The sequence below is a fragment of the Phyllobates terribilis genome, unplaced genomic scaffold (genome assembly GCF_046119375.1).
Source record: "Phyllobates terribilis strain yellow unplaced genomic scaffold, ASM4611937v1 Scaffold_3__8_contigs__length_932513732, whole genome shotgun sequence".
NCBI lineage: Eukaryota > Metazoa > Chordata > Amphibia > Anura > Dendrobatidae > Phyllobates > Phyllobates terribilis.
In genome coordinates, this window is record NW_027362763.1 from 121,577,508 (window position 1) to 121,649,596 (window position 72,089).

The following is a 72,089-nucleotide window of genomic DNA, read 5'->3' on the forward strand; positions in this document are numbered from 1 at the left end:
CACAGGTGGTATATCTTGCAACACAGATAGGCTACTCCACTGACTAACACACTCTGCAATAGGTCAAAAAGGATTAGCTTTGCTAGATTCAGCCAAATGCTGTGAAAAAAGCTTGCACAGCACTGGCACAGACCTGCCTGGCAAAAACTGATAGGAACTGATGTAACCTAGTCCTGAAAAGGACTGCAATTACAATTAGTCTTTACTCCCACAATCTATCTATTTAAGAGCACAGACCTGCCTGATAAAAGTCGTAGGAAATGCTGTAACCTAGTCCTTAAAAGGACTGCAATCACAACTATTCCCTACTCCCAAGCTATCTGTAGATTTGTGCGAAAATTGGCTTGAAATTAACAAGGTATAGCGCACACAGCAACAGCGGTGCCGTCTAACACGCAGCTGCAGCAGTGAGAAAATGGTGGCGACGGGGAAAATGGCTTGGTCTTATAGGGCAAGGACATGTGACATACACTGCCAATGACACATGCCCTTGCTTGTGTGAAAAACAGCAGTTCGCTCCGTGTGTGTGCTGCTGATAGGCTGACAGATTGCACCTCCCCACTGTAAATGCGGGAAAGAGAAAAAAAATGGAGATCTTCATTGTTCCTGCAGAGATCCATCCCCTGCCCCTCCCCCCACCCCGCTGTACACTCAAACTGCGTATTAACATTAATTTTCATCATTACTGAGAAAAAATCCAGTTATGATTTTGGTGCACGAACAGTTATCGAACATAACCTCGAACAGCCCAATTTTTCTCAAATCGTTCGTGTTCGCCGAACGGCTCGAACACGGCCCAAAACAGCTCGAATTTGAGATTGGCGAACAGTTCGAGTAGAACAACGCTCATCTCTAGTTGTATCGAAGAGTGGACTGATGAGAATGATGGCAAACACTGTACAGCTTTACAGAATATGTTTGCACTTTATAAGCAACTCAAAATAAATTAAGTTATTTGGCCAATGTATGACGCTTAGTTGAACACTGTATGTGTAGTGCAATAAGTGGGTGCCAACAGATGGTGCCACTCAGGACTAGTGATGGGCGAACCCGTGGATGTTCGGGTCCGGCGGGTTCGGCCGAACATCTAAAAAAAAGTTCCACAAACATTTTTAATGAATGGGGTATTTATATTGTTGTAGGGGTAATCCTTTATTGTCTCATTGGTATGTTCTTGCTTTGTACCCAATGGGATTTGTGAGGATCCATTATCTGCCAGCATGACCAGAACCTTAGACCATAAATCTACTCATCATACACATACATCCCAGTGCAATGTATCACTCTAAAAATCAAGATTAACAAATTACCTTAAAGGCATGGCACATGGGATTATATTCAGAAGTACACTGTATTTCCTACATGCACCTTACTATGTGAGTGAGCCGTGGAACAGTTGCTGACACTTTTATAAGCGCCCGGAGAATTCTCCATTTATATGCAAAATGGAAAACTGCTCCTTATGCGTTATAATATAATGAGCCTTTTGCAATTCAATCTGACCGTTCTATTTCTGCTTTAAGCCTTGCGAATAATTAAAAACAGAGAGCCCTATTTTATATCATAAGGAAATAAATTATTGTATGGAAAGGGGAGCTCTCAAGAGCATCGCAAACTAGATTCCTCCAAAGGATTTGAGTCAACTGCGTTTGATTTCTTTTACAAATGTTTGGAAGGAGAACTTTCCAACAGTATTTTATAGCAAAGGCAACAAAAGTGGTATTAGAGTGTGGAGTATTAAGTTATTTAATGCAGAGGAAGCTTCACACGTTAACCCCAGTGGAAACGATGGGATTAACCAGTTTATATTTCTGGAAACTTTTTACGGATTCAGGTTTCTGAACAAATGACGCCATTTGTAATAGATCTCTATCTCTGATATGGGTCAAGTATCTTTATGTCATTCTTTTCTCTAATTAGTAGTAATCAAATTGCCCTCCACCAATAGGAGGCCAAGAGCTTTCTGTTTTTTGCCAAGTTTTGTTTAGCGGTTATTTATGAGAATCATATTTTATGATATTTACATCACTCCTTAAATATGTCCTCGTCAAAGGGAGAATAAATACAAAGTGTTTTATGGAGTAGTTCACTCAAAGTCAGGTTTCCAAAATCATTTTGCCAACGTGTCTGACAGGTGAAGACCAGATCAGGGAATGAGGCATCAACAAAATGAAGTCAACCGACATTTTAGATCAATGATTTCTCCCTCAATAGTTTGCCCAACGGTGTGGCAGCTCTAGGTATATACGTGGGGAAATACTCCTGACTTGTATCTCAACCGGCTAGATCAAGCACAAGCTCAAGAGATCCCAACATGGCTTAGACACCGTATTGTAACTGCTCCATTTCACACATGTGCCGATGTCACTGACCCTACTCAATGTCCTTTATGGTTATATTTCTCCTCTATATTTACCATCTACTTCACTTTCTAAAATTCACAAATTCCTTATTTTTCCACCATCTTACTCAACACCCCCACAGATCTATCCATCACTGTTAATGTCTCCAACCATTCTCCAGTCTCACAAGTCTGCAACCTCATCGTAACCTATGACGCCACCTTTTCATAAAACCACACTTCCCAAATCTTTCCAAATCAATAGTTTTCAAATCCCATCCCATTTCCTTAGCAAAAATGCTAGTGCATGCCATCATCATCTTTCACCTAGACTACTGCAATCTCCTTCTTTGAGGCTCCCACCAAACACTGTTCAACCCATACAATCCACTCCCAATTCCACTGCCCAGATAATCCAACTTTACCTTGGTTACTTGTCTGTCTCTCCTATAACAAGTACCCTGAGAATTCAATTCAAAATATTAGTAGTGGTTTATAGAGGTGAGAGAATCTTTTGAAACGTGAATTCGCCAACTTTGCCAAATTTTCCCAAAAAATTCCACTGCCTGAACTCAGCATGTGTTTGTGTTCATGTAAGAGTGGTGGACTGTACTATCGCGTTCCTACCCCTGAAGTCATCAATCGCGTCATGGATATAGTGTTATGCACCTTTTGTATTCCTTGTGTAATGTAGTGTGATATGATATTGTATAGTGCATAAGTAACATAGAGATAACCCATAAGTGTAACATGTACAGTGGGTACGGAAAGTATTTAGACCCCTTTAAATTTTTCACTCTTTGTTTCATTGCAGCCATTTGGTAAATTCTAAAAAGTTAATTTTTTTCTCATTAAAATACACTCTGCACCCCCTCTTGACTGAAAAAAACAAATGTAGAATTTTTTGCAAATTTATTAAAAAAGAAAAACTGAAATAGTATATGGTCATAAGTATTCAGACCCTTTGCTCAGACACTCATATTTAAGTCACATGCTGTCCATTTCCTTGTGATCCTCCTTGAGATGGTTCTACTCCTTCATTGGAGTCCAGCTGTGTTTCATTAAACTGATAGGACTTGATTTGCAAAGGCACACACCTGTCTATATAAGACCTCACAGCTAACAGTGCATGTCAGACCAAATGAGAATCATGAGCTCAAAGGAACTGCCCAAGGAGCTCAGAGACAGAATTGTGGCAAGGCACAGATCTGGCCAAGAATTTCTGCATTACTCAAAGTTCCTAAGAACACAGTGGCCTCCATAATCCTTAAATAGAAGAAGTTTGGGACCACGAGAAGTCTTCCTAGACCTGGCCATCCAGCCAAACTGAGCAATTGTGGGAGAAGAGCCTTGGTGAGACAGGTAAAGAAGAACCCCAAGATCACTGTGGCCTGAGCTCCAGAGATGCAATAGGGAGATGGGAGAAAGTCAACTATCACTGCAGCCCTCCACCAGTCGGGTCTTTATGGCAGAGTAGCCTCTCCTTAGTACAAGACATATGAAAGCCTGCATAGAGTTTGCTCAAAAACACAAGAAGGACTCCCAGACTATGAGAAATAAGATTCTCTGGTCTGATGAGATGAAGATAGAACTTTTTGGTGATAATTCAAAGCGGTATGTGTGGAGAAAACCAGGCACTGCTCATCACCTGCACAATATAATCCCAGCAGTGAAACACGGTGGTGGCAGCATCATGCTATGAAGGTATTTTTCAGCTGCAGGGACAGGATGACTGGTTGCAATTGAAGGAAACATGAATGCGGCCAAGTACAGAGATATCCTGGATGAAATCCTCTTCCAGAGTGCTCTGGACCTCAGACTTGGCCAAAGGTTCACCTTCCAACAAGACAATGACCCTAAACACACAGCTAAAATAACAAAGGAGTGGCTTCAGAACAACTCTGTGACCATTCTTGACTGGCCCAGCCAGAGCCCTGACCTAAACCCAATCGAGCATCTCTGGAGAGACCTGAAAATGGCTGTCCACCAATGTTCACCATCCAACCTGATGGAACTGGAGAGGATCTGCAAGGAAGAATGGCAGAGGATCCCCAAATCCTGGTTTAAAAACTTGTTGCATCATTCCCAAGAAGACTCATGACTATACTAGCTCAAAAGGGTGCTTCTACTCAATACTGAGCAAAGGGTCTGAATACTTATGACCATGTGATATTTCAGTTTTTCTTTTTTAATAAATTTGCAAAAATTTCTACATTTCTGTTTTTTTTCAGTCAAGATGGGGTGCAGAGTGTACTTTAATGAGAAAAAAATGAACTTTTTAGAATTTATCAAATGGCTGCAATGAAACAAAGAGTGAAAAATGTAAAGGGCTCTGAATACTTCCCGTACCCACTGTATATTGTGAATAGATTGTTATATGGTAGTATACAGCATAGGGAAAGATATAGATTAGGATCTAGGACACAAGAGAAAGGCAATAGGATTAGTACTTACTGGTGTAAAATAGTAACTGTAGTTAGCTGAAGATATAGGATAAGATACAGTCAATGTTTGGGGCTAGCCCACATTGGGAGGCGGCTAATGCTACTATAAAGCAGACTACTTCCTGATAGTTAGCCAGATAGGGAAATGTAGTAACCAAGGTAAAGTTCAAGTGCAGTGGGCAGCTGGTGGCGGCAATAACCTATCATTCATGGCAGTGTAAGGCCTTACTAGAATCCCTTGCAGACATTCTCGCAACGTCCGGAGCTCAGGGCTCTGTATAGGTACTATAAAGAGTGCCTTATCCTCTGGCGTACAGGGGACGATGGACGAGAAGGGAAGGTAACAGATCCTGGGTGCACTGCTGGACTGGACAGGAAATCCCTAAGGCAGACAGGAATAGCTAATGTAGGGATAGTCCAATAGAAATGGATAGTAATGCTGGAAACGGACTGTGTTAAGGAAACAAGGAACAAAGAGTGTTGTGCCCGATACTGCGTGTTGCAATCTGATGAACTTGAACTGTCCAGTAAACATTTGTTGGTTAAAACGAACTGTGTGTCCCCTGAGTTGTGTGTGGCGGATCCAGAAGATGGAGGCCTGGAAGCAGTGGAGGCCTGTGGCCTACACATGAGTGTGATGGAGCCCACACGTGGCAGCACATTGGGACTGGGACATGATTTTCCTGTAAAGTGCCGGTGCGTAATGAGACAGCAGCTCGGTCATGGCTTCCACTCTCGGTCACTTTACACTCATGCGCACTGACACTGCCTGAGTCTGCACATAATGTCATTGTGGGCGCGAACAGAGTGGGCGGGAGTAATTTTCTCCCTGGCTCCTCTCTGTGGAAGCCATTCATTGCACTGATACACAAAAATGTAGTGAACTGCATCTGCAGAAAAGGGCTAAGGAGGAGAACACACAGACCCACTGTGCACATGTGCAGGCATTGTTAATGCGCATGTGTGACACCCCAGGGGTCTGGTTGCCACAGTGATAGAGATATTATGTCTGAGAGCAGGTGGGAGGTCCTTTGGTCAGGGATCCTGTGCATGCCACACCTCCTGCCCAGTCTTGGGAGGGGAAGAACTTCCCCTGTATAAACCCGGGGCTGAGGCAGGGTGAGTCAGACAAGGAGAGTGGAGAAGAGAAGCAGCATAGGAAACAGCAGAGTTACAAGGAGTCAGGGGCTGGCAGCTACAGAGCTCGCCCTGACTAAGAAGATTCTTTACCGGACCCGGAGTCCGAGGCTGTGGGGACTAAATCCTACCCAGCAGCAGAATCCGTCGGGCAGGGGATTTCAGGTCCTCTGGCCCAGAAGCCTGAAGGCACGGTCACACGCGTGGGACCAGCACCGCCATCGTGGAGCGGAAGCCATTAGAAGGCCCCGAGTCACCGGCCATACGGGTGAGCACCACACGGTACACTCAGGGACGTGGGCTACTTACATCAGCTTCTAGCAAGGTAGCCAGAAGAGTACAGTCAGTTTGGGAGGCCTACAACTACGCCTGGCCAGGGGAGATCCCATCTGCTCAAAGACTGACCAGGCCCCGTTTGCTAGCAAGTACTCCGGGAGGGTCTGTCGTTGTTACCAGTAAAGACCCTGAACTACACCGTACCGTCTCTGAGTGGTTCCTGCTACCCCCATCATCCACGTCGGCTGCCCTGAGGCCATACCCCTCCCGTTGGGGGTTATACTATCACGCTGCACAATCCTACCACCGGCCTCAGCGGTCTGCCCTGCAGCAGCAGCTTCCTGGCTGCACTCAACGGGTGGCGTAGTCATCAACTATTTACTACTAATAGACTGCCGTCTAGTTTGACTCCCTGGGCACGGACCGGGTCACCGCCACGAGATTACAACCCTCCACGGATCCGGCTCCGGGTAAGCTCCCGCGTGCGCACCGCAGCGCGACACAGGCCCAGGGGCGCGTCAACTTTGGCGTAGTCGGCAGGATTTCGTGCCCGCAACCACCGGGTACTGCGTGCCTGAAAAGCAAAGACTGTTCAAACTTACCAGTGGTGAAGGTTTCCCGCCATTCGGCGCCATCTTCTACCTTCTTCCCGCCATCCGCGAAGTTTTCCCGCCATCCGGCGCCATCTTCGACCTTCTTCCCGCCATCCGTGGAGTTTTCCCGCCATTGGACGCCATCTTGAGGACGCCGCGCGGGAAGAAGAGGGGCGTGGACTCCGAAAGCGCGCGAGAACTGAAGCCCCGCCTCACGTCCGGACGTTGCGTAAGGTCCTGGAAGGAGCCCAGCAGACGCCGACGTCACAGGAGCGCGACGGAAGGTCCTCAACCCTGACGATCCACTGCGGAGCCGCGGCCTACGGAAGAGGATCATCGCAAGGTAGGCCACGGTCCACTAGGGGGGAGGAAGATGTCGGATACGGAGGAGAGCTTCACTGCCTCAACCCCCGCCAGCGCTACCGCTGCTGCAGTTATGCCCTTCACCATGCCCTATATCCCGGGAGCAGCTTGGCTACCCCAGTACTCAGGGGAGTCACATACCCTGCATGACTTTAGAGAAAAGCTGGATAGCCTCTTCCAGGTGTACCCCCTCACAGAAGAGCAAAAAGTGAGCATCCTGGTGGCCCAACTAACCGGGGCAGCCAAAAGGGAAGTAAAATCCTGGCCACCTGGGAGGAAGACTGTCGCAGGGATACTAACCCGGCTGAAGGACACCTTTGATACCCGCACCTCAGCCGAGATTAAGCTTAGATTCTACGGGTGCAAGCAGCGAGCGCATGAGAGTATAAGGGACTATGCACTAAACCTACAAGAGGCCCTGAGGGCCATAAAGCAGACCGACCCTGATGGGGTGGGAAACGAGGACAGGCTGTTGACTGAACAATTTATAGAGGGTTTATATTGCAATGCCCACCGAACCCAGTTGCGGGCAATGGCCTTACAGGATCCCCATCTGGACTTTGCACAGTTCAAGGACAGAGCCATCCGGGTGCTCCGAGAACCGGCACCAGGTGGCGTTGTGACCCACAGACGCCCCACTACCACTTACTACCAGGAGGCGGCGCCCTTGTCAGCAGGGCCTGTGGGAGCTGATGCGCAGGCTTTGGACAATGACCCGGCTCCAGACCTACACCATCAGGTCCAAGAGCTAGCTAAGAGCGTTGCTGCGCTAACCCGAACTGTGCAGTCTTTACAGGTTTCCACCCCAGGGAAGATCCAGCTGGCATCCGGACCGGAGGACATCCCGTGGCGTCGACCAAGGAGGACCCCACCGGCCAGAGGAAGACCCAGTGACCGATACAGTGAGGACGGACGACCCATCTGCCGCCGCTGCAATCAACCCGGACATATGGCAAGGTACTGTTCTTTAAACGGGCACAACCTGGGGTAGAGGGCCAACCCCCAGGAAAAAGATCACCAGGCCCATCGAACTGGCGCGACAGATATGTGGGAGGACGTCCAGTCTTGCCTGTGGTACTGGATGGCATTCCCATGAGTGCCCTACTGGACACCGGGTCACAGGTCACCACCATCCCGTACGTGCTCTTCAAGCAGTACTGGAATGACTCGGATATTACCCGCTACCCCGACGACGACTTGAGTATCATCGCCAGCAATGGTCAGCCCGTGCCACAGATCGGATTTAAAGAGGTGACCATCAAAATTGGTAGAGTCGAATTGGCCGCACAGGGACTGATCATTGTAGATATCGATAAACATGAGAGTCACCCAAAAATAACTCTAGGAACTAATGTAATTGAAAATTGTCTTGCAGAGGTGATTTTCCTTTTACAGCAGGTTGCCAAGAATGCCAGCTCCGGCGAGCAGCGGGTGCTCCAGAAAGAGATCCGGGCACTGATGCAACGGCAACAAGTGGAACTCTCCGGCGGTGAGATTGGTAGCGTAAGAATGTGTGACCCTTTTCCTATTGCCATGCCCCCAAAAAGTGAAATGATGATTTGGTGCCGGGCAGCTATTGGTCTGAGAGGTAGAGATTACCAGGCAATGGTAGAACCAGTTTACTCAGACAGTAGGCCCACCATTTTGACAGCACGGGGGGTGGTCAATGTACGCCATGGGAGGGTGCCCATTCGCATAATAAATATCGGGGAGAGGGAAGTGTACCTGCCCCGGTATGCCACGCTAGCCAAATTATATACCACTAATCAAAGTTCTATACAATCTGTGGAACCCTTGCCTCCATCTCACCCGGAGGAAGGTAAAGGCTCTAAGAAAGACATGGAGGACTGGTGTCAGCAACTACATTTGGGTACTGACTCCACTCCCTCACATCAGAAACAAGGAGTCTATCGGGTGGTTCAAGAGTATGAGAGAGTGTTTAGTAAACACCCGTTAGACTTCGGGCGAGTCAAGGGGGTAGAACATCGCATCCCCACGGGAGATCATCCTCCCATAAAAGAGAGGTATCGACCCGTACCCCCTGCACATTACCAACACGCCAAGGGGATGCTTAGAGATATGAAGGAGGCTGGGGTAATCCGGGATAGTTGTAGCCCCTGGGCAGCCCCATTAGTTTTAGTCAAAAAGAAAGACAACACCATGAGGATGTGTGTAGATTACCGGAAAATCAACCGTATCACACACAAGGATGCGTACCCCTTACCAAGGATAGAGGAGTCATTGGCTGCTTTAAGATCTGCTAACTTCTTCTCTACCTTGGATCTCACTAGCGGGTACTGGCAGGTTCCTGTAGCAGAGGCGGACCGGGAGAAGACCGCATTCACCACCCCGATGGGACTTAGCGAGTTCACCTGCATGCCGTTCGGACTCTGCAACGCACCAGGAACCTTCCAACGCCTAATGGAGTGTTGTCTGGGCCACAGAAACTTCGAGACGGTCCTGTTGTACCTGGACGATGTCATCGTATATTCCAAGACGTATGAGGACCACCTGAAACACCTGGCGGAAGTGTTCGAGGCTCTGGCGAGTTACGGCCTAAAGGTGAAACCCTCCAAGTGTCACCTTCTGAAACCAAAGGTGCAGTACCTGGGACACGTGGTGAGCGCTGACGGAGTGGCTCCCGACCCCGATAAGATCACCGCAATTAAGGGATGGCCAAGCCCCTCCAGCGTAAAAGAAGTGCGGCAGTTCCTCGGGTTGGTAGGCTACTACCGAAGGTTTATTCCCGGTTTCACCAAAAAGGCAGCACCTATGCAGGACCTCCTGATAGGCCAGTCCCGGAAGGCCAAGAACCAGAAGCCGCCCTTCAAATGGGAAGAGCTGGAAGAAGAGTCCTTCCGCCAGCTGAAGATGGCCCTCACGGGGGACGAAATCCTGGCGTACCCGGATTATAGCCAGCCCTTTATCCTCTACACCGACGCCAGTAACATCGGGCTAGGAGCCGTACTGTCCCAGATCCAGCAGGGGAAGGAACGAGTAATCGCCTACGCCAGCCGAAAACTGCGACCCACCGAAAGGAACCCCGAGAATTACAGCTCATTTAAGTTAGAGTTCCTGGCCGTAGTATGGGCAATCACTGAGCGCTTTAAGCATTACCTCGCTTCTTCCCGGTTCACCGTGTACACGGATAACAACCCGCTGACACACCTGGACATGGCAAGACTCGGTGCCCTGGAGCAGAGGTGGATGGCCCGTCTGTCCAACTACGAGTTCACAATTAAATACCGGGCAGGACGCTCCAATACCAACGCGGACGCCCTGTCCAGGATGCCCAACCTGCCGGACGGAGGAGAAGATCCGGAGGGACTGGAAGAAGTTGAACTCCCTGCGTTCCACCGTCATGGGACTATTCAGTATTCCCACCGGGTAAGGAGTAAGCAGGCTGCTACGTTGAACCCCTTACCCCACTACAACTGGGCGGAAACGCAAGACAGCGACCCTGCCGTCCGACTGGTGAAGGAGATGCTGACTCGGCCGGAGGCTCGCCTTGAACCAGACGCTCCGGAGGAAGCCAAACAACTATGGGCAGAGAAGAGTCGACTGTTCCTTTACAAAGGGAAGTTGTGCCGCAGAATGGTTAACTCCCGGACGCATGAATTACTCTGGCAAGTAGTGGTGCCACGAAGAGACGCAGCCATGGTGATGGAGGCATACCACGACGGAGCTGGACACTTTGGGTGGAAAAAGCTGGAGTTCCTGCTGCGCGAGCGGTTCCACTGGGTAGGCATGAGGGGAACCATCGAGAAGTGGTGCAGAGATTGTGGCCCGTGCAACCTGAGAAGGAAGGACCGAGCCAGCCAGAAGACTCCCCTGCAGTCCATCGTCACCCGGCAACCGTTGGAACTGGTAGCCTTGGATCATGTAAAACTGACCCCAAGCAGAAGTGGCTACGTCTACGCGTTAACCATCGTGGATCATTACTCCCGGTTCTTGGTTGTCGTCCCCGTCAAGGACTTAACGGCTCAAACAGCAGCTAGAGCCTTCCAGCAGCACTTCTGCCGTCCACACGGGTACCCGGACCAAGTGCTGACGGACCAGGGACCTGCCTTTGAAGCGGAGGTCTTTCAGGAATTCTGCAATCTGTATGGCTGCCGGAAGATAAGGACGACACCCTACCATCCGCAGACTAATGGACTTTGTGAAAAAATGAACCAGGTGGTAATGGATCTTCTAAAAACGTTGCCCCTGGAAGAACGCAGTCTGTGGCCTGAAAAGTTGCCCGATTTGGTGGACCTATACAACCACATCCCGGTAGGTTCCACCAACTGTACCCCGGCTTACCTAATGAGGGCAAGACCTGGTAAGTTACCTGTTGACCTGGAAATGGGAGTCCTGACCCCCGAGGACACTTCACCAGAAACAGACTGGGACACAGAGAGGCAGCAGCAGTACCGGAGAGTACAGGAGAGCGTGGAGCGAAGTCTCTGTCAGGCTAGGGAAAGACAAGAGAAAATTTACAACCAGTATGCTCCCGCTGTTCCCCTGGTACCCGGAGAGCAGGTCTTGAAGAGGAAGAGACGGCTCCACAAGTTGGATGACCAGTGGGAGAAGGACCCGTACACCGTACTGCCCTCAAGCCACGAGAACCCGAAGGTCTGTACCATCAGTAAAGACGGAGGGGAAACCACAGCCATTGTATCCCGGAACCACCTGAAGAAGTGTCCCGAACAACTGAGGAACCCTGAAGAGGAACAAGAAGACCATCGACCCGTGGAAGAAAGGGAAGATATGGTTAGTACCGTGCTCGGGGACTTTCCTCAGTCTTGGACTCAAGTCAATGGTGCAGTTGTGGTACCCATACTCACCTTCCTCCAACCATCATCCCAAGAACCTACGGAGCAACGGGTAGAGCTGGAAGAACCGCCGGTCCAGGAGGCAGAAGACTCCACACAAGCAGAACAGGAGAATCAACCCTCTGCTTATAGTGAGCCTGCCGTAACCCTAGTGAGACAAAGAGCCGGTAGACAGCTGCCCAGTTTACCCTTGACAGCTCCTACACCCTGTAGTTCAGGGCCAGACAGTCAGCTCCGTAGGTCCACTCGGGCCACTAGAGGCCAGTTACCCGCACGCTGGAGAATTTAAAGTGTATAAATTGTTTTATTTATGTTTTTCTGTGTCTTGTTGCTTGTGTATAATTTTGTGTTTCTAGTTATTTTTAGGAAACCTTGGTGGATTTACCGGGAATCCTTGTATATAGTTGGAGCGTAACCCAGGATGGACTAGAGACTGTTAAGGACTCGGGGTAGGACAGACCCCTACCTGGTTACGTCTCCCTGTGTTGGTGAAATGGACACCTTTGCTTTTCTTCAAAGACTGCATCCGGTTGCGGACACGCCGTAACCATCTTATGTGTTTTTCTTATAGTATTGTTATTGTTATACTTTGTTATGTTTTTCTAAATGTGTTTAGTCCCGGAGTACTAAATTTCACTAGGGGGGAATGTGACACCCCAGGGGTCTGGTTGCCACAGTGATAGAGATATTATGTCTGAGAGCAGGTGGGAGGTCCTTTGGTCAGGGATCCTGTGCATGCCACACCTCCTGCCCAGTCTTGGGAGGGGAAGAACTTCCCCTGTATAAACCCGGGGCTGAGGCAGGGTGAGTCAGACAAGGAGAGTGGAGAAGAGAAGCAGCATAGGAAACAGCAGAGTTACAAGGAGTCAGGGGCTGGCAGCTACAGAGCTCGCCCTGACTAAGAAGATTCTTTACCGGACCCGGAGTCCGAGGCTGTGGGGACTAAATCCTACCCAGCAGCAGAATCCGTCGGGCAGGGGATTTCAGGTCCTCTGGCCCAGAAGCCTGAAGGCACGGTCACACGCGTGGGACCAGCACCGCCATCGTGGAGCGGAAGCCATTAGAAGGCCCCGAGTCACCGGCCATACGGGTGAGCACCACACGGTACACTCAGGGACGTGGGCTACTTACATCAGCTTCTAGCAAGGTAGCCAGAAGAGTACAGTCAGTTTGGGAGGCCTACAACTACGCCTGGCCAGGGGAGATCCCATCTGCTCAAAGACTGACCAGGCCCCGTTTGCTAGCAAGTACTCCGGGAGGGTCTGTCGTTGTTACCAGTAAAGACCCTGAACTACACCGTACCGTCTCTGAGTGGTTCCTGCTACCCCCATCATCCACGTCGGCTGCCCTGAGGCCATACCCCTCCCGTTGGGGGTTATACTATCACGCTGCACAATCCTACCACCGGCCTCAGCGGTCTGCCCTGCAGCAGCAGCTTCCTGGCTGCACTCAACGGGTGGCGTAGTCATCAACTATTTACTACTAATAGACTGCCGTCTAGTTTGACTCCCTGGGCACGGACCGGGTCACCGCCACGAGATTACAACCCTCCACGGATCCGGCTCCGGGTAAGCTCCCGCGTGCGCACCGCAGCGCGACACAGGCCCAGGGGCGCGTCACATGCACACACATGGAGTCTGAGGTCAGGCATTGCTCGCTCTGGGAAGCCATTGCTGTCAATCAGAAGCTGGTGAAGTCCCCAACATGCAAAATGAGAGGGTGTAATGATGCATCAAGCTCTTGGCTATACTATTTGCACTCAAATTAAAATGTATTTTCTGATGCACTGTAACAGTAACAGGTCTGCTATATTACTGTGTAACTTAAAATGCATTTTGGGGGTAACAGACTCCCTTTAAAAAACACAATGATAAAGGAAAAGTTGCATTTCTCCATTCCTATCATCCTGCCATGATCTACCAACAGTATGAAATCATTAAAAAGAAATGTATTCCCTCCAAGTAATACTTGGTTTATGTGCAGTGATGAGGGGGAGCAGAACATTCGTGGGAGAACAGAATCTCAGACGATCTCAATATAACACTGTATTTGCCTCCAAATTCTTGTGTCTGCTGGAATGATGCATGAAACCATAATAGGATGTTCTGCTGTCAGTTTTACATCTCCTGGCCTTGTGAGCGTCTGTGCTGCACAAAATTAATGAATTTATGACTTGCACACTATATATTGGTCTCGGGTGGTATAATTGGCATTATTTAGTTTGGATAAGCAGCATAGTTCTACTTTGTCTTTGCTTTACAGTCCATGAGGAGCTCATTAACTAAGCGTTATATGTCCGCCCCCTTCTTGATGTTCCAGAAGGTATTAGATACATGTGTTTCTAATTCACTCAGCCATAATACATAGAACAATTTGGTATTGTGTATTATTTTGCGCTATATTACACAAAAGGTATCAGTGGTGTAGCCATTACTGTTCTGCTACCAGAAACCTGCAAACATCAGCGCGAATCACCCAATATTATTCCCTAATTTGGGGTCATTATTAAAGCTTCTGGCAGATAAGCATGGGCGGGGCAGAGGTACATCCCATGACTTACTCTTCGTTACCACTCCCCTGCAGAACTATTTAATATGGTATTTGCTATTCACAGGAGAACTGTACCCAGTGGGAACCAAAGAGTAGTCAAGGTGTTGTAGTAGATGACAAAAAAGGTACATTTGTCCCCAGATTTGTTCATGCCTTATGTTTTTACACTCTCACAATTTTTTTAACCTCTCTAACCATATGTGTCAAATTATTATTTTTTCTGCTCTTGACTTTTCTGCTGTTTATTTATTTTTTACCTGATGTGGCTGTTTGAGGACTTGTTTCATGTGAAATAAATGGTACTATTTTTGTGGCACTGATGGGTGGAGGGATACATATATATGAATTACTGTATAATTTTTTTGTGACATGGATAGAGAAAAATCATTGTTTTTCTTTATACCATTCATGTTTTATACTAAATGAACACTTTGAAATAATTCTTATGGTTATCACCATCGTGTGGATATCTAAGAAATGTACATTTTTTTGTTTTAATGTAATGTTTGCACAAGAAAATGTGTTTTATACTAACTTATCTTTTTTATTTGTATTTTTGGAGGCTGGAGATTATAGTTTCCTTTTTTTACATTCATTTTTAAAGTTTTACTTTTTCTATGTTGGATATATATTTTTACTACATAAGAAGTCCTTCGGTAGCTCATTAAAGGGGACCTATCTTTTGCCATAAATATGTACTTTTTCCCCTGGTGTAAATGATGCTGTTCTTTGGAATCTGGCATTGTTTTTCTTTTGTTCCTGCTCCTCTCCATCCTGGAGATATAGCCTCCTCTTCCTTGTATGTAAATCTGATCTTGTTAGCCAAGGGGGTGTGATCCTAAACTCCTCCTTGTGGGCGTATTTATGAAGACACACCCCCTTGGCTAACAGCACTAGAACTACACACAGTGAAGATGAAGCCATATCTCAGGAATGGAGAGGTGGAGGGGCAAAAAAAACAAAAAACGAGAAGCCCCCTAGATATGTCAGATTTAGAAGAACAGCCAAGTTCTGAGTTGACCATGCTGTCTGCACCCTCATTACTTACTAGTCATCTGTTCCTGGGTTTTTCTTTTTCCTGCCATGTCCATTGGCAATAAGACAGATCTTCAACTTATATACTTATAACTGTATACTGTATTATGTATATTTTCATTCCAAGCCTCCAATTTCCATGAAAAGACCTATGTAACGCTCCGAAGTCTCCTAGGACTTTACTGAATCCCTTTCCAGTTCTTTAACAAAGACACAGTCTTAACACCTTAATAATGTCCAAGTGACCTCTACAAATATGGCTATAGGTAAATGAGTGGTAGCTGTTTTTCACTACCGTCCTGTCATTCACACCTTATGTAATGCTTACTCAGTCTTTTACAGCTTTCTCTCATTATCTCTAATATTAAACTATGAGCTGTAATGTCCACTCACTATCCTGGTTCACTATAAAATGGCTGCTGCATTTCCTGCCTCAGCTTTTATACAGGCAATAGTAGTCCCTTCTGATTGACTGAGTTATACCATGTGATGTGATAGCTGCAAGTCATTAAGGGAAAAGGAACACAGCTGCACCCTACATCTTCTGAGCCTTCTCTGGGTTATACAGTCTTCTGCTTTGTGCAAATTGGTAACTGGTATTTTTTTGATGATTCGTGAGAATCTAATTTCAAATGTTTTGAATTTGTCTGGTCCGGAGAATTTCCTAAAATTTAGTTTGCATTGAATCGATTTTCTCATCTCTACTTATAGGAATATTTTCTAGGTGACCTTTTTAAGGAAAACTCCTTGGCAGGTTCCTGGGATCAGTCCATGACTATACAACCCTTGTGGCTTGGTGCACTGTCCTTTTGCCATAGGGGAAATATCTGCCAAAATGTTCCAGCACCTGGGTATGTTTGCTTTCCATAAGTCATTTTTACCTTTTTTTTGTTATTGGGTTAAACTGATTCAAACTTCCATCTTCCTCTCAATACCACGAGCAGGAATTGCAGGCACATCTGGAAGTCTACACAGCAATTTTTATAACTTTAATAGAGAAGTTATTTCGTTTTGCGAACCACTTAACATTTTTTTTTTCAGATCCACCCTGTACTAACATGTGCTTTGAATGAGCAGAATAAACCTGTAACACATGACAGAACGGTGGAGTTTCCTATTAGGAGGATGCATGTTCTTTGTGCTATCTGCCTGTGCTAATTTGTTTCGATGCCGGCTGATTGTATTTGGTTGCAGAAATTCGCCAGCGTTATTACACTCTATTATATAATGGTACGAATGCTTTATTAATGAGTAGCGTCCCTGGGAAAGTGGAATTGTTTAACGTGGATGTTAGCATTTAAATTTAATAGAATTTAATTTATTGGCTTGTATTGCAGCTCACAGAGTACACTGCAAAATTTCAAGTTCCCTCTCTTCCTAGATATGCCAATGCCTGGATTTGTGGAAAGCCTCTTAGGCTTCTGCCTAGGGGAGCAGACTGCATCATATTTCACTGGTTTTACATTTTTTCCGCTTGTAAGTCACTGTCACCATAAATACAGATAGTAGAGACAAGACTTTAGTAAGTTTTAAGGTGAAGAAAGGTTACAAAACACTTTTCACTCTGCAGGACCTGTGCTGACCTGAATTACATTGTTAACCCATTAATCTAAATGAGATTTGTACAATGGCTAAATTTCCTTGTGGCGGCGCCGTTGGGAAATTGAACACTAACTAGAAATGAGCCGATCTTTTGAATTTCGAATTCACTAACTTCACCAAATTTAACTTGTACTGCAAAGTCTCCAATTGCTCGTGAGCTGGACTACACCTGTTTGCAAAGAATGTCTCCACCCTGGAGGACCCAACAGTGTAATGCTTCATTAGTCCTGTGGAGGCTCTGCAGGGGCATTGAACACTTGCTGCTAAGTCTTTCTTTAGATTAAGGGTTTCAGCTGTTAACCCTAGAACGCATGACCATAAAAATCTACTTTTTCACATACCTGGGGCCCTTTAGGCCCGTGTGCAAATAACATGGAATAACTCAAACAAAAATGACAAACAACTATATACCTGAGGAATACCTAGAGTTTCAAAATTCTAACTAAAGTAATCTTGCAGAAAATAGAAAACAATTAACAGGGCGGGCCTGCGAGGCCACAGGTATGCGTTCTAGGGTTAAAGGGGTGTTCTGGGACTTCGACATTGATGTCTTATCCTTAGGATAGGTCATCAATATCTGATTGGGCGAGTTTTGACACCTGCAACCTCCCCAATTAGCTGTTTCCGGTGTCGACAGCACTGTACAGCTGCGGTGGAGCACAGCACAGCTCTGTCAACTGTATAGTGGCCACGACCAGGTACTACAAATTCGCCTCTATTGATTCATATAAGGTGCGGATATGAAGTATTTGGCCATGGCCACTATACAGCCACAAATGAGCCCTTTCGTCCGGCACCGGAAATAGCTGATCGGTGGGGGTGCGGAGTGCACTCCCAACGATCAAATTTTGATAACCTATCCAAAGAATTTGACATAAAAGTCCTGGTCAACCCCTTTACATGCTTTGGGATAAAAAAAATTTAAGAGCTCTTATTAAAAAAAAATATAGATGTAAAGGAGGCAAAGTGAAAAACATATTTTATATATTTGATAAATACCTAAAAAAATCTCGAATCTATGTTCTTTGCTGGTTGAAATTTATAAATCATAGAACATATGACTATTAATGTGATTGAAGTGGAATTTTTCAGCAACTGTCCATTTCTGATCCAAAACCTCGTGTTATAGGCTCAACCAGAAAGCGTGATCTGCGTACTTGAAATTAACCGATGCTTGATAAGTTTTGGCTTCAAAAAATGCATTTATCCACACTAGGATATGATTATACATGACAGATTATCTGTAAACAAGGTGCAGGATGCAGAAATCGTGAAAAACATTGTCTTAATGGAGTCAGACATCATAAACCTCTGATTATTTTAAGTGATCTAAGATGTTGTTGGACGAGTATCAAGGGTTGAGCTGGGAGAACTCGAATCTTCCCCTCTAATTAATACAAAGAGAATGGTATTAGCGAGCTCGGTCCTGGAAAGTGAGTTGGGCGTTGTGCCTCTTTTCTGATTTGGTTTCTTGACATAAAACATAACTCCTTCAATCAGCATTAAGTTGTCAATTTGCCATCTCAGTAATGGAAAGTTAATAGAAGCCGGATGGTTTATGTATAAAGAAACTGTTACAAAAGGTGACAAAGAATGGCCGTTTGGATGATTTGGCTTCGGAGCTTACATACTTTTCAAGAAAAAGATATCGAGAGGGAGTGAAATGAAGAAGTAATGAAGATATTTTCATAGAGCCTTCTGTATGCCAAAAAAGTCCTCTGATTGCTTAAATTAATTTCTTTTATTTATCAGCCTGAGACTTCTGTTCCACCTATTCGAAAAAAATACATCTTAGGGTAAGGCTATGTGCCCACGTAGCAGATTTGATGCAGAGCGTTTTTGCCTCTCTCTGGCAGAAAAAAACGCATGCAGATTTACATGCGTTTTTTCTGCCAGAGAGAAGCGTTTTCACATGCGTTTTTTCAAGCACTTTTCCAAGCGATTTTGAGCATCACTTGGAAAAGTGCTTGACAAGTTGGTCACACAATATAAATCCATGCAACCGGCATGGATTTATATAGTGTGACCAAGTAACAGTTAAAAAAAAAGAATAAGAATGGTAAATAATAAAAAAAAAGATTATACTCACCTTCCGATGTCCTCCCGGTGTTTGGTCCACACCGTCCGGTCTCTTGCAATGCTCGCGGTGGTGTGAAGGACCTGCGGTGACGTCATTGAGTCATGTGATGGGTCACATGACTCAGTGATGTCATGGCAGGTCCTTCACAACAGCGCGAGCATTGCAAGAGACCGGACGGCGTGGACAAAACACGGGGAGGACATCGGAAGGTGAGTATAAACTTTATTTTTTATTTTAAATTCTTTTTTTACAGCTTTTAATGGTACCCAGGTCTGGATGAGAGTCTCCTCTCCTCCAGACTTGGGTACCATCCGCACGTTAGAACGCGCCAATTTCACAAGTACAGATGCAGTCTTGCGGAATTAGCGCGTTGTAATGCAAGTCAATGGCGGCGATTACGCTGCATGTCTGCAAAATGAATGGCCATGCTGCGTATTTTTGAGCGCAGCATAAACGCTGCGGAAAAATACACAGCATGGGCATTGAAAGTGCGTAATTGCATTGGAGACCATGGGGGAAGGTTTACCAAGCTTTTACGCTGCGGAAATTCCGCAGCGTAAACGCTTGAAAAACGCATCGTGGGCACACAGCCTAAGTCAAGCACAAGTCCGGTAACACCTATAAAAATCACAGTGCTGAGATATTAGAAAGGATGGACACAACTGGAAAAAAATAGGTGGCACAGTTAGGTAGGTTTCACACTTCCGTGAACCATGGACCATGCTCGAATCACAATACCTGAGCTACTGCCCATTAGGCAGTTACAGTAGCTCCGATCATAAGATATGGCAATCAGGCTGAATATTACATTCCAAGTATTGTCCTTTGTAACAATGCTACTCACTTGGGAGCGATCTGAGGTATTACAGGAACTGTTTCTATTTAAAGTCTGTCTGGTTTATTTCAATCCTCATAAACCAGATCACAAGAAACTCAAATACAGCCTTTGTCTGTCATCAAATAAAACATAAAACAACAAGTCCATACAATAGTGCTGGTTTGCCCGCCTGGCTTAGAGTCCAGCATCTTAGAGTTTAAGCAAAGGCACTCAATCCAGGAGAACTGCACACCTCCATACACACAGCCATCTGTGAGACAAACAGGTCTCATTTTACCAAGTGAACCACACCCAGGGGTGGAGATATGGTGAGCAGCCGTTCAGCTGCTCATAATCAACCTGTCATCGCTGATTAACCCCTTTTAGTACTATATGTACTAAAGCATTACTCCAGGTTTATCTTCCATCCACTATGTGTCTAACAGCAACCTTACACCATGCTCATGGATGCGTGAATCCGACCTTAAAGTATTTTTCTCGGATCAAGAAAAATGTGATTACAGATAGTAAATGCCATCAAATATCAAAACAAGTATTACTTGCCTGATAAATCCTCTGTCGTGCAAGCATGTCACTTTGGTACTCCTCACCAGTTTCTCTTTACTTCTTTGCAGCAATCATGTGCCATTAACTTACATGACAATTCAATCTCTTGCCCTTAGTTATCTTGTACTCTCTTATTCAGCATCACTGAGCGGTCATATAGATGGCAAGTGATGGTTATTTTGTCACTTCATGGCATTTATGTCCTTTAGCCATTTTTACTTAATCCTTAGAATGTTGGAGTATACTACAGCTGCAGGATTATACTGTGGAAGAACTATATTGTCCAGACAGCAGATGACACTGATGATTGCTAGTTTGTTAATACTGTATTATCTTTTTGTTTTGTGTGTGTCTGTTCTCTTCCTGTAAAGCCTCCGTCTCACATAGTGAGATCGCTAGCGAGATCGCTGCTGTGTCACGGTTTTGGTGATGCAACAGCGACCTCACCAGCGATGTCGCTATGTGTGACACTTTGCAACGATCAGGCCCCTGCTGTGAGGTCGCTGATCGCTGCAAAGTGTCCTGGACCATTTTTTGGTCGTTGCTCTCCCGCTGGTCAGCACACATCGCTGTGTGTGACCAGCGGGAGCAGCGATCAGGCTGGTAACCATGATAAACATCGGGTTACTAGGGGCACACGCGCACCTAGTAACCCGTTGTTTACCATGGTTACGAGCCTGCTAAAGTGAGCGGTAACCTCCCGCTCACTGTAGCAGAGTGGTAACCATGATAAACAACGGGTTACTAGGTGCGCGTGTGCCCCTAGTAACCCGATGTTTATCATGGTTACCAGCCTGCTCCTGCTTCAGCAGGCTGGTAACCAGGAGCAGGACATCGTGGAAAGATTCTTTCCACGATGTCGCTGCTCCCCTGATCGTTGGTGAGCTTGTCTGTTTGACAGCTCACCAGCGACCACATAGCGACGCAGCAACGATCCCTGACAGGTCGTATCATTGTCGGGATCGTTGCAGCGTCGCTAAGTGTGACGGGGCCTTAATCCTCACTGTTGATGATGATGAAGATAATGGTGCTTACTGAGTATCCCAAATAAACAGTTCGTTATCCCACAATGTCCTTTCACTGAATGATTCTGCTGAAAGCTGAAATCTGCAGCAGAAAATCTCTTTGTCAAATAGAACCCCTTTTCTTGTGACTGAGGTTTGGGTTGAAGTACTCAACTTGCCACGTGATTTTGGTTCCTCAGGCTAGTTAAGTATTACATCAAGAATGGGTTGAGGGCATTGGGGCATCAGAAAAAGGTTCCTGCAAAAAAAAAATTGTAGCAAAGTCACCTTCATAGCAGAAGTTACTGAATGTGAATCAATAACAGATCAATTAAATCAGGTTCTACAAAATGTAGATCCCATATTGAAAAAAATTGCAAATGGGGTCAACAATGGACCATGTATAAACTGTTACATGAAATGCAAATGTATCTTCACGAAATCGAAAATAAGAAACAGGAATAATAAAACAGAGAAAGCAGATGAAGCATATTAATATATTACACAAGCCCAAATCTTTTTGATTTACATAGTTACTGTATGACTCAAGGTTTACCAATGCAAAGGCAATGTGCTAAACAATAAAGATCAAAAGTTAACGTATTCTGAAATCAAACCTCGATATGTTGGATTAATAGATCTCGATCCGTCTATCATCACTCAATGTGCTAGACCTGTCTTCACCTCGTCTACAAATCTGGACTTTCCTTGGGTACAGCAAACCACTTAAAGGAATGATTCACTGTTCATCGAAGCTCCCCAAAAGCAACAAATCATCCCAAGGCATGCTTCATTTAGGGCAGTAGCGCCTGTTGTATTTGGCCTGTAGCTCAGTACCAAAATAAAATTGCCTATTTTAGCTCTAAGACATATACAATGCCAAAAACATAACACCCTGAGGAGGACTATAGACTAGAAAAGTCAATATGGAAAGATATTATCACATCGGTAAAAAGTTAAAAAAATTATAAAATCACTTTGATTCACTATAAATGGCATGGAAAATAATATCAAAAACTACTCAAATTAAAGTAGCTTTCCTCTATTTTAAAAATTATTCTCATTGGTCCAGGCAGGGTTATAAGAAAAAAAGTCCTATACTCACCTCCCAGATAAGAAGCACAGATCCTTAGCACCTGCTGCTGTATCCTCAGCTAGTCTTGGATCAACAACATCTAGAGGGGGTCTTATTCAGCTTCTGATTACTTCTGAGCTGATGAATCCATCTTGGATGGAGTGTAGGATGTTTTTTTTATTATCCTGTCCTGGAACCATTGAAAATAACTTTTAAAGTATGTAGGAAAGCAAGAGGTAAGGTCCTGGATGGTGTCGGTAATGTAAGCTAGGTTACTGACAGGGTTTAATGTGACTAGATTTTGGGTCTGGGTTTTTTTGAGAAACCAAAAGAACCTGGCTGTAAACAATTGATCCTATGATCCAATCTGGGGTTTATAGGGTATTAACAGCCGCTGGATTAGCTCAGCAGTGTGAAGTGTGTTCAGACTGAAGAAAGTCAGAGTGACGGGTTAGTCTGCTCTGCAAAAAGAGGTGTGCTGGAGCCAAACAGAGAGGTGTTTGTTTGGTGAACATGTTTAATACAAGTGTGAGCTGCTGCTGGGAATACCAAGGTTGGTGAGGTTCCTACATTTATGTTGTTTCTTTCTGTCTGAAGAAAACGACTGTTCATTTGTACTGAAGGAAGGCTGTTTTTGTTTTGGAACGGTAAAGTTTATGATGAACAATAAATTACATTCTGTTTTGATATAAAACCCTGTGCCCGTGTATCCAAGTGGCTACCTAAGAGCGTGAACCCCTACATGTATTAGACCATTTTGAAGCAAAACACTAAAAATCAAGACTACAGTGCTGCTCACCATTATTGGCACCCTTCATTTTTTTCATAGACTGTATAATATATTTTGAAATAAATGGAAATGTACCAAACTTATATCCTCAGGATTTCTTAATTAGTGGTACACAGTAATGCAACAATAAAACATTGTTTTTCAACTTTCGTGTTGCAATTTCAAAGAAAAAAACTGAATAAACAACATGTGCAGCAATAAAGGAACCCCTAATTAATACTTGGTTGCACATTCTCTGGCATTGCTGACAGCCTCCAAACGTTTCTTGTAGCCATGTATAAGCTTCTTGTACTTCTCAGCTGGAATTTTCTCCAACTCTTCCTTAGCAATTTGTTCAAGCTCTTGAATGTTTGCAGGGTTCTTGCAGTCCATTTGTTCTTTCTCATCAATTCCTGTGTACTTTTGGATGTGTGCTTTGTGTCATTATCTTGCTAGAGGACCCCTGGTCTTCGACTCAAACCAAGTTTTCTTTCACTGGGTAGGACATTTCGCTCTAAAATCTCTTGATAATTCTCTGATTTCATGATTCCTGTGGTACGGTCTAGGCCTCCAGTACCAGACACAGCAAAGCAACCGCACAGCATTATGGATCCTCCACTATGCTTAACAGTTGGTAAGGTGTTCTTTTCCTTATAAGCTTCATTGCGCCGTCTGTAAAAAAACTGTTGCTTTGTGTGGCATGCCAGGAGTCCGGTTGCCACATTGGCATTGCCTCCCTCACAGGGGGTGATGCCATGCCTAGAAGCAAGGAGTGTCTCCTTATCAGGTAACACCAGTATCCATCACATTTCCTGGCTCCAGACCAGAAGGGGGCGCTCTAACCCGGTTTCAGGGGAGCTTCCCCTTTAAATTGGAGCCTGGAGGCGGGGTTTAGAAAAGTCGGTTGGAGTAAGAAAAGTCAGTTGGAGACAGGAGAGAGACAAGGGAGAACCTGGGGAGTGGAACTGTGACCAAGCTCGCCCCAGAGAAAAATGCCAGAAATCGGACACCGGAGTCCGTGGTTGTTCGGGTACTGAAGTCCCGGCAGCTAAATCCGGAGGGCAGGAGACTGCAGGTCTCCTGGCCCCACCAAACACCCGGCGGCTCAGCAGCATACTAGAGCCCGGAGCTGCCACGACGGAGTGACACCTGAAAAAGGCTCAAGCTGCCTGCCATACGGGTGAGGATTCAATGATTGCTCAGGAAAGAGGGCTGCAGCATAGCTTTAGACAGCAGGGCCAAAGAGGACAGCGCAGAAGGAAGGCCTACAACTCCACCTGGCGAGGTAGATCCCCAAATTGCTTCTAGGCCGCCCGGATCTCCATTACCTTCTGTTATCAGTGCCCCTGTCTGCTCCAGCAGACCTCAAGTAAAAGTAGAGGAGACCGCCATTCTTGCGTTGTCTGGTCATTATCTGCACCCTCAGTCCTGCACCCCAACATCCATCCAATATACTGCCCTGGGACCTAGCTCTGATCGTGGAGAGCTGCACTATGTCACCTGCGTCACCATCAGCCCAAGTGGATCTGAATAGCAGCGGCGGCCCCCTATAGCCGCACACCATGGGTGGCGTCAATAAACTTTTCCCCTATACAAACTGTCCTTGCCTTTTTTTATTGACCGCCTAGGGCCTCGGACCGGGTCACGCCTCCGTGACAATCCCAAGGAACCAACCGGCCCAGTGGAGAGTATCCCATGGTCCTAGGGGGCGCGTCACTTTGCATTACCAAAAAGCTCTATTTTTGTTTCATCTGTCCACAGAACATTTTCTCATAAGGATTCTGGTTTGTCAAGGTACTCTTTGGCAAAGATCTGTTGTTCCTTTTTATGTCTTTTCTTCAGCAATGGCTTCTTCCTTGGCCTTTGTCCATAAAGCTCTGCTTGGATTAGTGTGCAGCATATTGTACTTATTGAAACCATGACCCCAGACTATTCCAGGTTGGCCTTCAGGTCTCTGGATGTTTGACATAGTGTTTTTTCCACCATTCGCATCAACCTTCGAAGACATCTCTTGTCAATTTTCCTCTTTTCCCCACATCCAGGAAGGTTCTTGACGGTTCCATGCTTGGCAAACTTCTTAATAACATTGTGCACTGTTGAACCTGGGATACCAAGTTCTTTGGAGATGGCCTTATACCCTTTGGAAGTCTTGTGTTTGCTAATAATAGCAGTTCTGATGTCCTCAGACAGCTCCTTTGTCTTCACCATTGTGACAAAGGAACAGGGCCTACCATGTCGCTTTTTAAAACAGTTAGGTCATCATTCATTGGCTAATTCATGTCACATGGGCACCGACAATTAATCACAGGTGAATCTCTTTTGTGATTTACCACAGGCGAGTCAAAATTTGTTTCCATTCTAAATGAATGTAAAGGGCGCCAATACCAGTGACACAGCAAGCTTTAGGTTTTTCTATTTTTCCCTCCCATTTTTTAATTATTGTTTATCATTTGCTCTTTTGTATTTAACATGAGTGCTCTATACAAAAACTGTTTCACTTGATTCATTTATTTCAGGAGATATTCCACATTATGTACTTAAACTTCATCGGTGCCAATAACGATGAGCAGGGCTGTACAAGGAAAAGAATAAATTTGACGCTGAATCTGCTGGATAACCTAAATCTTCTGGGTTCAATGCAAAAACTGCAAAAGGCTCCCATTAAGTTTCTTCTAGGATTGTGACCCACCTCTAAAAGCCCGAGTGTGGAGGTTCAAATACTGGCTCCTGCTTATCAGAGTGGATATAACTATGTATGACTTGGTCAAAGTCTTCTTATAAACTAGAGGATTGTTCTCAACATTCTTCAGGAGCACCAAGCTCCCTTGTCTCGTACTTGCCGGAGACGATTGATTGTACCAGCAGGATGAATGAGCTGCTTTCTCGAACTGTGCAATTTCCAATTAAAAATCTTTCTGTTCTTAAGAACAAGTAAATTGTATATTTAGGTTTTTACAGACATTTTGCAATTATACCCAATTATGATGTTCAGACAACCACTTTAAGCGTATAACAATACATAAAATCATTGTAGCATGAGGATTCCGAGTTATGGCACCTTTAAATTAGTCAGAACAGAGCAGCTCCACAGACTTAACAAGACCATGTAACACCATGGTAGCCGAAGGATACCAATGAAAAATTTCCAATACAGTGGTCCTCATGCTAACAGTTGATTGTGGTGCATTGGAATCTCTGGACCTGCAGTGATCACCTCTTTACTTTCTCATCACGAAGTGAGAGACACTGCTGACGTGGTATACTTTTACTTCCCAGGTATTGTGCATGACCAGCAGGTAACGATGACCTTTCCTACAAATTTGAAAAGGACCCGTGCACGATGCCCCCTGGTTGAGTACAATACCTGTCGATACCTCCGCAGTACAACTCATATTCCAATAGGGCATTCGTATGGAACCATGGGAAATAAGTGAATAATAAAAATAGAAGTTTAGACAATACTGAACCCCTCCAACCTTAACTCGCACACACATGAACTCAGGACACCAGATATAACTTACTCCGAGACCCAAAACACAATGAAGGAGAAGATTGGTTTAAATTAAACATCAAGGTTTGGCTCTCCGTTACCTGAGACCATTCCAAAAAGGGTTAGCAGAGTGAATGCAGTCATTGTTTTCTGCCGGACTGTGCTAATTATTCACTTTTCTGTCTCGTATATAGATGAAAGCTAGGAATGTTCTATGTAGCATAAACAAGCAAGTCTGTTTGAAAAACTTCCAAATACTGAGTATCCCAAATAACGACTCTAAGCCTCAAAACTGCTGTTTTGTGTTATTTTCCCCGTCTTATCAGCCCTAATTTTGACGCGTCACATGGGCTAAGGAGAGCCGTGATTAATGACCCACAGCTACCATTAATTTTCATTTTTAATGGCTGTTGTCTGCTTGAACTGTCATTTTTATTTTTTTGCAAGAAAAAAAATAACCATTACCTCATCCAAAGCTACAACCACACTGAAGCAAAGAATAATAGTAAATAGTACGTTTTTGAGGAATGCCCAAGAAATATTCAAAACTTATCAGATTTGGCCGCCTTAAGAGCCTTTCCACTTTTTTTTTTTTACTTTTTTTTTCTTGTAATTTAATGGGCAGAAATATTTTTTTTAGCTTTTTTTGGATGAGGTTCTGATTCCACGTTCCTTCCCATCGCTTCGGCCACCATATTCTTTTCCAAACATTTATGAATTTAATATAATTTTTCTGTAAACGAGAAAATAAAACTGATGTCATGGATTACTGGCATCAAGAGGGGAAGAGAGAGCCAAAAGATATCAGTATGGACATGATTAGTGCTTAAACTAAATATGTGATGGCTAAATGGGTTGAAAAAGTGTGCATGTGTGTGTGAAAAGAGAGGGGGTCAATGATCAGGGTCTTACACGCCTTGAAAATTGACTTGGTAGAGCTGGGTGTAGCTGACGTAAAATATGCTAAACACTGATATATCTGACAACTTTGGAGAATTTAACTCCTAAGAAAGTAAAAAAAAAACACTTGTTTTGCCAAAAAACTGCTAAGTAGAAAATCCTATGTACAGCTGGTGAAAGCTGAGCACTTACATTGCTTGTATAACATCTAACGTCTCACCTTCCATGCTTCACGTCATGCAATCTAGTTGATAAATGGCATCCAGGAAAAATAACCAGGACGTATACAAATGAGAAGGTTCTTGAACAGCTATTGAACAACCGTAATTCTTATTTCTTCACAAGGAGACACAAAAACCTTGATAAGTGCAAACACACAGAGAGGCGCAGTAAGCTTGATAGTTGCAACATTCATAAGGTGCAATACTTGAACGTTACTCTACTGAAACTTGTGGTCCTCTTACTGAGTGGTTCTTCATCAGGGCACTTTTTACACAATTTACAGCACTTTGCACAGAGTAGTTTTAAAGAATTTTCTTGGGAATTTGATAAGATAAGCCATCAATATCAGATCAATGGTGGCCCAACTTCTGGCAACCTCCCCACCAATCAGCTAATTGATGGGCTGTAGGGACTGCAGCTCAATGTCAATCAGTTAAATGGAATGAGCAGCCATGACCTGGAGTCAGACCTATACTAATGGCTTATATTAAGAATATCAAAGTTCCAATTAGGTTAATTTCACCTTGCAACTTATGGCAAATCAATTGCTCAGTCCCTGTATGAAGGAGGAGGATATCCTCGCTAAAGACTTCTACTAACAGGGACCTTTAGAGTAATCCAAGAATTATCACCCAGTCCACTTGCTTACAGGATCGGATCAGAGTACTTTCCTCAACCAGCTCACTGACTGCCTCTCCATAATGATATTCATTTTTTATTTTGCCGTATCGCACTGGCACTTCTCTGTTGCTTAGGCACACTTTCAGGTCCCACTGCACATGTTCTGCCTGGTATTAAAGAGGACCTTTCGCCAAATTTTTCATGTTGAACTGGACACACAATATAATAGCAGCTTCAGAGCGGAATAAAACTTTTTGGTTTTCTTTTATTTCATCTCTTCTTTGTGGAGATATTAGCAATCAAAATATTTGGTACCTAAAGAGTTAACTTTAGATAATCCCAAGAGGGTGTTAGCAGATAGATTTCACTGGGGGCGTGTACTTTTTCTCCCTGTATGAGTTGCTATCTGCTAACATCCACTTGAACTTAACAAAACTTACCTCATTAGATGCCAAATGCTTTGATTGCTAATTTCTCTGCAATTTTCCATTTTTTTCGCTTTCGTTTTTTCCTCTCCTTCTAAAGGCAATATTTCTTTTGTTTTCATGTCAATAGAGCCATATGCGGGCTTGTTTTTTGTGGGACGAGTTTTACTATTGATTGACATCATTCATTTTATCATGTGATGCACTGAAAAGCGAGAAATAAAAATCCAAGTGCGTTGAGAGTGCAAAAATAGTGCATTTCCATAATTGTTTTCTGGGTTTATTATTTACCTTGTTCATTTTCACCATATATTAAAACTGACCTGGCAATATGACTCACCAGGTCAGTACAATTATGCAGATACCAAACATGTATAGATTTCTTTTTACTTAAGTGGTGAAAATAAAATTCGGAAATTTGTAAGTTTTTTTTTTGGTTTGTGATGCCATTTTCCGAGAGCTATAATGTTTTAATTTTTTGTGTTCTGGGGCTGGGTGAGGGCTTATTTTTTGCGCCCTGAGCAGACAGTTTTATTGATACCATTTTGAGTTGTTTTGATCGCCTTTTATTGCCTTTTATTGCAATGTTGCTAAGGCCACAAAAACGTTCTGGTGTTTTGATTTCTTTTTTTCATTATGCGGTTTACCAATGAGATTAATTTATTTTATATTTTGATAAATTGGACTTTTATGAACGCAGCAATACCAAATATCGCTAACCAAAGCTATATACAGTTTTAGAAGGTGGATAAAAGTCATGTGGACATATTTTACATACAGTAGGTCTACCTGATAGTCACCACACAATTCATCAACAAATTATACCCACGTTATAACATCTTATATATTACTATGCTACTATCCTTTTTCTTTGAAGTAAACACACAGCCCACATAGATGGGTTGTATAGATTAAATTCCGCCCATTTAGTATACTGTATCACTTTGCGAGCTATACTTCCAGTCTTCAATACCGTCGCCCTAGATGGTGCGCATACGTGGCCTGCATCTCTCTATGACTTCCACTTCGAGCACTGGAAATGCATGCGTTCCATGTGGGCATTCCATGTGCAAAATCCAAAAGTCACTCTTTCCCTCACTGGCAGGAGCTTCATACGCCAACAGTATCCTTGACAACAGGATATACAGACACATATGACATCCAATCACTGGCCAGTTTAGAATATTTAAGGAGCACCATCCCTAATATTTGTTAACGCCCCCTGGAAAAAGCGTAGCGAAACGACGTTGTCGGGGTGTCAACTTCCTGGCATGTGGACCTCCCTATCTTCATCACATTAGCTTATGTAAGTAGTTTATAACTGTTCACTGTGAACGCTAATAGGCTGGCGAGCATATGACAATATTCTTTAATCATGGTTACTCTTAGGTGATTACACTAAGCAACTTTTGGTTATATTAGCACTTGCACTTTAGCTTGAACCTTAATAGATAACCTAGTCTGTGCATTGTTTCAGTCTTCTACATAACGTAAATAAACACACATTGTTTAGATAAGTAAATTACACTTACGTAATGTGAATGTTGATAGTTTTGACAATCATGTGTTAATGTTCTCTTAATCAGATTCATTTTCTAGCTAATACAATAAATATCTGTTGAATACTCTAGCACTTGCACTTAGCTTGACTCTAAATTGAGAACTTGGCTAGCCATCTATATCAATATATATACATTATTCCACATAGCCTGATAGCTGTAGGTTCACCTGTTTATCTTGATTGAATATTTTATATGGATTTATTAATAAAATATTGTTTTTAAAAATTCTTTTGAAGCATCCCTTCATAAACCCAAGAAACAGAAACTTTCTTGCGCTGTGTTTTGACGATACCAAATATGTGTATTTTTTATTGTTTTATTTTTAATTGGGGGTGATTTGAACTTTTTTTTTGTTCATGTTTTTAAAAACCTTTTTTTTTCTACTTTTTACGATATTTAATACTTGATGCTGTGATCGTCTGATCCCTTGTGCTATGTATAGAGAAAATCACTGTCTCCTATGAACGCCGGCCACTGGCTTGTTTTCACAGAAGGATCATAATGACAGGCATGGGGGTCATCAGCACACCCCAGGCTGTCATGACAACACATCGACACCCCACGAGCGTGGAATGCAGGTGCATGTTAAGTGCCGCTATCAGAGATTGACTGCACGGTTTACCAGGTTAACAGCCACGGACAGAGCACCAACCCATCCACGGCTATTAAAGGCATACGATGGCTGATTAAATCAGGCATCATGTGCGGGGAAAGATGCGGGCACGGCGTGCGAGCCTGCATCAAAAGCAGTACACGACTTTTGACATACTAGTACATCAAAGGTCGTGAAAGGGTCAAAGGAGTTGTCCAGGGGACAAAATTGTGTGGCATTTACTAATATAGAAATATTCCAGGTTCTCCTCCTTCCTCTCCTTTTCTCATAATGGCCTCTGATGGAGGAATATGTGACCAGACCTGTCCTCTAATTAAAAAAACACTGCATATAGGAAAGCTGTTTTCTACTTAGAGGAAGCTGGTGGACAGGTCTAGTCACATGCTCCTCCATCAGCTGACATTGTGAGAACAGGAGAGGATGGAGCAGAGCCTGTGATACTTATATATTAGTCTATGAGGAAGGAGGAGAATCTTTAATACTTATATATTAGTAAATGCCACAAAATCATGTCCCTCGACACATATACTAACATAGAGGTACAGTGGACAACAACCTTTAGCAAAGTGCACTTCTGATAAATCAAGCCAGACATGTCACTTGAAGCAAGGATCAGCAAACTACAACTTGCCTACTTTGGACACATCATACGAAGAGAGCAATCACTGGAGAGGAACATCATGGTCAGAAGAATAGAAGGAACAAGGCGAAGAGGAAGACCAGCAACCCTCATGGCTTCATACTATCAAGATAATGGCAGAGAAGACCCTGGTGACCTATCTAGGCTTCCACAAGATCGATCTTCCTACTGAGCTTTCATCCATCAAGACGCCATGGTTTAAGATTGAACTGAAGGCCATAAAATAATAATAATAACAACTTCTGATAAGACCAATGTTATATTAAGAGCAATCATGCATGATCAGCCACCGCCTGGTCCCAGTATACGCAGAGGAGCTTGGTTCAGCAGTAACTACAGACCATTATTTCATATTCCTTTCCACGCACATAAAGTCAATGACTCATTCTGTACGATGGGACATATTAGTAGCTTTCCACTACAATGTAATATAAAATATAGGATTTTTATCATTGTATTCCCCTTTGGATATGTGGAATTTAACCTTTAGATATGGTTTCTAGTAAATCCTGTTCCAGTTAATACATAATAACACTCTTTGGGTTGGGAACCCGCCACTCGCTACTTTCCGATGCTGCACTCCGCGCAGACTATCTCTATTGTTTTAGGTTTCTTGGCAAGATGAAACATTTCATTTCAATTATACTGCAATCAAGATGTCGAGATGATGAAACAATGAATGTATTTCATACGGTGGCCCTTGAAGACGCTCAGAACGATATTTTAATGGGAACATATGTGTGTGAGTGTATGGGAAAGGCAGGAAAGAGAAGAGCTCATACCTAATATTTAACTGGGAGAGTGTGAGATCGGGAATGAGAAGCAGGACATAAAGCAAATAAACCATAAATCAGGTCAATGGTTGCATTCCTGGGTGGTGTGTATACCTGCTCACCAGCATTTCACTCTATAAATTGTAGCTGAATTTGTCATTTAACTATTTATTCAGCTCACGATGATAGTGTACCCAATGGGTTTGTCTGTAGCCCCATGGAATAACACAGATAAAATATTGTGACAAAAGGTGAATTCAGCCCTGTTATATCAGTAAATATTGCAACCACTTTTATTTCTTACTTTATGATGTTCAGACCATTTATGTATATATAATCCTTCAGGTCTGTTGATCTGATACAAGAAAAACTAAGACCATGCTCACTACTTGATGATAAATTAATGAATAATTGAGAGCATGCTCTTTACTGATGATATTACTCATGAATAACTAAGAGCATGCTCACTACTGATGATATTACTCATGAATAACTAAGAGCATGCTCACTACTGATGATATTACTCATGAATAACTAAGAGCATGCTCACTACTGATGATCTTACTCTTGAATAACTAAGAGCATGCTCACTACTGATGATATTACTCATGAATAACTAAGAGCATGCTCACTACTGATGATCTTACTCTTGAATAACTAAGAGCATGCTCACTACTGATGATATTACTCATGAATAACTAAGAGCATGCTCACTACTGATGATATTACTCATGAATAACTAAGAGCATGCTCACTACTGATGATATTACTCATGAATAACTAAGAGCATGCTCACTACTGATGATATTACTCATGAATAACTAAGAGCATGCTCACTACTGATATTACTCATGAATAACTAGGAGCATGCTCACTACTGATGATATTACTCATGAATAACTAAGAGCATGCTCACTACTGATGATATTACTCATGAATAACTAAGAGCATGCTCACTACTGATGATCTTACTCTTGAATAACTAAGAGCATGCTCACTACTGATGATATTACTCATGAATAACTAAGAGCATGCTCACTACTGATATTACTCATGAATAACTAGGAGCATGCTCACTACTGATGATATTACTCATGAATAACTAAGAGCATGCTCACTACTGATGATCTTACTCTTGAATAACTAAGAGCATGCTCACTACTGATGATCTTACACTTGAATAACTAAGAGCATGCTCACTACTGATATTACTCATGAATAACTAAGAGCATGCTCACTACTGATAATATTACTCATGAATAATTAAGAGCATGCTCACTACTGATGATATTATTCTTGAATAACTAAGAGCATGCTCACTACTGATGATATTACTCATGAATAACTAAGAGCATGCTCACTACCGATGATAATACTCATGAATAACTAAGAGCATGCTCAATACTGATGATATTACTCATGAATAACTAAGAGTATGCTCACTACTGATGATCTTACTTATGAATAACTAAGAGCATGCTCACTACTGATGATCTTACTCTTGAATAACTAAGAGCATGCTCAATACTGATGATCTTACTCTTGAATAACTAAGAGCATGCTCAATACTGATGATCTTACTTATGAATAACTAAGAGTATGCTCAATACTGATGATCTTACTTATGAATAACTAAAAGCATGCTCAATACTAATGATCTTACTTATGAATAACTAAGAGCATGCTCACTACTGATGATCTTACTTATGAATAACTAAGAGCATGCTCAATACTGATGATCTTACTTATGAATAACTAAGAGTATGCTCACTACTGATGATTTTACTTATGAATAACTAAGAGCATGCTCACTACTGATGATCTTACTTATGAATAACTAAGAGCATGCTCAATACTGATGATCTTACTTATGAATAACTAAGAGTATGCTCACTACTGATGATCTTACTTATGAATAACTAAGAGCATGCTCACTACTGATGATCTTACTTATGAATAACTAAGAGCATGCTCAATACTGATGATCTTACTTATGAATAACTAAGAGTATGCTCACTACTGATGATCTTACTTATGAATAACTAAGAGCATGCTCACTACTGATGATCTTACTTATGAATAACTAAGAGCATGCTCAATACTGATGATCTTACTTATGAATAACTAAGAGTATGCTCACTACTGATGATTTTACTTATGAATAACTAAGAGCATGCTCACTACTGATGATCTTACTTATGAATAACTAAGAGCATGCTCAATACTGATGATCTTACTTATGAATAACTAAGAGTATGCTCACTACTGATGATCTTACTTATGAATAACTAAGCGCATGCTCACTACTGATGATCTTACTTATGAATAACTAAGAGCATGCTCAATACTGATGATCTTACTTATGAATAACTAAGAGTATGCTCACTACTGATGATCTTACTTATGAATAACTAAGAGCATGCTCACTACTGATGATCTTACTTATGAATAACTAAGAGCATGCTCAATACTGATGATCTTACTTATGAATAACTAAGAGTGTGGGGGTCGTGATGACATTCCACTCGTCCTCCAGTCACTCCAAATTCAAACTATGAGCATGGGTCAACCATTCAAAGAATGAGTCAGACAACAAGCTGGTTCAAACTCAGAGCATGCTCAGAAGACTACTACAGTCAACGTCCTCAGCATTGTTCTGCCTTTATTTTTACATGCACAAATCTAAATACACTACATAATGGGAGGGAAAAGGGGTTGTCCGGGGCGGGGTAAGCCATGAAAGTCCAATGTCTGGCCACTCCTGATTGGTCCACATCTCCTTATCTCAGTCTCTGGGCAGATATTGCAGCCGTCAGCTTATAATCTTGTTTCGTTTCTCTGAAATAAGTCTTGGCAACGCTGGAAATGTCTTAGTTTAAGTTTCGATTTGAGTATTACGTAGCAAGGAAAGCTTATTGTTATATGATACAAAATGGTGGTTAGTACATTAGCAAAAAAGCGTATAAAAGTTACAAAAGTATAAAAGTTACAAATATATATATTCTCTTTTACCCTGACATTCCCCCCTAAACACTAAGCTTTCCCTTGCTTCGGGGCCTTTGAGACTGTCCATGTGTGGGGAGAGGGGAGGTGGATTTCTTCACCCAATCATCTTAGAAGCTGCCCCCTTATGGGACGCCCCCAGACAATCGAGCCCTACCCTAAATGACACATGGAGTTCTCCCAACTGATCCTAAACTAGATCTTTCAATTGGACTCTATCATGGGGGGTCTGGTCAGGCTTGTTCAAAGGAGTGTATTTCTCCATATCTTCCTTACTGGTATCATCATGTAACAGAGATGTGGTTTCTTGATTCAGAAAGGTCCCGGAGGTTGGGACAGCATTGGTTATATTTTTCCTGTATAAGGGGACTATGCAGCACAGGACCACCAGGCCCAATACTAGTAGGCCTCCCATTACTAGACAAACTTGTTGGAGGAATCCCTTGAGCCCTCCCAACCAACTTGAGAAGAAGGAGGTATCTACCCCTGTGTGGTAGCTATCCACCCTGGGACAGACAGTAAGCATATGGAAAGGATATAGAAGAAGGTAGTCATCTTTTATAGGCTCGTTCTGTCATGCAGTGGGAGGCGTGAATCCAGGTGCTCTTGCCCTCAAGCTTCAGAGCCGTCGGGGTGGTGAGAAGCACAGTGTACGGTCCCTCGAACCGCGGCTGGAGGCAGTCTTTCCGGACAAACTTCTTCACATACACTAGATCGCCTGGGGTGAAATCATGTACTGCATCACCTGTAGATTCTGGGAGAGAAGCAGATACTGGAGAGCGGGTGTTAGTCAATTCTCTAGACAAGGCAATCACAAATTTTACCACTCTATCATGTGTTTCAGACAACTCTTGGGGCCTAATCTCTCCTATCTTGGGTGGGGGTCCCAAACAAAATTTTATAGGGAGTCAGCCCATGTTTGGCCTGAGGAGTGTGTGTGATATGATACAATACTATGGGGAGTAGGTCGGGCCAGGGGAGGGGATGATCTTAGGTCATTTTCAAGAGCTGGGTCTTGAGTGTGGAATTCATCCTTTCCACTTTGCCTGAACTGGCAGGATTGTATGGAGTGTGGAGGCCCAAATCTGTTCCCAACATGTTCCAGAGTTCTTCGTAGATATTTGCTGTGAAAGCTGGTCCTTGATCCGATTCTATGACTTGGGGAACTCCAAATCTGCAGACAATTTCGGTGATCAGTTTCTTGGCTGTGACTTTAGCAGTCATGTTGACAACCGGGTAGGCCTCGGGCCAGGCTGAGAACATATCCACGGCTACCAAAACGTACTCCTATTTTCTTGCTTTAGACATTTGGATATGGTCGACTTGTATTCTCTGCCAAGGGTAGTCTGGTTTAGCCAGGTGTTGGAGAGGGACCCGTGCCGTACACGTTGGGTTGCAGGTAGCGCAGACAGAGCAGGATTTTGAGTACGCAGTCACAGTGGAAGAGATTCCGGGTGCAAAGTACAGTTTCTTGATACATGCCAAGGCTTGATTCTTTCCTCTGTGTGTAGGCCCGTGAGCCCATGCTGCCACAGCTGAGTACACGCGTCTAGGCAAGCAAGGCTTCCCATCCACTTGGTAGAGAGTCGAGTTGACCTTTGAATCTTTGCGACCTGCCAGCACGGCTCCTGCCGCTTTCCATTGCTTGACTTCTTCAGTGGGGGGTCTTCCTTTGTTCCTCACACAATTTTTCTTCAGGCATCCTGACCCCCCTGGATTCCATTCGTGTCTCCGCTGGACTTGTATGGTCTTCCGCCAGCTGTTCTTTGGCTCTTGCTCTAGTGAGCGCCACAGCTACGGTTTGCAGAGTCTCTCCCATCTCTTCTTCCTTTTCCTGCCACTTTGATGACACATTCTCCACTGCTGCAGTCTTGGCTGCTTGGTCAGCTAGGTGGTTGCCCCTGGCTTCTCTGGATTCTAGTCTTCCATGAACCTTGACCTTCATAACAGCAACCTGAATGGGTAGTTCCAGGGCCTTCATTAGGGCCTTAATCCATGAGACATGTTTCACTGGTGTACCTGCAGCTGTGATGAATCCTCTAGACTTCCACAAAAGTCCAAAATCGTTGCAAATTCCATGTCCATACCTGGAATCGGTATATATATATATACGCCTTTGTTCCTGCTGCCAGGTGGCAGGCCTCTGTGAGAGCCACAAGTTCAGCTTCTTGTGCAGACATGTATGGTGGTAGAGCTTCAGCCTTGAGGACTGTTAGGTCTGTTGTGACAGCATATCCCGTGTGGAACTTCCCTTGAGGGTCTGCGAAACGGGATCCATCAGTCCATAGGTGCAAGGCAGGGTCTGCGAGCGGATGTGCCACCATATTCTCTGGAGCAGAAGTCTCTTCCTGCAAAATTTTTATACAATCATGAGGTTCCACCAATGGACCTTCACCCTCTTCACCTTCCCCCCTAGAAGGTGGAAACAAAGTGGCAGGGTTGATAGTCAGACATCTGGTAAATGTTATATTGGAGGGCAACAATAGGGAACACTGCAGCCGCAGGTGTCTTTGGTTGGTTAGATGTTTCGGAGATGTTTGTTGCAGAACAGCTGAGAGATCATGTCCGGCCTGTATAACTAGATCATGTCCAAGGACGATATCAGCTGACTTGTCAAGGAGGATGTGAGCAGCGTGGAACGCCTTAAGGCACGTGGGGGCAGTTCGGGCGACAGGGTCCAGGCGGGCTGAGTAGTAGCCCAAAGGCCGATACTTATGATCATAGCGTTGTGCTAGAACTCCAGAGGCATGACCTTCCGATTTCGAGACAAAAAAGTGAAATGGCTGAGTATAGTCTGGTAAGCCCAAGGCCGGGGCAAAAACAACAGCCTGTTTAAGGCGGTCAAAACATAGTCTGTGTTGATGAGAAACACGTGGATCTTCAGCATGAAGCCAAACTGAGCCTTCATCCTTGAGACAGTCGTACAGAGGTTGCATGAGCTTTGAGGCATCAGGGATCCATTGCCTGCAGTAAGTGATGAGGCCAAGGAAAGTCTGCATAGCGGAGTAGGTGGTTGGGAAGGTGATATCCATGATGGCTTGTTTTCTTTCTTTAGTCAGATGTCTAGCACCTTGTGATATACAATGTCCGAGGAAAATGACCTTGGGCAGACACCATTGGACTTTGCCTTTTGAGACTTTACAGTTAGCTGAGTGAAGAAACCAGAGAAGGGATGCTGACATCTCTGGCAAATTTTCTTCAGTGCCACAGAGTAAAAGATCATCCACATACTGTAGAAGGGTGACCTGAGGGTTCTCTTGAACCCATGGCTCCAGAATAGACTTCATAGAATGAGTGAATTGGTTAGGAGAGTTCTGGGCTCTTTGCGGAGTCCTGGTCCATATAAGCTGTGCTCCTTGAAAGGTGAAGGCAGAAAGAAACCACGAATCTTCATGTAAGGGTATACTGAAGAAGGCGTTGGCCAGATCTAACACCGTAAACAAGGTGGCCGTTGGAGGCACCTGAGACAAAAGGGTGTTTGGGTTGGGTACCACTGGAGTTTCTAAAATGGTAGCTGCATTGACGGCTCTGAGATCCTGAACCAACCGGTATCTTGGAGACTCTCCCGGAGCGGTTTTCTTTTTTACAGGAAAGAGGGGTGTATTGCATGGAGATACACATCTGACAAGGACTCCTGATTCCAGGAGGGAAGCGATTTGGGTACCCAAGCTTTGTTCTTGTGCAGCCTTGAGGGGGTATTGTGGCAACCGTGGGTACCTGTGTCCAGGCTTGAGGTGTACTCGGACCGGGGGAACCTGCAGGAGGCCAACGTCCTCTGGCCCACTGGACCACAGAGAGTGAGGGAACTGTGAGGTTGTATGGTCATCATCATGAGAGGGAAGGCTTTAAGAACACCGCGGTCTTCAGTCCCTTGTTCGGAATGAGGGTCCCGCAAAAGAAGCTCCATACCATGGTTTCCGAAGGTAATTGTTGCCTTCATTCGCTCTAAGAGATCGGCTCCCAACAGATTGACAGGGCAAGTTTCAGAGACCAAGAATCTTGTGAGTACTCCGGTGAACGGTCCTGCAGACACAGGGACTGTGAGTGGAGAGGAAATATGTTGGCCTTCCACCCCAACACAGGTGAGGGTATCCGGTGATAGGGATACAGAAGGAGGGAGCTGTGCAGAGGAAATGACAGATGTGGCCGCCCCAGTGTCCACCAGGAACTCCAGTGGTTGATGGTCCACCTGTAAAGTGACAGTCTCTGAGGATGTGGTCAAGGCTACCACACTCCCAACACAACATTCGTCCTTCAGAATCACGAGATTGTCTCCTGTTTCTAGATGATCCCTTGTCATCTCTTCTGTCTTGTCTTCTATATGTGGGAGGAGTATCATCACCTGTGCCTTTAACCATTACCCACTTGATTCCATGTTGGTTGCCAGAGGGTGGATAGTTTTCTTGAGCTTGATATACCATGGCAGGTGCGGCTTTCTTCTTTGGCTTAGTATCCTTTTCCATTTTTAGCATTGATTTTTGGAAAGCTTTAACGATGTCCACCGCGTCGTTGAAAGAAGAAGAACGAATCTCGGGCCGTACTCTCAGAACTTCATCTCTGAGAGCGTCTTGTAGGCCATCTACTAGGGCCTGAACCAACAGGGCGGCCTGCGTCTTGACGTGAGGACTGTATCCGAGATCCTCAAAATGCATGCTGAGTCTTGCAGCATATCTTTCCACTGATTCATCAGGGTCTTGTTGAACATCTTGTACAGATCCAGCTTGATCTGACAAGCGATCCTGAGCCCAGGCTTTTAACTGTTTCATGTATTCTAGGCCGGATTCATATGTATTAAGGGATCCTGCTTTTGTGGAAACCATGGCCTTTTGAAAGCTCTCCGTTTTCGGCTAAGTGAGCCTGGCATTCTGCAGCCAGAGTAGAACCAACAGCAAGGGAAATTTTGCGAGCCAATCCTCCAACATGGCTCATAGGGTGTTTGCAGGGTTGACTATGGCCCCCACCCGATGTGTAAGGATGTCACCATAGCCTATTGACAGAGTGACAGGGCGTCCTGATGGGTCTACTAGGTTCCGGGAGCGGCAGGGGTCCCAGACTTCTGAGGGGCTGAGGGGTGGTGTTCTGTCAGCAGTTGTTTGGAGCAAGGGCCGGAGTACGGGTAATGGATATGGGGTGGAGGATGCCATAGGAGACGTATGGGGTAAAGGGGGGGCTGGAGTATCTTGAGCCCATCCCTCATCTGGCTCCGTATCGTCTTGAGTAACAGTATGTTGGCGGAGGGAGAGCAGTCTGGCCTGAAATTCTGGGGAGTTGAGGAGGATATCCCCAGGGTTGTGGGTGACTCCCATAGGAAACAGGGGAAGCGTCTCAGCATCGTGGACTGGAGCAGAGGGTATCACATTAGTTTCAGATGGGTACTCTGGGACTACGGGCTTTTCCACCTGTGCTGGTGGCTGGTAATATGCACCGGACGGATCTAGTAGTGGATATAGGCCGGATTGGGGCTTTCCGGGCCTCCCACAACAAGTAAGAGGTGTAGCAAGATGGCCGTTGGAGGGAGGAGGTGGGAGTGGGGGTGGGATTATTCTTGGAGGCAGGAAAAGGTGTAGTAAGATGGCCGTTCGAGGGAGGGGTTAGAGTGGAAGTGGGATTGTTCTTGGAGGCAGGAAAAGGTGTAGTAAGATGGCCGTTCGAGGGAGGGGTTAGAGTGGAAGTGGGAATGTTCTTGGAGGCAGGCTGGGCATCGTGCCATGGGCGGCCCGCCCCACAGACACAGCAGAACTCCGCCCAAGGTGGGTTTTGCTCTCCACACACCCGACACGTCCACCCCTCCGGTGATTTGTTGTTGGCACCATTATAGGGCGGTGGCTGAGGGCTCGGTGTAGTGACAGGCATCAAAGGTACAACGGCCATTTTGGGGGCACATAACAAATCACAGTCTGCAGCTTTCATGTATCCGAACAAAGGCTCAGCATTCTCTGTCCCCCCTACACCATCCACTTCTTTCCAGCCTTCAGACTTCAAATCACTAGCTACTCTAAGATGTGCTTGAGCCTGGTGCAGAAGTCCTAAATCACTCAACTTTCCCTTTCTCTGTGTGACGCATTCTTTCCAAACTGAAGGCTGGAGCCTGCCTGTACTAGATAAACCTATCATGTTATACAAATTCCTAACATTCTTCTTGCCTTCTTGCCTTCCCGTAACTCCACTAATTGGCTTAACTCTCACAGCAGCATTCCGCAACTTACGAAGTCTCTCAGATTTGAATATACGCAACATTTTCTTATAGAATGCAATGATCTGTCGCGACTCAGATCACTGGTGCAGTCCACAGGTCGCCACTCCTCAGTGTAGAGACACCTCAATACACTGATGAGATAGAGAGACACCTCAATCTAACTCCTTTCCTAGCCTTGAATGGCGACTTTACAGTGCGACTCACCACGGCACCCTGACTACAGGTCACCACCCGTCAGTGTAGAGACACCTCGATACACTGATGAGATAGAGAGACGCCTCGATCTATCTCCTTTCCTACCACGGTACCACCCGACAGTGTAGAGACACCTCGATACACTGTTTAGATAGAGAGACACCTCAATCTATCTGCTTTCCTACCACGGTACCACCCGACAGTGTAGAGACACCTCGATACACTGTTTCCTAACCTTGACTTAACAGCAGTCTCTGTGTTAGACGAAGAGCACACCTCAATTCGTCACAGATTCTTTCTCCCTTACACTACAATTCAGGAATGCTTTGTAACCTTGACTATCAGTCACGGGAGGCAGCTATCTAAGAAAAGTACAGTGACCGGGGGAGGAGGAGGTGGTGTGCACACGAGCACGCGCAGGCATGCGACGTCACTCGGTTTAACACTTGCTGGTTCAGGACGTGGTGCGGGACGCCCAAGGTCTCACCACTCGACCGGTCACCCACCCAGATCCAACCTGACAATCCCACAGGAACCGCTGCGGCTGACACACAGGCAAGTGAAACATATATATATATATCTCAACTTACCGTGTTCGATGGAGGTTGATCAGGCCTCAAATTCAGCCACCGCGGTCACCACCAGGGAAATCAGCGATATGGGTCCGGGAGGGCAGCGTACCGCTAACCACGCCCCACGTTGGGCGCCATTTGTGGGGGTCGTGATGACATTCCACTCGTCCTCCAGTCACTCCAAATTCAAACTATGAGCATGGGTCAACCATTCAAAGAATGAGTCAGACAACAAGCTGGTTCAAACTCAGAGCATGCTCAGAAGACTACTACAGTCAACGTCCTCAGCATTGTTCTGCCTTTATTTTTACATGCACAAATCTAAATACACTACATAATGGGAGGGAAAAGGGGTTGTCCGGGGCGGGGTAAGCCATGAAAGTCCAATGTCTGGCCACTCCTGATTGGTCCACATCTCCTTATCTCAGTCTCTGGGCAGATATTGCAGCCGTCAGCTTATAATCTTGTTTCGTTTCTCTGAAATAAGTCTTGGCAACGCTGGAAATGTCTTAGTTTAAGTTTCGATTTGAGTATTACGTAGCAAGGAAAGCTTATTGTTATATGATACAAAATGGTGGTTAGTACATTAGCAAAAAAGCGTATAAAAGTTACAAAAGTATAAAAGTTACAAATATATATATTCTCTTTTACCCTGACAAGAGTATTCTCACTACTGATGATCTTATTCAAGATTAATTAAGGTATGCTCACTACTGACAATCTTAATCATGAATAACTAAGCGAATGCTCACTACTACTACTAATAATATAATAATAATTTTTATTTATATAGCGCCAACATATTCCGCAGCACTTTACAATTAAGCGTGGACATATACAAACAATAAATTCAATACAAGGTAAGACAGTTTAAACAGTTACATCAGGAGTGAGGTCCCTGTTCGCAAGCTTACAATCTACAAGGAAATGGGGGGACACAATAGGTGAAAAGTGCTTGTTATTTCAGGTCTGGCAATTATAATAAACAGGGATTTTCATATAAAGTTGCATTATCTGGTCATCAGCCAGTATGTTTAAGTGCAATAATCAAGTATCTAGTGCAGTTATCGTGTGCATGGAGGGTATGGAGACAGATGAATAGTAGGGAGCAGATTCTGAATAATATTTAGAAGAAGGGCACAGGGGAAAGTTAGTTTACTGAGTAGTTGAGATGGTAGGCTTGTTTAAAGAGATGGGTTTTTAAAGTGCGCTTGAAGACATGGGGGCTAGGCATCAGTCGGATCGCCTGGGGTAGGGAATTCCAGAGAACTGGTGCAGCACGAGAGAAGTCTTGGAGACGGAGGTGCGAGGTTCGAATTATGGGGAATGTTAGTCTTAGGTCATTTGTACAATGGAGGGCACGTGTAGGGTGATAGACAGATGAGAGAGGAGATAAGGTGGTGTAGAACTGTGGAGAGCTTTGTGGGTGAGAACCATGAGTTCATATTGGACCCTGTAGAGAATGGGTAACCAGTGTGAAGACTGGCACAAGATGGAGGCAGTGGTGAAGCGGCTGGACAGAAATACGACGCCGGCTGCCGCATTCAGGACGGATTGGAGAGGAGAAAGTTTGGTAAGAGGAGACCGATCAGAAGAGAGTTGCAGTAGTCTAGGCAAGAGTGAATAAGAGCGACAGTAAAAGTTTTAGCAGTTTCAAAGATGAGAAAAGGTTAGATTCTGGAGATGTTTTTAAGATGCAGGTGACAAGAGCGGGTGAGTGATCGGATATAGGAAATAAAGGAAAGTTTAGTATCGAATATGACCCCAAGGCAGCGATGACATGACACTATTGATGAATAACTCAGAGCATGCTCACTAGTGATGATAGTACTCATGAATAACTAAGAGCATGCTCGCTACTGATGACCTTATACATGAATAACTAAGAGCATGCTCAATACTGATGACCTTATAAATGAATAACTAAGAGCATTCTCACTACTGATGATCTTACTCATGAATAACTAAGAGCATGCTCGCTACTGATGACCTTATACATGAATAACTAAGAGCATGCTCAATACTGATGACCTTATATATGAATAACTAAGAGCATTCTCACTACTGATGCTCTTACTCATGAATAATTAAGAGCATGCTCACTAGTGATGACCTTATTCATGAATAACTAAGAGCATGCTCATTGATGACCATTAAGATAGTAATAGATATAACAGTATCAATTTACACTGAATGACCATTAAAATGGGAAAATCGACTGATCTGAGAGACTTTAAGCAAGCCATGGTTTTTGGTCCTAGAGCAGCTAGGGCTAAAAGTTCAAAAATGGCAAATCATTGTGCAATTTCCTTTGAAGCAGTGTGGAATTTATACTGAGAGTGGGACGAGTGAGGAAAGACATCCAGTAATAGGGGATACTGTGGACATAAAGGGCCCGATTCATAAAGCTGTTGTGTCATGGCCCTGACCCTCTCCAACTCTGCCCATTTTGGCAGAGTTGGGAGAAACTGGTGCGAAAACGGTAAAAGTTAAAAAATGATGTGCAACTTCTAAGTTGTGCCTAAGTGTTTCCACTTTTCAAAGCTTTTATGCCAGAAGTCTGGCGTGAAAGCTTTGATGAATCAGACCGAAAGTCTTGGAATATACAACAGCTGCAGACTTATGCTGTAGAGCCTATTTTGAGCAGACAGTAGATGGACCTGTATTAACTTTTCCAGCTTGTTGATATATGGGCAGGTCCTCTCCATACTGTATTGTATGATCTCTCAGTTATGTTTGTGTCTGGTCTTTCCTGTAATCCTCCTTAGAAGTTAATAAAGATAGTTGTTGATCTTAGTCCCAAGAAAACAGTTCATTTTCCCACAATAAGTGATAATTTGGCTGAAAAGACGTCCAGGACATCTTGACATGAAGTCTGGAGATGCTTTTTAAAATCAACACATTTCTTCTGAGTTGTAAGATTATGTTGAATATGTGATTTTTTCACTGACTTCTCATGTATGTTCCCGACCGTGAGGAAGCTGCGGACCACTGCTACTCTCAACATCAGGCATCCCCATGGAATCACATACAGCGCATTAATTGTCATTAACATATAGCGTATGCACTAATATTTATGCACAGTTACGCTCATTAATAATTAGCATTATTACATGCATACTTTTAGGAGCTCCATTGACCTTCACCATGCCAAAAAATCTGCATCCAGCTCGTAATTGTGGCCCATTGTTTTTCCACGCACTGGAATGTGTCATAGTATTGGGGAAGGTAATTTGTGCAATTGACAAAGCTGCTGTGAAACATAAACACCATCTAACTCCGAAAAAGTGATTAAGGCTGGAGTTACTGAGAACTGATGGGCTGTTTGTAGACCCCTCTGGGGCAGATCTAAGGCTATTCCAGCTGCCCCATACTTGAACTTCATGTAACGCTTTGGTGTGTCCTGTGGAATAATACTGACAAAGTGAACACATCAGTGGCAATGGTCTTCTGAGACTTGGCTAATTACAGCAAAAATTGTTCCCATATTTATAATTGCATAGATATCATGCCTTACAGGGAATGCATTCTGTGAAGCATGATGAGGTCAGCCAAACAATGGGCCATGCAAAGTCTCTGCTTCATCATACTCTTTTATTACAGTCAATCCATGCAAAGTCTGTAACATGACCCCTAATCTTCCATATCTCCTTTGTAATACCAATACCTTCAGAGGGGTAAATGGCATAAGGACCAGGGTGAAAATATTAATCTATACTGCTACACCCCAGTGTATTGCGTAAGGGTATTCTCTAACCACCAGTAGCTAATATTAATCCCTTCCCAACATCTGCCATACATGTACAGTGCATGCATGGTGTGGGTTTATGAGCAGGCTCAGGACCTGAGCCTGAACCATAGACGACTTGCGCTGGCAAGCACCTGCCTCAACAGCAACGACCAAAGCTAGCACCGATCACTGCTGCTTAACCACTTAAATGTTGCTGTAAGTTCAAAAGACACAGGCATTTAAGTGGAATGATGCAGATAAGGTGTCAATTAAGATGCTCTTCAACCCTTCCACCCTCTGTAACACGATCTCGGGGTGCCGATGGGTTGCCCTAAGCTAGGCTTCATCGGAGATTGTTCGGTGAAATATTACTTAACTATTGCAGCATATACTAAAAGATTAAAAAAAAAGGTAAAAAGGCATAATTTATTTTTTAAATATTAAAAAAAAGAATAACTCAAGGTTGAATCATCCTCCCTCCTTTTCCTAATACAGTAATAAAAAATTTCATAACACAAAAAATACAGCTGTTTTGTATTGCTTCATCCACAAAAGTTCGATCTATCATAAAATTATTTAACCCATTTGGAAAATGCCAAAAACGTCCCCAGAAATAATGAAATGCCAGAATTTTAGTTTTCGGTTGCCACACCTCATCAAAAAATGCGATCAGAGCATTGCATGGACAATAAATGATACCACTGCAAATGACAGCTCGTCACACCAAAAATAAAAGCAAAAATCAAACCCGCACTCAGCTATATTGTAGGAAAGAAAAGGATGTGTCTCAGAAAATGGTGAAACAAAACAATTCCTTTTTTTGCAAACTTTAGATTTTTTTTTCCAATAAAACCCTTAAAAGGTTGATAATGTCACAATTGTACTGTTTTGAAGAATCATGTCCAGTTGATTTTTTCACAATTTCACCATGTTTGCCTTCCCCCTCATTTTTCAGTACAATGTATAGTAAAAGGAAACATTTTTTTTACAAGCCTGTGTATACAGAAAAATTAAAAGCTCATGGCTAATGATGGATGAGCTTGCTCGGCACTGCTCGATACTCGATCGAGTAGCAAGCAGTGCCGATTATCGCGTGGTGCTCGAGTGCTCGGATCCCCGTAAGTGAATTATTTAAGAGAGAGAGAATTTTCCTGTCCTCCTCGAGATTGTCATTTACTTCCATTATACAACCCCTGGCAAAAATGATGGAATCACCAGGCTCGGAGGATGTTCATTCAGTTGTTTAATGTTGTTGAAAAAAAGCAGATTACAGACATGGCACAAAACTAAAGTCATTTCAAATGGCAACTTTATGGCTTTAAGGAACACTAAAAGAAATCAAGATTCAAAATGTGGTACTCAGTACAGGTAATTTTTTTCAGACCAAGCAGAGGGAAAAAATTATGGAATCACTCAATTCTGATGAAAAAATTATGGAATCATGAAAACAAACACACAAAAGAACACTCCAATACATCACTAGTATTTTGCTGCACCACCTCTGGCTTTAATAACAGCTGGCAGTCTCTGAGGCATGGACTTCCTGAGTGACAAACAGTACTCTTCATCAATCTGGCTCCAACTTTCTCTGATTGCTGTTGCCAGATCAGTTTTGCAGGTTGGAGCCTTGTCATGGACCATTTTCTTCAACTTCCACCAAAGATTTTCAATTGGATTGAGATCCGAACTATTTGCAGGCCATGACATTGACCTTATGTGTCTTCTTTGAAAGAATATTTTCACAGTTTTTGGTCTATGGCAGGATGCATTATCTTCTTGAAAAATGATGTCATCATCCCCAAACATCCTTTCAATTGAAGGGATAAGAAAACTGTCCAAAATATCAATGTAAACTTGGGCATTTATTGAAGATGTAATGACAGCCATCTCCCGAGGGCCGTATTTGGAGTTTCTGCTGCCCTAGGCACTGTCAGTGGTCGCCCCCCCCCAGTCACACCCACCCTCACCCCCGTCATGTCCCTCCCACATCGTGCCCCCCTTGTATCCAATATCCTCCCCCCCGTCGCGGCCGTTTCCCCAAGTTTCATGTAGCTTCTCCCTCCCCATTCCATGTAGCACATATAAAAGGTTGGAGTGGGGGGGATGGGAGTGGCCCACACAGACCACAGGGCTGCAGCATTGCATATGGGGGTGTGGGGGGGTGGGAGCGGCCCACACAGACCACAGGGCTGCAGCATTGCATATGGGGGTGGGGGGGATGGGAGCGGCCCACACAGACCACAGGGCTGCAGCATTGTATATGGGGGTGGGGGGGATGGGAGCGGACCACACAGACCACAGGGCTGCAGCATTGTATATGGGGGTGGGGGGGGTGGGAGCGGCCCACACAGAACTGGGCTGCAGGAGGCACTGCAGCATTGCATATGGCCCATATGCAATGCTGCAGTGCCTGATGCAGCCCATGTCTGGGATTCAGACCCCACTGTGTCCCTCCCTGCTGCTGCCTGCCATCATGTCTGACCAGTGACAACAGTCACAGACTAGTCAGACTCCTCAGAGTCTGAGACTAGTCAGAGACTCAGGCAGTCTGGGCTCTGTCAGGCTGGCACTGCTGCCTGCTGGCTGTACTGTCTGTGCACAGCACAGAACACAGTACCGGCGACAGCTGCTGACTGCGCGTCTACGCCTAAACTATGATCCCGCCGCCCGCCTCGCCACCTGCCGCCCGTCATCATCAATTATGCTGCAGAGCAGACTGTCTGCAGAAGCGGCAGCTCCTTAGCCAGCATCATGCACCGGCACCACGGCCCGGGTGGCAGTGTCGGCGCAATGGCACATCACAACAGGACACAATTACCGGCGCTGCCTGCTGAGAAGAGCCGCCGCCAGCGATGTGCTGCCCGGGCCTCCGCCGGAACGTCAAGTACGCGGGCTCCTCCTCTTCTTTCCAGATCGCAACAGCAGAGCAGACTAGAGAGGTGAGGTGGGTGGGCGTGACCGGAGGGCGAGAGGGCACGATCAGGGGTGGATTAAGAGTAGCAAGGGCCCCGGGCAGTTTAGAAGGCATAGGCCCCCCCCCACACACACACACACACCTGATGTATCACATGTCACATGATCCCCTGTGATAGATCATGTGATAGTTCACGTGAAATTAATTTGGCACAATATTAATAATAATAATTTTTTTAAGCTGTGTGCCCACTATATGTTTTTTAAGCAATTCCGCTGCAGAAACGCTTAAAAAACGCTTGGTAGAAGGCCTGCCATGTTCCCCAATGATAATCCGCATGTGCTGTGCACATGCTGCGGAAACTTCCGCTGCGGATTATCATTGTGGAAAAATCCACAGCACTACCAATTATTTTGCGGAAGCTCGGCGTTTTCGCTGCCATTGACTTGCATTTGAACCGCATCCCTGCATCTGTACATGCAGAATCCATGCGTTTCAATGTGCGGATGGTACCCGGGTTTGGAGAAAAGGAGACTCTCCTCCAGACCCGGGTACCATAGTACCTGTAAAAAAAAGAATAAGATAAAAAATAAATATCATACTTACCTTCTGATGGCCCCCGGTGTCTTTATCCGATGCGTCCTGGCTTGCCGGCAGCTCACGATGGTCTGAAAAGGATCTGCCATGACCTCATTTAGTCATGTGACGGGTCACGCGACCGCTGACGTTGGCAGGCCATCAGTAGGTAATTATATATTTATTTTTTATTTTTTACCATTCTTTTACGGTCACACTATATAAATCCATGCCGGTTGCATGGATTTATATAGTGTGACCAAGTTGTCAAGCACTTTCCAAGTGATGCTAAAATCGCTTGTCAACCCACATGCGGAATTGCAAGTGAAGAACGCTTCACATCCGCATGTCCCTGGCAGGAAAAACACATGTAAAATCTGCATGCGTTTTTTCTGCCAGGGAGATGCAGAAACGCTCAAAAAAAATCCGAATCATTTCTGCATCGTGGGCACATAGCCTTACATTAATTGTATGACTCAATATTGAGCACACGTAGCCATCTATACACGGCGGGAGGCCGCACGGCGCCATCTATACACAGCAGGAGGCCGCACGGTGCCATCAACACACAGAAGGAGGCCGCACGTAGCCATCTATACACAGAAGGAGGCCACACGTAGCCATCTATACACAGTGGGAGGCCACACGTAGCCATCTATACACAGCAGGAGGCCGCAAGTAGCCATCTATACACAGCAGGAGGCCGCACGTAGCCATCTATACACAGCAGGAGGCCACACGTAGCCATCTATACACAGCAGGAGGCAGGACAGCGCCATCTATACACAGCAGGAGGCCGCACAGCGCCATCTATACACAGCAGGAGGCCGCACAGCGCCATCTATACACAGCAGAAGGCCGCACAGTGCCATCTATACACAGCAGGAGGCCGCACAGCGCCATCTATACACAGCAGGAGGCCGCACAGCGCCATCTATACTCAGCAAGAGGTTGCACAGCGCCATCTATGCACAGCAGGAGGCCGCACAGCACCATCTATACACAGCAGGAGGCTGCACAGTGCCATCTATACACAGCAGGAGGCCGCACGGTGCCCCCCCAGAGACAGCGGGAGGCCGCACGCAGTCACGCACACACAAACATATACATACACGCATAAACACATTTGAAACACAAAAATACATATAAACAGACATCACACAATGATATCTGCCTGCACACACATACACACACACACACACACACTCAATCACACATATACACACTCACTCTCACACATACACACTCTCTCACACACACACTCTCTCATACACACACTCTCTCATACACACACACAGACTCACCATCCCCCGGCTCCAGTCCTCCTGCTTTTTTCCAGTGAAGCACTGCAGGCCAGGCGCGCACTGCGTGACATCACAGCTAGGAGACACGGCCGCACACAGGGCCGTGTCTCCTAGCAGTGACGCGGCCGGGCCAGCACACAGGGAAGTTAACTGCTGCAGTGCTGGCCCGGCCGGAGAAGAAGCAGCAGCTGTGCGCCGCTGCTGGGGGAGCGGTCCGGGGGCCCCCCTGCCACTGTCTGCCAGTATGTGCCGCAGCGCCGCACATATAATGAGGGCAATCCGGCCATAGATACCCCGGATTGCCCTCATTATAATCCGCCTATGGGCACGATGACCAGGGGGGGGGGGGCGGCGGCGGAGCCACCCGGCCGGCTCGGGGCACAAACCCCCCCAAAAAAACACACACAAAAAAAAAACATGCTCAGGCGCCACCCTCCCCAAATTCCGGTGCCCTAAGCACGTGCCTACAAGTGCCTAAGGGCAAATACGGCCCTGCATCTCCCCAGTGCCTTTACCTGACATGCGGCCCCATATCATCAATGACTGTGGAAATTTGCATGTTCTCTTCATGCAGTCATCTTTATAAATCTCATTGGAACGGCACCAAACAAAAGTTCCAGCATCATCACCTTGCCCAATGCAGATTTGTGATTCATCACAGTCCACAATTGCTTTTCCTTAGCCCATTGTAACCTTGTTTTTTTTCTGTTCAGGTGTTAATGATGGCTTATGTTTAGCTTTTCTGTATGTAAATCCCATTTCCTTTAGGTGGTTTCTTACAGATCGGTCACAGACATTGACTCCAGTTTCCTCCCATTCGTTCCTCGTTTGTTTTGTTGTGCATTTCCAGTTTTGGAGACATATTGCTTTAAGTTTCCGGTCTTTCATGTCTTCCTTAGTCTACCAGTATGTTTGCCTTTAACAACCTTCCCATGTTGTTTGTATTTGGTCCAGATTTTAGACACAGCTATAGAAATACCAACATCTTTTGCAACATTGCGTGATGATTTACCTTCTTTTAAGAGTTTGATAATCCTCTCCTTTGTTTCAATTGACATCTCTCGTGTTGGAGCCATGATTCATGTCAGTCCACTTGGTGCAACAGCTCTCCATGGTGTGATCACTCCGTTTTAGATGCAGACTAACAAGGAGATCTAATTTGATGCAGGTGTTAGTTTTAGAAATGAAAATTTACAGGGTGATTCCGTAATTTTTTCCTCAGAATTGAGTGATTCCATAATTTTTTCCCTCTGCTTGGTCTGAAAAAAATTACCCTTACTGAGTACCACATTTTTAATCTTGATTTCTTTTAGTGTTTCTTAAAGCCCTAAAGTTGCCATTTGAAATGACTTTAGTTTTGGGCCATGTCTGTGATCTGCTTTTTTTCAACAACATTAAACAACTGAATGAACATCCTCCGAGCACGGTGATTCCATAATTTTTGCCAGGGGTTGTATTACTTAGATTACTGAGCACTTGAGCATTTCACTGCTCGATCAACACTAGTCATGACTCTTCGATTCCAATTCTAGCCCCCTCTAGCATACGGAAGCTGGTAGTTCGTTGGAAGCAATCAATCTCTGTCGATACATTATTTCTCCATTACTCATTTTTCCTTATTTTATGCCATTTATCTTGTACTTTTATATCAGTCATCTGCAACCTGAAGTGCTCCAGCTGCTGCGTGACCACAAGTCCTCGCACATCATGACAAGTCCAGTCCACAGCTCATAATTATGACGTTTTACAGTTACATCTAATGCATTACACTTAGAAATCCCTTTAAAGAGGTCCCATTAGCTCCCCTTTTATGATTCCTTTTGTAGTTAATTGTATTCACCATAAAATAACAATTCTAATCTTTTCATTTAATATCAAGTTGTGCAATTCCTCTTTTATTTCCCCCCAAAAATTCGGAATAAATTGACAACTGGGTGTTACAATTCTTTTAGTAAAAAAGGCGCGTCCCTAGCCTAAAATAGGCCGCCTGATTGGACAGTGTTAGACTGAGCAGTTACAAACCCCTAGATGGGTAATACTGGGGTTGCCAATTTAATGAGAAATATGAGAAATATCTAGTAGAAATAGCACATGAACAATACAACGCAGAGTTATATAAAATGATGCCCCAAATTTGACATATTATGGGTTATAAAATTATTTACAAATGCAGACATGTCAATACAGCGGACAGATCCCTTTTAAGACATGCCTCTTATTAAAAATTGAGGAGGTTGTGCATAACCACACTCCATTTTCATCAGACCACACCCAGACCGCTCCCTTAATTTACATATGGATGTATCCAGGTTTAAACAGCACTAACTTATCCTAGTATTGTTACAGCATATCAACATTATGGTCCATAGCTTCTAACTGTATAACTAGTGCTGGTGTCCCTGCATGGCCCCCTTCCTTCTCCCCAGGAGAAACGCCGACATACTCACTGCCCCGAATACTCCTCGGCTCTCGGCGCGGCTCCTGTGTTTCGGGATTTGCGCTCGCCGCACAGGTCTCCTGGCAGCACACTTAGGGGTAGCGCGCGCACTCCTGATTGGTCACCAGCCAATATCTGGGAGACACTAGGTACTTAAAGCACCTTCCCCTGTTGGGAGGTGCCTGAGCAACAATTGTCAGTCTGCAAGTGCTAGTGTGTTGTTAGGTTCCTGTACCTGTCCAATTTACCTGTACCAGTACCAGCCTTGTCTGAATCAGTACTTGAACTCGAAGCCGCACCTGCAGTACCTGAACCCAAAACCGCTCCGGTGGTAAGTGTTCCTGAAACTTCTCTGGCAGTACCTGATCTTGAAACTACTCTGGTGGTGCCATAACCTGAAACCGCTCCAGTGGTACCTGATCTTCAATCTGCTCCGGCGGTACCTGAACCTGTAGCAGCACCTGCGGTACCTGAACCTGAAACCACTCCGGCGGTAACAGTCCCGTCTGAACCAGCTCCAATATCTGTTCCATCAGAATCCAGTCCTGCCTTTGAGTCCGAGTTCCTGTTTATTGTCCTGACCCTTGGTTTCAGCTGCTATGGTACCAAGATCTATCCTGGAGTGGCACCTGGTGTCCAACTGTGGCTCAAGTTTAACTCCACAATCAGGGGCTCTAGTGAAAACCCAAGTGTTCTCTTAGTACAGACCCTCCAGGCTCTCCCTGATCCGTGGCGCAGTGGGTCCACGATCCACCAGCGTGACACTAACTTCACAGTATCTGGTATTATGTCACTTCTAGTTCACAGGGTATATGTCCCCTGCAGATAGTACCAACAACCATACTTAAAAGGAGCCTGTCAGCTGATGTATGCCACCCCTGAACCATAGGCATCATGAATCAGACATTGGCTGCTGTGCATGATTTACTCTGAAATGTTGCAGGGTTTCACAAAAAAACATACTTTGTTAAGTCAGTCGAGGACCATGGCCCTGATTTATCAAGACCGGCAATGTTCACGCCGATCTTGATGAGGAGGTGTGTCGGAGTCAGTTGCTCATGATTCATTAAGAGGTGAATGACTCTTAATGAATCAAGAGCCTCTGACCTATGACATGTGCCCCTGTGCACCATGCCAGAAATCTTACTCCAGTTCACGACTGGAGTAAGATTTCTGGCATGAGGAACGCCACAGCTTGTCATGAATTAGATGAGCTGTAGAGTCACTCCTCTATGATACCCCTGTCCCACCCCAGCTCTGCACATTTTTGCAGAGCTGGCAGAAACTGATTTGAAAATATTTCTAAGTTACGCCAATTTTTTTTCCTTTTCCAAGCTATTTTCTCCAGAATTCTGGCAAAATTACTTTGCAAATCGTGGCCTTGGATGACTAGTTAGGTTTCTAGTGGCTTCTAACCACCCAAATCCTCTTTCCCTATACACCCACACGTGACAGATGTGTGAAAGGGGTGTGGTGAGCAGTACAGGGTGGGTGTGGCAGAAACTTGGAGGGGGGTGGCCATCAATTACCGCCTGAAAAAACATTTAGTAAGTTTGATTCATACTGGTAAGTGGTGGGAGAAATCTGCCCTGTCTACCTAGCCCTAGGCATAGCCAATTAGAAGAGAATAACCTATTTTTTCCATGTTTTTGAAAGTTTCTCGGACATCCAGAGAATTTAAACAAGACTAATCCTTAGTCTTATTGTATTGGGGTATATTAATACTATGTTATTTCTGATCGATTTTATTTTATTGGCTTTTAAAATGTCCCTTCTCCAAGGATATAAAGTGAAGAAACAATTTGGCATTTGCCGCTTAGTTGTGACCATGCAGTGGTAGTATGAAATGTGTTACTGGCTGCAATGCTTTCATCTTGGGTCACGTGATACGTGGACATGAGAAAAGAATGTGGAGATCGCTTAGAAAAACACATTTTCAGATTAGTTACGACAGAATTCTAAGTAATGTTTTTACTTCAAATGAAGCGGTGAAATAGCTCTCAGCTACTGCAAATTCATCCAGCCTGGGAGGCCGCCCCTCCGCATCGGCTTGGGACCACGTCTGCTGCAAGCGTTCTGGCATCGAAGGCTACACACTGGCATCACACATGACAGCTCTGCTGAGCTCGTTCCAGTGACAATGTGTTTATATGTATAATTCATGTGGTAGCAAGAATACATACATTTTATATATAAGCAGAGGTAAAAGCAGCCACCCCGCCTAACCAGAGACAATATGGTGATAACTTGCCTGAAAGCACCCTTTAAGGAGTGTTCCCATCTCTAAGATCCTATCCCAATACATAGTAGGTATAATAATAATAATAATTTTAGCAAATGCCTCCAATTAAATTTATAGTATAGTTCTCCTGATTAGCCGTGTTGCTTACCTCATGTGCAGGGCATTGCAGTAGCTTATTGTATAGTGACAGTTAGTTAGTTGTTAATGGTTGTAACCATGAATACCTAAGCTACTGCAATGTTCTGCAGATGGGGTGCGCGAGATAGCAAATCAGGAGAACTATACTACATTTCTAATAATATTATTATTATTACACCTAGTGCACATTGGGATTGGATCTTAGAGATGGGAATACCCATTTAAACACCATTGTATTTAATTAAAGGCGTTGGTCGGGCTAAAAGAAAAATTCCTGTGGAGATGGGTGCTGTAAAAAATAAACTAAGGGTTCATGCAGACTACCATATTTTTGGTCTAATTGTGTCGCTTTCGGAACAATGTAATGCTATGGCGCCGTGCATATGTCCGATTTTTTACTCTCACAGAATCTGTCCAAGAAAAAAAAAATTGCAGCGTGTGCAAGTTTCATACAGTATTCGGATGACACTTGGCCATGCATGTGAATGAGTCTGTGGAAAATTTTTTATTACACTCGGATGACATTTGAGTGCACTCTGATTTCCATGGACTGACAGAATGGAGAAAACGGAGAAATTACATTTTTTCTCCATCGTCTTCTCTTCCGAGAGAATCAGAGTGTGATTCTCTTGGATGAGAGAATATACGGTTGTACTCATACTCATCTACCAGCATCCACCTAGATTCAGTGCAGGCCACCTTGTAGTGTGGGCTGACAAAAGAATAGGTTATGTCACCGTTCCACCAAAAGCAGGACCGCTGTGGCCTGTGATTGGCTGCAGCAGTCAGTTGACTTGAGTGATATAGTTGCATAGTATATAGTTACATAGTTTATAAGGCCGAAAAAAGACAAGCGTCCATCCAGTTCAGCCTATTTCTTGTGCACTGCAGCTATTCCGCAGCGTTGATCCAGGGGAAGGCAAAAAAACCCCATGCGGTATAGGCCAATTTACATCATTGAGGAAAAATTCACTTCCCGACTGCAATCTGGCAGTCAGATTAAATCCCTGGATTAATTAACTATCACTAAGATGTAATTTTATTGTTCTCAAGAAAGGCGTCCAGGCCTCTCTTGAACTCATTAAGTGAGTTGGACATCACCACTTCCTCTCCCAGAGAGTTCCAGAGTCTCACGGCTCTGACCGTAAAGAATCCCTTTCTATGCTGGTGCAGGAACCTCCTTTCCTCCAGACGCATAGTGTGCCCCCTCGTCTTTGTCACCATCCTTGGTATAAACAGGTCATGGGAGAGATCTCTGTACTGCCTCCTGATGTATTTATACATGTTTATGAGGTCTCCCCTAAGCCTTCTCTTTTTTCAATGTAAATAGGCCTAATTTTGACAACCTCTCTCGGTATTCTAGTCCCTCCATTCCCTTTATTACCTTAGTCGCCCTCCTTTGTACCCTCTCTAGCTCCAATATGTCTTTCCTGAGCACCGGAGCCCAGAACTGTGCACAATATTCTAAGTGCGGCCTTACCAGCGCTTTATACAGAGGAAGAACAATGCTCTCATCATATGCCCCTATTCCTCTTCTGATGCATGCCATGACTCTATTTGCCTTCGCAGCTGCTGCCTGACACTGGGCACTCCAATTTAAATTGTTGTTAACCAAGACGCCCAGGTCCTTCTCCATGTCAGATTTCCCCAACGGTTTCCCATTTAATATGTATGGGTGACTGCTGTTTTTCTTTCCCATGTGCATGACCTTACATTTATCGGCATTGAACCCCATTTGCCATTTTTTGGCCCAACTCCCCAAAAAACATTTCATGATGCGTCACTTGACATATGGTAAGGTTTTAATACTAGAAGTTAGGACCATCCTAAATAGGGTCACCTTGATGTGGTGGGATGGCTTTTAGGTTTTTATTAATCAAAATTATGTTAATTAAGCACCCTATATTATTTTCATGCACTGTTTCTATTTATTTATTTACTGCATGGTATTTATTAATTTAGTTTTTATATTAGGTTTTGTCTTTTTAGTCACCAGTGTGAACATGTACCTACATGCTGCATGCACACCAACTTATACTCCAGTTCATGTCTTTAGGTTTTTGTTTTAGTATTTTTTGCTCTCTGTGCAAATAAGGGTGTGGTCTCCCTTTTCTTTGAGCATTCATATAGTTCCCCATGGCTGGGTGTCCATTAGCCTGGTCTCAGTCCTTCTCAGTCCTTATTCACTTTATGTCACTTGTTATATGGTAAGGTTTTAATACTAAAGGTTAGGACCATCCTGAATAGGGTCACCTTGATGGGGTGGGATGTCTTTTACATTTTTTTTTATTAAAATTATGTTAATTCAGTTCCCTGTGTTATTTTCATGCACTATTGTTATTTATGTTTTACTGCAAGGTATTTGCTAATTTTGTTCTTATCTTAGGTTTTTCAGCCAGTCAAAGGCTGCATCAGTCCTATTGCTGGTGAACCAGTGACATCTCATCTTCCTGTGTCAGAGCATACTACAGAGTGGCCTATGCTGGATTCAGGTGAAACTTAGTTTATTATTTTTACAGCTCCATGATCATGACAAACTTTCAGCTCTTACTAAGAATTAAATTATGTGCTACTTTCTTATTGCAATATTTGTAAGAATCAAAGCTCTAAGTATCTGGTGCAAAGCTCCAAATGCCCTGAGCTGCCATACAGTAAATAGTTAATTGGTCGCTTTACGTTCTGACGACTTGATCACATTTGATAGATAATGTAATAAATAGACAATTTGTAAATCATATTATTCATTAATTACGTTTTCTTACCCCCACAAAAGAATTTACTGTTCCCGCCACTGTGCATCTTCTCTCTAACTTGCTGCCTGTTATCAAGTGTAATCTATCTCTAGCAGAGACACTAAGAAGGATTATAGGAAGTAGAGGTGGAGCTTTGAATCTCTACAGTGACTGGAGGAAGGTCTTTGTCTATCTGCTCCTGCTCTCCTGTCTGTCAGACTACATACAGCCATACAGCCATAACAGAGAGGCTGGCTTTCAGTGTGGGATGAATTTAATTTATTCATTGACAGTCCTGCTCATTGTTATTGGCACCCATGAAGTTTAAGTACATAATGTGGAATATCTCCTGAAAAAAATTAATTAAGTGAAACAGTTTTTTTGGATAGAGACTCGTTTTAAATGCAAAAGAGCAAATGATAAACAATAATTTAAAACCAAAACCAAAGGGAGGGAAAAAACTAAAAACCTAAAGCTTGCTGTAACACTGGTATTGGCACCCTTTACATTAATTTAGTATGGAAACACATTTTGACTCGTCTGCAGTAAATCACAAAAGAGATTTGTGGCACCCCAGGGGTCTGGTCTCCACAGTAATAGCAATGTTATGTCTGAGAGCAGGTGGGAGGTCTCTTGGTCAGGAATCCTATTCATGCCACACCTCCTGCCCGGTCCTGGGAGGGGAAGGACTTCCCCTATATAAAACTGGGGCTGAGGCAGGGTTAGAGAGAAGAAGAGGAGCAGCTTAGGAAAGAAAGATCAGGAGCTCAGTGGGAGCAGTGCTAAAAGGAATCAGGGGCTGGCAGCTGAAGAGCTCGCCCTGATTGAAGAGTTACCACTGGACCCGGAGTCCGAGGCTGTGGGGATTAACCCTGACCCAGCAGCAGAAACCGACCGGCAGGGGATTTCAGGTCCTCTGGCCAAGAAACCCGAAGGCACGGTCACACGCGTGGGACCAGCACCGCTGTTGTGGAGCGGAAGCCACTAGAAGGCCCTGAGTCACCGGCCATACGGGTGAGCACCACACGGTACACTCAGGGACGTGGGCTACCTTTACCCGCCTCTAGCAAGGAAGCCAGAAGAGTACAATTAGTTGGGGAGGCCTACGACTCCGCCTGGCCAAGGGGGATCCCATCTGCTCAAGGACTGACCAGGCCCCGACCGCTAGCCAGTACTCCGGGAGGGTCTATCTTTGTCACCAGTAAAGACCCTGAACTACACCGCATCGTCTCTGAGTGGTTCCTGCTACCCCCATCATCCACGTCGGCTGCCCTGAGGCCATACCCCTCCCGTTGGGGGTTACACCATCCACGCTGCACCATCCTTCCACCGGCCTCAGCGGTCTGCCCTGCAGTGGCAGCTCCATAGCTGCATTCAACGGGTGGCGTAGTCGTCCTACATCTACTGCTAATATACCGCCACTTAGTCTGACTCCCTGGGCACGGACCGGGTCATCGCCACGAGACTACTACCCCTATCCGATCCGGCTCCAGGTAGGCTCCCGCGTGCGCAACGCTGCGCGACTCAGGCCCAGGGGCGCGTCAGCTTTTGGCGTAGTCGGCAGGATACCGTGCCCGCAACCACCGGGTACTGCGTGCCTGAAAAAAGAGACTTTTAAACTTACCTGTGGCGAAGATTCCCGCCATCCGGCGCCATCTTCAGCCTTCTTCCCGCCATCGGTGAAGATTCCCGCCATCCGGCGCCATTTTCAGCCTTCTTCCCGCCTTCCGTGGAGTTTTCCCGCCGTTGGACGCCATCTTGAAGACGCCGCGCGGGAAGAAGAGGGGCGTGGACTCCAAAAGCGCGCGAGAACTGAAGCCCCGCCTCACGTCCAGACGTCACGTAAGGTCCTGGAAGGAGCCCAGCAGACGCTGACGTCACAGGAGCGCGACGGAAGGTCCTCAACCCTGACGATCCACTGCGGAGCCGCGGCCTACGGAAGAGGATCATCGCAAGGTAGGCCACGGTCCACTAGGGGGGAGGAAGATGTCGGATACGGAGGAGAGCTTCACTGCCTCAACCCCCGCCAGCGCCAGCGCTGCTGCAGTCATGCCTTTTACCATGCCCTATATCCCGGGAGCAGCCTGGCTACCCCAATACTCAGGGGAGTCACATACCCTGAATGACTTTAGAGAAAAGCTGGATAGCCTCTTCCAGGTGTACCCCCTCACAGAAGAGCAAAAAGTGAGCATCCTGGTGGCCCAACTAACCGGGGCAGCCCAAAGGGAGGTAAAGTCCTGGCCACCTGGGAGGAGGACTGTCGCGGGGATACTAACCCGGCTGAGGGACACCTTTGATACCCGCACCTCAGCCGAGATTAAGCTTAAATTCTATGGGTGCAAGCAGCGAGCACATGAGAGTATAAGGGGCTATGCACTAAACCTACAAGAGGCCCTGAGAGCCATTAAGCAGACCGACCCCGACAGCGTGGGAAACGAGGACAGGCTGTTGACCGAACAATTTATAGAGGGACTATATTGCAATGTCCACCGAACCCAGTTGCGGGCCATAGCCTTACAGGATCCTCATCTGGACTTTGCACAGTTCAAGGACAGAGCCATCCGGGTGCTCCGAGAACCGGCACCGGGTGGCGTTGTGACCCACAGGCGCCCAGCTATCACTTACCACCAGGAGGCGGCGCCCTTGTCGGCAGGGCCTGTGGGGGCTGATGCGCAGGCTTTGAACAATGACCCGGCTCCAGACCTGCACCATCAGGTCCAAGAGCTAGCTAAAAGCGTTGCTGCGCTAACCCGAACTGTGCAGTCTTTACAGGTTTCCACTCCAGGGAAGATCCAGCTGGCATCCGGACCGGAGGACATCCCGTGGCGTCGACCAAGGAGGACCCCACCGGCCAGAGGAAGACCCAGCGACCGATACAACGAGGACGGACAACCCATCTGCCGCCGCTGCAATCAACCCGGACATATGGCAAGGTACTGTCCTTTAAACTGGCACAACCTGGGGTAGAGGGCCAACCCCCAGGAAAAAGATCACCAGGCCCATCGAACTGGCGCGACAAATATGTGGGAGGACATCCAGTCTTGCCTGTGGTACTGGATGGCATTCCTATGAGTGCCCTACTGGACACCGGGTCACAGGTCACCACCATCCCGTACGTGCTCTTCAAGCAGTACTGGAATGGCTCGGATATAACCCGCTACCCTGACGACGACTTGAGTATCATTGCCAGCAATGGTCAACCCGTGCCGCAGATCGGATTTAAAGAGATGACCATTAAAATCGGTAGAGTCGAACTGGCAGCACAGGGACTGATCATTGTGGACATTGACAAGCGCGAGAGTCACCCAAAGATAACTCTAGGAACTAATGTGATTGAAAATTGTCTTGCAGAGGTGATTTTCATTTTACAGCAGGTTGCCAAGAACGCCAGCTCCGGCCAGCAGCGAGTGCTCCAGACAGAGATCCGGGCACTGATGCGACGGCAACAAGTGGAACTCTCCGGCGGTGAGATTGGTAGCGTAAGAATGTGTGACCCTTTCCCTATTACCATACCCCCGAAAAGTGAAATGATGATTTGGTGCCGGGCAGCTATTGGTCTGAGAGGTAGAGATTACCAGGCCATGGTAGAGCCAGTCTACTCAGACAGTAGGCCCACCATTTTGACAGCCCGGGGGGTAGTTGATGTACGCCATGGGAGGGTACCCGTTCGCATAATAAATATTGGGAAAAGGGAAGTATACCTGCCCCGGTATGCTACGCTAGCCAAATTATATACTATCAACCAAAATTCTATACAGTCTGTGGAACCCTTGCCTCCATCTCATCCGGAGGAAGGTAACGGCTCTGAGAAAATAATGGAGGATTGGTGTCAGCAACTACATTTGGGTACTGACTCCACTCCCTCCCACCAGAAACAGGGAGTCTACCGGGTGGTTCAAGAGTACGAGAGAGTGTTTAGTAAACACCCGTTAGACTTCGGGCGAGTCAAGGGGGTAGAACACCACATCCCCACGGGAGACCATCCTCCCATAAAAGAGAGGTATCGGCCCGTACCCCCTGCACACTACCAACACGCCAAGGGGATGCTTAGAGACATGAAGGAGGCTGGGGTAATCAGGGATAGCTGTAGCCCCTGGGCAGCTCCACTAGTCTTGGTCAAAAAGAAAGACAACACCATGAGAATGTGTGTAGATTACCGGAAAATTAACCGTATCACACACAAAGATGCGTACCCCTTACCAAGAATAGAGGAGTCTTTGGCTGGTTTAAAATCTGCTAACTTCTTCTCCACCTTGGATCTCACTAGCGGGTACTGGCAGGTTCCTGTAGCAGAGGCGGATCGGGAGAAGACCGCATTCACCACCCCGATGGGACTTAGCGAGTTTACCTGCATGCCGTTTGGACTCTGCAACGCACCAGGAACCTTCCAGCGATTGATGGAGTGCTGTCTGGGACACCGGAACTTTGAGACGGTCCTGTTATACCTGGACGATGTCATTGTCTACTCCAAGACCTACGAGGACCACCTGAAGCACCTGGCGGAAGTGTTTGAAGCTCTGGCAAGTTACGGCCTAAAGGTGAAACCTTCCAAGTGTCACCTCCTGAAGCCAAAGGTGCAGTACCTGGGACACGTGGTGAGTGCTGACGGAGTGGCTCCCGACCCTGATAAGATCACCGCAATTAAGGAATGGCCAAGCCCCTCCAGCGTAAAGGAAGTGAGGCAGTTCCTCGGGTTGGTAGGCTACTACAGAAGGTTCATTCCCGGTTTCACCAAAAAGGCAGCTCCTATGCAGGACCTCCTGATAGGCCAGTCCAGGAAGGCCAAGAACCAGAAGCCGCCCTTCAGATGGGAGAAGTTGGAAGAAGAGTCCTTCCGCCAGCTGAAGATGGCCCTCACGGGGGATGAAATCCTGATGTACCCTGATTATAGCCAGCCCTTTATCCTCTACACCGACGCCAGTAACATCGGGTTAGGAGCCGTACTATCCCAGATCCAGCAGGGGAAAGAACGGGTAATTGCTTACGCCAGCCGAAAACTGCGACCCACCGAAAGAAACCCTGAGATTTACAGCTCATTTAAGCTAGAGTTCCTGGCAGTGGTGTGGGCAGTCACCGAACGCTTTAAGCACTACCTCGCTTCTTCCCGGTTCACCGTGTACACGGATAACAACCCGTTGACACACCTGGACACTGCAAGACTCGGTGCCCTAGAGCAGAGATGGATGGCCCGCTTGTCCAACTATGAGTTTACAATCAAATACCGGGCAGGACGCTCCAATACCAACGCAGACGCCCTGTCCAGGATGCCAAACCTACCGGACGTAGGGGAAGATTCAGAGGAACTGGAAGAAGTTGAGCTCCCCGCGTTCCACCGTCATGGGACTATCCAGTATTCCCACCGTGTAAGAAGTAAGCAAACCGCTATGTTCAACCCCTTACCTCATTACAACTGGGTGGAGACACAAGACAGTGACCCTGCCGTCTGTCTGGTAAAGGAGATGCTGACTCGGCCAGATGCACGCCTTGACCCAGACGCTCCGGAGGAAGCCAAGCAACTGTGGGCTGAGAAGAGTCGACTGTTCCTTTACAAGGGAAAGTTGTGCCGCAGAATGGTTAACTCCCGGACGCATGAACTAATCTGGCAAGTAGTGGTGCCAAGAAGAGACGCAGCTATGGTGATGGAGGCATACCACGACGGAGCTGGGCATTTCGGATGGAAGAAGCTGGAGTTCCTGCTGCGCGGGCGGTTCCATTGGGTAGGCATGAGAGGAACCATCGAGAGGTGGTGCAGAGACTGTGGCCCATGCAACTTAAGAAGGAGGGACCGTGCCAGCCAGAAGACTCCCCTGCGGTCCATCATCACCAGACAGCCGTTGGAACTGGTAGCCTTGGATCATGTAAAACTGACCCCAAGCAGAAGTGGCTACGTCTACGCGTTAACCATCGTGGATCACTACTCCCGGTTCTTGGTTGTCGTCCCCGTCAAGGACTTAACGGCTCACACAGCAGCTAGAGCCTTCCAGCAGCACTTCTGCCGTCCGCATGGATACCCGGAGCAGGTGCTGACGGACCAGGGGCCTGCCTTTGAAGCGGAGGTCTTCCAGGAGTTCTGCACCCTGTATGGATGCCGGAAGATAAGAACAACACCCTATCACCCGCAAACTAATGGACTTTGTGAGAAAATGAACCAGGTGGTGATAGATCTCCTGAAAACATTGCCCCTGGAGGAACGCAGTCTGTGGCCTGAGAAGCTGCCCGACCTGGTGGACCTATACAACCACATCCCTGTAGGTTCCACCAACTGTACCCCGGCTTACCTAATGAGGGCAAGACCTGGTAAGCTTCCTGTTGATCTGGAGATGGGAGTCCTGACACCCGAGGACACTTCACCAGAAGCCAACTGGGACACAGAGAGGCAGCAGCAATACCGAAAAGTACAGGAGAGCGTGGAGCGTAGTCTCTGTCAAGCTAGGGAAAGACAAGAGAAAACTTACAACCAGTATGCTCCCGCTGTTCCCCTGGTGCCCGGAGAGCAGGTCTTGAAGAGGAAAAGACGGCTCCACAAGTTGGACGACCAATGGGAGAAGGACCCGTACACCGTACTGCCCTCAAGCCACGACAACCCAAAGATCTGTACAATCAGTAAAGACGGAGGGGAAACCACAGCCATTGTATCCCGGGATCATCTAAAGAAGTGTCCCGAACAGCTACGGAACCCTGAAGAGGAACAAGAGGACCCTCGACCCGTAGAGGAAAGGGAAGATATGGTTAGTACTGTGCTCGGAGACTTCCCTCGGTCTTGGACTCAAGTCAATGGTGCTGTTGTGGTACCCGTCCTCACGTTCCTCCAACCAGCATCCCAAGTGCCTACGGAGACACAGGTAGAACTGGAAGAACGGCCGGTCCAGGAGGCAGAAGGCCCCACACAAGCAGACCAGGAAAATCAACCCTCTGCTTATAGTGAGCCTGCCATACCCCTAGTGAGCCAAAGAGTCCGTAGACGGCTGCCCAGTTTACCCTTGACAGCTCCTATACCCTGTAGCTCAGGACCAATCAACCAGCTCCGTAGGTCCACTAGGGTCACTAGAGGCCAGCTGCCCATACGGTGGAGGATCTAAATGTTCAAGCTATTTTATTAATGTTTACCTGTTTATTGTTGCTTGTGTATAATTATGTGTTTCTAGTTATTTATAGGAGTCTTTGGTGGATTTACCGGGAATCCTTTGTGCATATAGTTGGAGCGTAACCCAGGACGGACTGAAAGACTGCTAAGGACTCGGGGCAGGACAGACCCCTACCTGGTTACGTCTCCCTGTGTTGGTGAAATGGACACCCTTGTTTTCCTCAAAAGTTACACCCGGTTGCGGACACGCCGTGACCACCTTATGTGTTGTCTATATTAGAATGTTATTGTTTGCACCTTGTTATGTTTACAAAAGTATGTTTAGTCCCGGAGTACTAACTTTCACTAGGGGGGAATGTGGCACCCCAGGGGTCTGGTCTCCACAGTAATAGCAATGTTATGTCTGAGAGCAGGTGGGAGGTCTCTTGGTCAGGAATCCTATTCATGCCACACCTCCTGCCCGGTCCTGGGAGGGGAAGGACTTCCCCTATATAAAACTGGGGCTGAGGCAGGGTTAGAGAGAAGAAGAGGAGCAGCTTAGGAAAGAAAGATCAGGAGCTCAGTGGGAGCAGTGCTAAAAGGAATCAGGGGCTGGCAGCTGAAGAGCTCGCCCTGATTGAAGAGTTACCACCGGACCCGGAGTCCGAGGCTGTGGGGATTAACCCTGACCCAGCAGCAGAAACCGACCGGCAGGGGATTTCAGGTCCTCTGGCCAAGAAACCCGAAGGCACGGTCACACGCGTGGGACCAGCACCGCTGTCGTGGAGCGGAAGCCACTAGAAGGCCCCGAGTCACCGGCCATACGGGTGAGCACCACACGGTACACTCAGGGACGTGGGCTACCTTTACCCGCCTCTAGCAAGGAAGCCAGAAGAGTACAATTAGTTGGGGAGGCCTACGACTCCGCCTGGCCAAGGGGGATCCCATCTGCTCAAGGACTGACCAGGCCCCGACCGCTAGCCAGTACTCCGGGAGGGTCTATCTTTGTCACCAGTAAAGACCCTGAACTACACCGCATCGTCTCTGAGTGGTTCCTGCTACCCCCATCATCCACGTCGGCTGCCCTGAGGCCATACCCCTCCCGTTGGGGGTTACACCATCCACGCTGCACCATCCTTCCACCGGCCTCAGCGGTCTACCCTGCAGTGGCAGCTCCATAGCTGCATTCAACGGGTGGCGTAGTCGTCCTACATCTACTGCTAATATACCGCCACTTAGTCTGACTCCCTGGGCACGGACCGGGTCATCGCCACGAGACTACTACCCCTATCCGATCCGGCTCCGGGTAGGCTCCCGCGTGCGCAACGCTGCGCGACTCAGGCCCAGGGGCGCGTCAGATTCACCTGTGATTAATTGTCGGTGCCCATGTGACATGAATTAGCCAATGAATGATGACTTTAATGTTTTAAAAAGCCACATGGTAGGCCCTGTTCCTTTGTCACAATGGTGAAGACAAAGGAGCTGTCTGAGGACATCAGAACTGCAATTATTAGCAAACACAATACTTCCAAAGGGTATAAAACCATCTCCAAAGATCTTGGTATCGCTGATCCAACAGTGCACAATTTTATTAACAAGTCCAAAGACCTGAAGGCAACCTGGAACAGTCTAGGGTCATGGTTTCAACAAGTACCATATGCTGCACAGTAAACCAAGCAGAGCTTTATTGGCTATTCTTCAAACAGAGGCTGCACAGACATCTGTCTGAGGTGGTTTAGTGGATCCTACATTGAGCAGGGGGGTTGGACCAGATGACCCTGGAGGTCCCTTCCAACTCTACCTTTCTATGTTTCTATGGAAATGCAGAAAAACTGCTGTATGAAACACGTCAAGTTATCAAAGTGTCATAAATTACAGAACTCAAATCAGTAAGGTATTTTCCCGGGTTTTAGGTTATGGAAAGTTGTGCTGTATGTTAAAAATATTTTTGTCCTGCAATAAGATAACCTAATAAGTGCTGGATTATATGCTTGAATTAAAAAGGTTACTTTTCATTTAAGCCATCAAAAAAGTTGAATATTCTGTAAAATGGTACAAAAAAAATACAGATTGTCTCACTAAATGACGCCCTTGTATAATTCCATTGACCGAAAGATCAAACTGTTACAGAATATGGTAATATGAACCAAATACTTATATTTTAACATTTTATTTTTTAAAAAGTAACAGAGCATAAAAAATATAGTTGTTTTCTTACACGCAGAAAAAAGTTAGCAAGTCTTTTACCGCACAATGACAAAATGTAACCAGTGAAAACAATGGCGGAATTGTTGTTTATTTTCAAGACATCAAAGATTTTATTTCACTTTTTCAGTACATGGTAAATTAAAATTGTGCTAATAAAAATACAACTAAAAAGCAATGTAAGGCCCCCTTCACACGTCTGTTTTTTATGTCCGTATGCGGTTTGGTTTTTAAGGACCGCAAATATGGACACATGCGCACCCATTATATTCAATGGTGGTGCGCACGTCAGGTTCTTCACACGGACCGTGTGTCCATTGTGAAAAACACACTGACATGTCCTTTTTTTTCACGCACCACGGACAAATTGCGTGCCACACACGTGCACACTGATGACACACGGATCACATCCATGTGTCATCAGTATGACACGTACCGTCGCCTGGGAAAAAGCAGTACAGTTATCGCTGTTCCCAAGCGCCGGGTGGTGAAATTAAACTCATCAAAGTCACCTGGTCTCACTGTGATCAGCGAGACCTGGCGACGCTCATAGGAGATGAAGTCAGCACCTGCTTTCTGTGTATATCGTGTATTAAATAAATAAATAATAAAAAAATAGCATGCTGTAATTTTCATAGCCAGCTGAGGGAAAGTCAACAGCTGGGGGCTGATGTTAATATTCTGGGAAAGGGGCCAATAGCGATAAAGGTTCCCATGCTATTAATAACAGCTCACAGCTGTTTGCTTAGCTTTTACTGGTTAGTAAAAGTGGACGCCCCCAAAAAATGACAAGGGGTTCCCCTAATATTACTAACCAGCAAAGGCTAAACAGACAGCTGTGGGCTTATTTTAATAGCCAGGCTATTATTATTATTTAATAGCCAGCCAGGGAAGGGGCCATGGATATTGGCCCCCTCCCAGACTAAAAACATCTGGGACCGGATAACCCCTTTAATCTTTTTTTTCTTTTGGAAAATTTGGTGATACATTTTTTCTGACAACCTGAAGACTTTTGTGGATTTTCACTCTTCAATTTTATAGCCAGAACAGCCAATTTTTTTTTCTTTTTTTCCATTTCTACATAAACATGGCTAATATAAGGTCTCGTATTTTGTAAGCCGAGCTGTAGTATTTTTCTGTAGGCAGCATTTTGCCATTCACATGTGTATGTGTTACATTTATACTGTATTACCTTTTATTTAATGGCTCAAAGGCAAAAGAAAAAGAAAAGTGTAGTTTTCAGGTACATAATATATCGATCATTATAAATAATGTGCTCATTGTATTGTGCGGGTTGTTGTGATCGCAGAGTTGCCAATTGTGTCAGTCTTACTTATCACTTTATACAAAAATGCATCATACATTGAAATTGTTTTGTGCCTTTATAGTTTCCATACTTCATGGAAAAAAAACTGTGATTTGTGCTTGTGAGCTTTTTTTTTAAAGAATTATAAATTATTTATTTATTTTTCTTGCTTATATATTGACATCATATTCCACAGCGCTTTACATACATTATTATCTCATTGGGGTGCACAATCTAAATCCCCTATCAGCACAATAGGTTTTTGGGGTGTGGGAGGAAACTGGAGAACCTGGAAGAAACCCACGCAAGTATGGGAAGAATAAACAACCTCTTTGGAGATTTTGTCCTTGGTGGGATTTGAACCAAGGACTCCAGTGCTGCAAGGTAGCAGTGCTAACCACTGAGTCATTGTGTTGCTCTCAGTAATATGTTGAGATATATCTTTAAATATTATACATTGGATTGATATTGCTTTAGCTACCGGTTACATTATGCTTGTAAAGTAGAATAGTATTGAGGTTTAGAAAATTCTCTCATGTACAACAGTGTAGCCTGTGGCTCACTGTTTATATCTCTGCCTTCCACACCATAGGTCCTGTTTTTCTTTTGTCCCTGCTGAAGTGACGAAATTGTACAGTGGAGGAAAAAAACCAGTTGATCTGAAGTGGGCCATGCCTACCAAATAGACAGCTGTGGCATCGGTGCCATATGTTACCAATATCTGCAGAAAAGTCTTAGTGTATCCTATATGATGTATACAGCAAAATCACAGTATATCCTATGTGATGTATGGATGTGATGTGCAAAACAAAATCTCAGTGTCTCCTATGTTATGTAAACAGCAGAGTATCAGTGTATCCCATGTTATATGTACAGCAGTCTCAGTGTCTCCTATGTGATGTATACAGCAGAGTCTCAGTGTATCCTATGTGATATGTACAGCAGAGTGTCAGTGTATTCTATCTGATGTATATACTGCAGTCTCAGTGTATCCTATGTTATGTATACAGGAGTCTAAATGTATCCTATGTGATGTATTTACAGCAGTCTCAGTGTATCCTATGTTATGTATACAGCAGAGTATCAGTGTCTCCTATGTGATGCATACAGCAGTCTCAGTGTATCCTATGTTATGTATACAGCAGGGTATCAGTGTATCGTATGTTATGTACCCAGCAGAGTATTAGTGTATCCTATGTGATATGAACAGCAGTCTCAGTGTATCCTATGTGATATGTACAGCAGAGTGTCAGTGTCTCCTATGTGATGTACAGGTATATACAGCAGTTTCCGTGTATCCTATGTGATGTATACAGCAGAGTTTCAGTGTATCCTATGTGATATATACAGCAGAGTCTTACTGTATCTTATGTGATATGAACAGCAGAGTGTAAGACATAGCTACTCACAATTATTTCATTTAATGGCAATTGCAGGTTGGTGTCAGCTGGATAAGATAGCAGGCACCCGCTGTATATGGAGAAGCTTAGCTCAAGATTCCAGTTGTGTCAGGTACGCCACATACTAGCAAGGCGTTAGAAGACGTTTCAGATATCTGATATACAAGAAGAGTGAAGGAAGAGGGGCAATCAATAAAACTACAGGACGTAATGTACAACACTATTTTACCACCTCTCTAGGGTTTAATCCTGGAACAACCAAGACTCTATATTCTTCTGAGACTCTACTTTGTAGAGGGATGAAGATAACTCTAACACTAATATTTTACACAATATGGGGGTCACAGGCTATACTGCAGGTTAAATTGCAAGCTGAGCTCTGTCAATGTGAAAAATAACAGTCATGTGCTGTCTTCGATGCTAACGTAAGTGGCAGCCGTGATGCTTTGTACTGAATTCAATTATTGGATGAGAGAGAGAATATGTACACCAACATCAGAGACAAAGGCTAAGATAGTCTCTCCTGGTCCGTGGTGCTATATATATGTATATATAAAATGATGACTTTTTTGACAATTAGTTTGACTCAAATTGCTCATTGTTTGAATCCTCTAAGTCCTGAGGATTTCATGAAATTTGACTTTAATTTAATACGATTCAATCATCTTTACTTTCCAACAGACTTGAAGGAGGTCCTACAGGTAATAAGAACTTGGCAGCTTTGCATTTGCATTACATCCAACTCATCCCAATCCAACTCATTTAAGTTCCGGTTGGGGTATTGTGGAGGCCAAGTCATCTGATGCAGTGCACCACCCCTCTCCTTCTTGGTCACATAGCCCTTACATAGTGTAACGGGTCTGGGAGGCGGAACCTCTGAGCTACTATACAAGGGGGCGGTCCTTGTAAGGGAGCAGGTGGCGACCAGGGAAGACGGGCAGGAAGTCACAGCAGGTGAACGGGACAGTCTCTGAGTGAACGGGCTGGAGGTCACGGCAAGTGACCGGGGCAGTCTCTGGATGAACGGGCAGATGGTCACGGCAAGTGACCGGGGCAGTCTCTGGACGAACGGGCAGATGGTCACGGCAAGTGACCGGGGCAGTCTCTGGACGAACGGGCAGATGGTCACGGCAAGTGACCGGGGCAGTCTCTGGACAAACGGGCAGATGGTCACGGCAAGTGACCGGGGCAGTCTCTGAACGAACGGGCAGATGGTCACGGCAAGTGACCGGGGCAGTCTTTGTGTAAAGGGTTGGTACGACCTGTGGCGGCTGATGATAGACGTGAGCTCCCAGGTGAGCAGGCGAGAGTCTCTGGATGAACGGGTGGTCACAGCATGTGACGGCGGAGCCTCCAGGAAGAC